The sequence below is a fragment of the Adiantum capillus-veneris genome, chromosome 8 (assembly GCF_014529385.1).
Source record: "Adiantum capillus-veneris isolate H3 chromosome 8, ASM1452938v2, whole genome shotgun sequence".
Lineage (NCBI taxonomy): Eukaryota > Viridiplantae > Streptophyta > Polypodiopsida > Polypodiales > Pteridaceae > Adiantum > Adiantum capillus-veneris.
The window spans coordinates 10,717,099-10,789,187 of NC_140938.1; the positions used below are offsets into that span (position 1 = coordinate 10,717,099).

Sequence of the window (72,089 nt, forward strand, 5' to 3'; positions counted from 1 at the left end):
CCCCTGAGTAGCTGTGTGCTCATGCATGTGTGTGTCAACAGGGCCCTTGGCCTGCTGCTACGTAATTTGTATCACTAACGTAGATAATTTAGTGACTTTTTCATTTAAAGATGCAAAATTTCCTTCCATTACTGATATGCGTATCTGAAGTGCATGAAATTCTTGAATATCAAGCATTTCATAAGCATTGTCACCTACCGTAGCGTCACGGGCACCCTCGGTGAGAGCATTCGACTACAAGCCATCATGGGCAGGATCAGGTGTATGATGCTCGAAATTAAAAGTCATGTTGATATCTGAATCCATGGCAACACCGTGCAGTGGAAAGAATAGAAAGAAAAATACCTTGAGTCGAAAAAGAATCCCGTAGTCGTAATTGGCACCACAGTCGATAAGTAGCCTTGCTAATTATGTTGGAGACTGATGTGAAAAAGTCGTCGTCAACGAATGTTGATACGATGCGGCAATTTCTGGAATTTGGAAGGAGGAACAAGAAATTGACGTTTTTTGAAGATGTTCGTGGCCCGTTGGCGAGGTTATGTTACCTTTGCTATACTGGGATTTAATTTTAAAATTCAGCAGCTTATTTAGTCTTTGCCTGCTGAACGGGATGCTGTGAATCGAGTCCGTGACTCCCTTGCGGCATGTCGGGACGCCTTTCGTCTCGTAAGGGTGTGTGCTGGGGTGGGCATGCACCCTAATTCCAAAAAAATAAAATTGACCAATTGTTTTGGACCTTAGGGCAAGTGTGAAAAACACTTTGTAAATGGCTATGGTCGTTGCTATAGGCCGCCAACTAGACGAGAGAGCTCGCAGCACCCTGTGTGGTGCTCAAATGGGGTCGTCGAAGAAACGTGAACAGTGTGCAGGGGCAGCGCGAACCCGTCAAGGTCGACGGCGCCAGAGATGGTGGAGGTTGAGTTCGCTCCCTCCTTCACACAAGCTCGCCGGCACACGCTGCTTTGCTTCGATTTTTTTTGGCTTAGCAGGGGCCATGCCCGCCTCCAATCTCCTTTACCCTCTAGGTTTGCATGTGCATGCTAAAAGTAGAGGTCCATGACCCAACCCACTTTGCCTAGAATAGACCTTGCTCTTGGCACCAGTATAATGCATGGGTGACTAGAGCCTGGAATCCACCTCCCAACCTCCCACTATATAGGCAAGCTCCTAGCCTTTTGCCCTAGCCGGATTCCCTTGTCCACACTGCCTAGTCTAGCCCCTGGCCCAATCCATGACTCCCTGGCCTTGCCCTTGTCCTGACACATGCTATCAAGGGGGCCCTATTATTAGCAAGGCATGGCCATCATAGGGCATGGCTGGGTGGAGAGTTGCATGCTCCAGTCCCCCTTTTGTCTTATGGAAGAATTGATTTTTTGAGGAGTCTTGACTTCTACTGCTTTGCTACATTATGACCGAGTTATCCTTAGCTATGAATATTGGATCCCTTGGGTGTGATCATTTTATGTGGCATAGATGGTAATGGTTTCAATGGATGTGCTAGGGCATTTAGACGGGGTGGACTTCATTTCTTAAGGAAGATGACACACAAAATATGATGGTGAAGACTGGGCAATAGGAATAGGAGGGAGAAGAAGGTGGTGGGATGAGGAGAGAGGTGGACTCCAACACACAGAAGATGAAGGTGAAGGTTACCTCACATTTTCTTTCAAATCGCTATGTCAAATAGGCCAAATTTTGCCTCTATAAGATGTTAATAGAGCTTTTTTCTTTCTTTCCCTCTGTGTCCACCTTTTCATCCTTGAAACCTTTCTCTTGCCAACCCAACATTCTACCAAGATCTAATAAGAATCTCTTCACTAAAAAGCTTCCTGGCCCTTCCTGTGCTAGGCACATCCTACACTCACATAATGATACACGCTTAGAACCTAGACTTAGAGCTCATCCCTCTATGACTCGCATACTTTTGTACTACATTGTTTTGCAAAATTTGTCCTTTTTTACCAATATCGGGAGTACACAACCATGTCATCGCTATGTCAACTAGGCCAATTTTTGCCTCCATAAAATGTCAAGAAAGCTATCTTTCTTTCTTTCCCCTTGTGTCCGCCTTTTTATTCTCAAATCCTTTCTCCTCTCAACACAACATTCTGCCAAGCTCTAATAGGAATCTTTTCACTAAAAGCTTATTGGCCCTTCCTATGCTAGTCACATACTACACTGCAAGGACTCCCAGAGAAACATTCTAGACATGAACCACGACAACTATTTTGGGTGCTTTTATACATAGAGCACACTTGGCATATATATGTGAACCAAAGCAATGGTAGGCATTACTTTTTTTCCAAAACTCCCCAATTAAAAATCTTATCATGAATTTTTTTGCCAGTGTCAACTTCTTACATAATGATAGATGCCTTTAAGATGCAAGTATGGATGATTTCATCTAAAGGATTTATATCGATCCGAATTCAATAAAGACATTTGAGTGCTTCCTATCCATGCTTGTACATCAGATGCTTTGGTGAGCCTCATGTCTAGGATATAGTCCCTTAAAATGCATTGAGTGTGGGATATGTCCAACAAGGTAATGATGAGCAAGCTTTGGGCTGTTTTCATTACTGCAAGGGGAGAGCCTCTCCCCATCTAAAATCGTCTATGCTGACAATTGAGGAAAGTGTGAGGGATGCAATACCTTTTAATATATTAATTGCACGACTTTGGTCAACATGTCTTCACTATGTGAAATTGTTCTAAAAGAGAAGAGTTTTACTACCTATTTGGGATGGGGTCTCGTGGAATCCATAGATAGCATATTGATGCATTTGCAAAAGGTTGAAGAAGCTATGGGCTATTTTGTATCAGATGCAAAGCAAGTCTCTCTAGATGAAATCACATGTGCATGCATCTTTAGAGTTTTAAGAAGAAACATGCTTTGTATTAAGGCTCTCGAGAAGATACATGCTTTGCAAAGCTTTTGTCAACATGTAGCAGAAGCTTTGGGTTATTTTCATCACATGTGAAGCAAACTTTATGCAATCACGTTTGCTTTTATCTTGAAGACATGTTGGATCAACCCTCGCAATGAGCATGCTGCTTTAATCAGTTGCTTTGATGAGCCTCTTGTTGGGGATGTAGTCTCTTGAAATACATTAAGTTCATGATATGTCTAGCAGGGTTATGGTGAGCAAGCTTTGTGTTGTTTTCATCTAATGCAAAACAAGACTTTCTCCCCACATGCAATTGTCTATGTCAACAAATGAGGTACGCGCAAGGGATGCAACTCTTGAAATACATTCATTGAGAATTTTGGCCCACATGTCTACCAAATGTGGTCTACTTTTTGAAGCACATATAGTTTTTGCTTCCTGTCTAAAAATTGGGATGGGTTCTCTTGGAATGCAATGAGTGAAAGATGTATTAAAACGGGAAGGCTGAGGGAGCATTGGGTTGTTTTTCTCAAGTTCAAAGCAACTACTACTTCCTATATGTCATCACCTATATTTGCATCTTAATATTCATCATATATGAAGCGATGGGTTCTTGATTACCTACGAAAATGGAATTACCTATGCTTCTATCTTAGATGCATTTGACATCAATCAAGGAGTTGACATGAGAAAAAGAACAAACAAGCTTTGGAGATTTGGACTATTTTCACCCCAAATACCCTCATCCATGCCAGCAAATGAGGTTTTGCTAGGGTGAAATCTCTTGGAATACAATTATTGTAGAGCTTTGATCAATATGTCTAGCATAGGTGGTGTATTTTTAAAAGCACAAAGAGTTTAGATTGTAAAACATGTTCAAAGAGCAAGGATGAGGAGCAAGAGTCTACTTTTGAAAGCAAAAATAGTCTATTGAAATGCATTGATTGCAAGACTTGTCCCAAAAGAGGAAGGGTGAGGAAGCTCTGGGTGGTGGATATGCAGCAATGAATTTTCTCTAGATGCAATTGCCAGTAGTTGCATTCAAGATACGTTCTCTAGCTGGATGCATTAATTGTAGGATATATCCAAGAGAGGAAGGGTGAGGAAACTATAATTTTACATGTTTTTGTGGGATAAAAAAACATTTTCTCCTCTCTAGATGCATCTTAATACCCATCAAAAGCAAAACAATAGCTTCTTGAATTACATGCCAAGACATGTGGCACTAATAAAAAAGGTAGCATGGGAGGCGAGGTCACTAAGGTCACATGTGGATTGTGCATTGTAGGTAAAACATTGCATTGATCATAATATTTCCAAAGGCCTCCTTTGCTAATTCCCAACCACCTCCTGCACTAATCATAATACTGCGGACGGTGCTCTCGGGAGTTGGGACCCTATGATAATGCTGCCTCGCATCCCAAGTCCCCAAAACAGGTGCAACCTGCTCAATGTTGACTCAATATTGCAGGCGAGCTGGGCTCTCACCTCAGGCGGCGAGTCAGACCTTTCATCATTGTTTTGTTCCATGCCATTAGCTTCGAGATCACAAGAAATGAAAAGAGCATGCAGCAGTGGTACGACTACCCTCTAAATTATAAACTTGACATATGCTCAAACACCACAAAAAAGACCAAGCCTGCATTGCTTTAAGCCTCCAGGCGCCTTCACACCTCTAGGCTCTTACATGTATGGAGCATGTAGACACTCTGTAACCTTTGTAGAGTAGAGACTTTTCAAAGGCAGAAGTTAGAACCAGTCAGATGTGGAGCTCCCACTGATCCAGAATATAGTACCTTGGAATGCACTGATTGCAGCATATGCCCAAGAGGGAAGCTGTGGGTTGTTCTTAGCACGAATCCGAAGCAAGCAAATGCAGTCACGTCTGCTTGCAGGCATGTGGAATTACGAAGATACTAAAAGAATTCTGAAAGATACTAAAATACCTGCTTGGGAATGTCTTGGTCGACATGTAAGAAAAAAGTGGTGTACTTAGGAGCCTTACATCTAGAATTCGTCTCCTAAATTGCATTGATTGCGGCATAAGCACAAAGGGGAAAGATGAGGAGGCTTTGGATTGTCTTTAGCATATACAAAGTGAGGGAATCCTTCAAGATCTAATCACCTTCACCTATGCTTGAGAACTCCCTATCCGGAGCATTGCCCCTTGGAACGCATTGATTACGGCATATGCTCAAGAGGGTAGGGTGAGGAAGCTATGAGTTGTTTCTAGAGATGTGGAGCGAGGGCATCCCTTGATATGCAATTACCTACGCTCGAGGAGCTCACTATCATAAACATCATCCCTTGGAACACATTGATCGTGGCATATGTCCAAGAGGGCCAAGGCTAGGAAGTTATGGGTCATGGGCTGTTCTTAGAAAATCTAGAGCAAGAAGATGCAGTCACCTCCTCTTCCAGGCATGTGGAATTATGCAAGATGCTAAAAGAATCTCAATGATACTGTTAGTTATGGGATGTCGAAAAAAGACATGCTTGGGAATGTCTTGGTCGACATGTAAGAAAATTTGTTGTACTTAGGAGGAGCCTTAAGTCCGGAATGTCGTCTCCTAAATTGCATTGATTGTGGCATAAGCACAAGGGGGCCAAGGCGAGGAAGCTCTTCCTCTCTCTCTCTCTCTCTCTACATATTTCTCCACACGAGGCCTCAAGTGGCTCCTCATGAGGATCAACACTCTAAAGGCCCCCAATCTCTCCCTCTCTCCCTCCCTCTCTCTCTTCACTGTGCATAAAACCACACACAATAATCTACTCTTTCTCTCTTGCGACCTTCAGTTGTGTACAAACCTTCAAGATACTCCAAAAATTTTCTTATCTTCTATGGAGAGAGAGAGAGAGAGTAGATTATTGTGTGTGGTTTTATGCACATTGGAGAGAGAGAGAGAGAGAGAGGATATGAGAGAGACAAAGTATTCTATGAAAATGGTGATGGAGAGAGAGAGTATGGAGAAGAGAGAGAGAGAGAGGGAGGGAGATAGGGACAAAGTGGGAGAATTAGGGAGATAGGGTGAGATTGGAGAAGAGGGAAATGTTGAGATGTCGAGCTCTACACCTTGAGATGGCATCCACTACGGGTCTTGGCCGCTCGCTTCTAGCGAGTTCACACTTAGTGACCGCATGTACATATGTGCTACTTTTCAGCTTTAGCACTTAGTCATTTTGTACTCTCTTTTCTGTGACGAAGAAGAATAAGCTTTCCATCTCTGTGTGCTTTGTGCTTGTCTTGTGTAGCTCTCTTGCATCCTCATTCTTTACATGGTATCAGAGCCTGGTGCAGGCAAGAGAGGCTAAGAGAGCAAGAGCATCACAATCCCTTCGTTCACACAAGTTTCTGAACAGGTCTCCAAAGTGCAGTTTACAGAGATTTTACTGTACAAGTACAGTGGTTGTATGTACGCTTGATTGTGGACACTCGTTGAGTGTAGAAAGCGTTACAGGTACCACGATAGCAGGTTCAACAGATTTGCAGGTTTTTGCAGATTGCAGCTATTTTGTCTTAGTGCTTCAAGATGTCTGACGGTTTCAGTCAGATTGTTACTGAGAAGCTTGAGAAAAATAACTACCCTGCATGGAAGTTCAGAATAACAAATTTTCTAAAAGGAAAAGGTTATTGGGACTATGTAGAAGGAGACAATGAAAAGGAACCAGAGATTCCCGAGGCAAATGCTACAGCCGAACAAAGGAAAGCTTTGAGGGACTGGCAACAAGGCCAGAGCAAAGTGATGTATTGGCTTTCTATGAGCATCACAGATGGCATGATGGGCTATCTACAGGATGCTGAAACCCCCGCCATTGCATGGAGAAACTTAGGCAGAGTGTTTGAGGTGAACACCAAGGCCAGGAAGCTTCAACTAAAGTCGGAGCTAAATCAGGTTAAGAGGAACAACCTCTCAATCAATGATTATGCCTTGAAGATCAAGAGTATCATTGAGGCTCTTGGATCTATTAAAGTCTCAGTGGAAGACGATGACATTGTCCGTGCATGCTTGGATGTTCTAGGAGATGAGTACATTTTAGGTCTTCCATGAATACAAGAGACGACATCCCCGTGTTCCAAGATTTGATTTCTATGCTTATTCTTGAGGAGAAGAACCTTGACACATCTTCTTCTCATGGCAGAAATAATTCTGAACAGGCCTTCTATTCTAACTCCAATAGAGGTAGAGGTAGAGGTCGTGGTCGAGGCCCAAGGGGTTGCAGGGGCCAATTTCTGGAAGGTGAATCAAATCAAAACAATACAGGTGGCAGGGGAAACCAGTCTCAAGGCAGGGGGAGTCAAAGAGGTCGTGGTGCAGGATCAAGCAGGCAGCAACATACTCCAGATAGCAGAGAATGTTGGACTTGTGGTGAAAGAGGTCACATGTCACGTGACTGTCCAAAGGGAAAAGCAAGTGGAAAGAGAAAACAAGGCAACTATGCATCTACTAGCAGAGATGCAGATGATAGCAAAAACGAGCGCATGTTTGTTATGCAGCATGTAATGAATACAATGATTGCAGAGAATTCCACCCAAGATGATGTTTGGTATGTGGATTCAGGTGCCTCTAATCAGATGACGTCTCGTGGAGAGTGGTTTAGAGATATGCGCAAACCAGATGTGTCAGGCTATGTGCAGACAGGAGATGACACAACTCACCCCATTGCTCATGTAGGGGACATACCTCTAAATACGAAGAGTGGGAAATCAAAGTACTTAGCAGATGTACTTCATGTCCCAAACATTACAAAGAATCTTGTTTCTGTTGGACAAATGGTTGAGCAGGGTTTGCAGGTTCGCTTCAATCCAAATGGCTGTTATGTAGAAGATTTCCAGAATGGCTGTAAGCTGATCACAGAGGGCAAATGTGTGGGCAGAATGTTTACGCTGAATGTAGACATGCCTGAGGTAAAAGCTGCATTATTTGCACAGGGCACAGGTGTTGTGGCTGATGTTGACATTTGGCACAAACGCATTGGCCATGTCAATGAGCAGAGATTGCAAAGCATGCAATCAAAATAGATTGTAAAAGGTTTGCCAAAATTCAAGGTGGATGGTATCCATAAAGTGTGTGCAGCATGCCAGTTTGGAAAACAGTCAAAGGGCTCATTTCCACATGAGCGCAATGTATGTAAAAATCCACTTGAGGTGGTGCACACAGATGTTTGGGGTCCAACCGATACTGCAAGTATACATGGTTGCAGGTATTATGTCTCTTTCATTGATGACCATACAAGGAAAGTATGGGTCTACTTCATGCGTAACAAAAGTGAAGTGTTTGGTCACTTTCAAGACTTCAAAGTCATGATTGAGAAGGAGACAGATATGCAATTCAAGACATTGAGGTCAGATGGAGGGGGAGAGTACTTCTCCAATGATTTTTCAGATTTTCTACGAATGCATGGTATACGCAGGCAGTTTACATGCAGATATACTCCACAACAGAATGGGGTCGCAGAAAGGGAAAACAGGCACATTGCAGAGGTTGCACGTGCATTGATGAATGAGAAGAACATGCCTTATCATTTCTGGGCTGAAGCCGTAAATACAGCTGTGTACATTATGAACAGGACACCTACAGCTGCGGTGCATGATGTAACACTTGAGGAAAAGTTTACAGATACAAAGCCTGATTTGGCATACTTGAAAGTGTTTGGCTGCATAGCTTACGTGCATGTACCAGATGAGTTGCGTAGGAAATTGGATCCTAAAGCAGAGAAATGTATTCTTGTGGGATATTCCCTTGAACAAAAGGGGTACAGGTGCTACAATCCTACTACACGAGAATTATGAGTGAGCAGAGATGTAGTCTTTGATGAGATGAGTAGCTGGTACAGTAATGCACATGGCACTATTGGGGCTGATGTAAAAGATGATGTGGTTGTACAAAATGTGAGGCCACAGTCACAGGTTTTGAGTGGACCACAAGAGTCCTCTTCTCGTGGCTCTGTCGAGAAACCATGGAATGGTAGACTAAGTACGCAGGTTACTCCACCAACAGGTACAAGGAATGTATCACGAAAAGGAAAGGAAAAGGTTGATGAACCTCCCTTTATGGCTGATGCATCATCAAGTTTTTCACATGTAGACATGGATTCAGATGGTTCTGAACAAAGTCTTGATGAGGAATTTGGAATCCCGGCTGTCAGGACACCTGGTGTAAGGAAAGTACAAGAAGATGCTAGAGGGCAAAGGAGTGACCCAGGACCGCGCAGATCTAATAAAGTCAGAAATCCAGTTCAGAAATTGACTTATGATGGGTATCTAGCGCATCACCAAGCCTACATGGCTAAGGTGATAAAGGATGTGGAGCCCACATGTTTTGAGGATGCAGTTGGAAATGTGCATTGGAAGCAAACGACACATGGGAGTTGGTGCCATTGCCAAGTGGCAAGAAAGATATTGGCTGTAAATGGGTGTATTAAACCAAGCATAAGGCTGATGGTAACATTGAGCGTCACAAGGCAAGGCTGGTCGCAAAGAGTTATGCACAGACGTATGGCATAGACTATGAGGAGACCTTTGCTCCAGTGGCAAAGATGACGACTGTGAGAGCTGTCATAGCAGTGGCTGCATCTAGAGGATGGATTATGCATCAAATGGATGTAAAGAATGCCTTCTTGAATGGTGAGTTGCAAGAGGAACTGTATATGGATCAGCCACCTGGTTATGTCGATCCAGGTTACCCAGATTATGTATGCAGACTTCTCAAAGCTTTGTATGGTTTGAAGCAGGGCTCTAGAGCATGGTATGACAGGATTGCCAAGTATCTTGTCAGTATTGGTTTTAGGAGAGCTCATGCTGATCATTCACTCTATGTACGTGAGAGTGATGTGGGGATTGTGGTCATTACCATATATGTAGATGACCTTATTATTGTTGGTGACAATGCTATGGAGATTGACCATGTGAAGGGTCTTCTCAAACAGGAGTTTGAAATGAAATATTTAAGCGAGTTGCGCTACTTTCTTGGCATTGAGGTGATCAGGACTCCAGAGGGGGTATGGCTATCACAGAGACAGTATGCTTTGGACATGTTGTCAAAGTATGGTATGGCTGATTGTAAGCCAATTTCTATTCCCTTGGATGTGAATGCAAAGCTGAGTGCAGAGAAGGGTGATGTTGTTGAGGATGTCAACATGTACAGGAAGATTGTGGGTAGTCTAATCTACTTGACTATCACGAGGCCAGACTTGAGCTACACAGTAGGCTTGGAGAGTCAGTTTATGCAGCTTCCGAGGAAGCCACATTTGGATGGAGTACGACGCACACTTAGGTATGTGCAAGGTACTCTTGACTACGCATTGTTCTATGCAGCAGATGCACCATTAGCATTGTATGGGTATACAGATGCAGATTGGGCAGGTAGCATTGTTGATAGGAGATCTACGAGTGGCTTAATGTTCTCTTTTGGGAGTGCTGCTGTTACTTGGAGCAGCAAAAAGCAGCCTACGGTTGCTTTATCGAGCACAGAGGCCGAGTACAGAGGTGCAGCAGTTGCGACGTGCGAGGTAGCTTGGCTACGCACATTACTTGAGGACTTGTGAGTGCAGGTGGACCAGCAGATTTTCATCCATTGTGATAACCTCAACAGCATGCAGTTGGCTAGGAACCCAATGTTCCATGCCAGGACCAAACACATAGAGGTCCATTACCACTACGTTCGAGAGCGAGTGTTGGCGGGCGACATCGACTTGGTCTACGTCAGCACAGAGGAGCAGATAGCGGATATCTTTACCAAGGCCCTCGGAGCTAAGAAGCTTCGACGTTTCCGGACTATGCTTGGACTCTGCGACATGCAGAGCTCGAGGGGGAGTGTTGAGATGTCGAGCTCTACACCTTGAGCTGGCATCCACTACGGGTCTTGGCCGCTCGCTTCTAGCGAGTTCACACTTAGTGACCGCATGTACATATGTGCTACTTTTCAGCTTTAGCACTTAGTCATTTTGTACTCTCTTTTCTGTGAAGAAGAAGAAGAAGCTTTCCATCTCTGCGTGCTTTGTGCTTGTCTTGTGTAGCTCTCTTGCATCCTCATTCTTTACAGGAAAGACTATATTAATGCCTGTGAAAGGCCAAAATCAGTCTATGGGACAAATCCGTGCATAAATGAAATATGAACTTGAACAACAAAGCGATGGTGGGGAAATGAGGCAGGATGGAGCTCTATCACTAGAATTAATGCATCACTACATGCATCGGGTATGTACAAGAAAGACATGCATCTATCTTGATTGTGTATCGATGGGGGTTAAAGTGAAGTTGGGGTGAAGAAGTCCCTAAAGACTCTATCAAGGTCCACTCAAAGATGGGTGGTCCTTGCCTCCATCTCTCGGTGGTATCGATGTCTGATCTCTACCACTTCTCTATGGTGGAGTTTGGGCTATTGAAAACCATTTACTTTCTTTCTATGGCTATCTCTTAGGCTCTTGGCTCTTTCCAGTGTGACCTATGTCATGTGGTAGTAAGTGGTGGGGTGAAACTCTAAAAGAAATCCATTATCTATCTCAGTTGCAATCCCTTTGTGTGGTTAGCTCCTATAATGCCCTCTCTCTGTCTCTCTCGATCTACAAACAAAACACTCCTAGCCCATGATGCTGTGTCGGAGTGGAGGAGAGAGAGAGAGAGAGAGAGAGAGAGAGAGAGAGAGAGAGAGAGTACAATCATTTTTTATGATAAGAACCTTACCACCGGAGAGAGTGTAGGTCACAAGCTCCTCTGTGCACTAGAGCCCTACATTTCATTGCTCAGTTTCTTATAACAACTAAGGCCACACATGGTTGCAAATCTACGATGGCCTCTCTCTCTCTCTCTCTCTCTCTCTCTCTCTCTCTTTTTCTCTCTCATTTTGTGTGCGCTCTTGCATTTGGGAGACACCTTCATGCTTCAATATAAACCCTTATTGATCCTACTCGGTCTAGATGGTCTCATTAAGAGGAATCTCGGCAGATCCACTAAAATAGCCCCTCTCTCTCTTCTCGTACATCTCTCCTCTGTCTTCCCCTGCGTGCTCAACAGCTCCATCGCGATTGAGGGCAGACCCTTCGCCTGCTTCTGAATAGCAGCTCCTCTGGCTCTGCACATGCGAGGTCGCCTCCTCCTTGAACGCAATCGCTTGCACTCGCTTTCTCTGCGCTTACCTCGCGACCTTCCTGCTGGGACCTCCGCATGCACGACAACGAGATACTGAAGATAAGTAGGCCACAAACAGGAGCACAAACATAGCATGGAAAGCTTGTCCCTTTCCACTTCCCTGCCTTCGCAGCTCCGCCCTCAACTTCACTGCTGCACCTGCCCCTTTTGTCCTCCTTCGGCATGCAGAGAACGGAAACCTTAGTTCGCCATGAAATATCCTGCTTGTGGTCACTTAACCAATCCTTCGCATACACAAGCAAGCGGGCACTTGCAGTCGGGCCGTCAGACAACGACATCAGGACCAGACCCAACACACACACACACACACACACACACACACACACACACAGAGAGAGAGAGAGAGAGAGAGAGAGAGAGAGAGAGAGAGAGAGAGAGAGAGAGAGAGAGAGAGAGAGAGAGAGAGAGAGAGAGAGAGAGAGAGAGAGAGAGAGAGCCCAGCCATCGCGTTGAGCATTGGCTGCGAACTCACACAAATCACCAGCAGAAACACTAGGTCTAGCGAAGCAGAAGCCCAAAAAAACCTCTTTCCACCTGTCCCATTTTGCTGAGGCACGGGATCTCTCTCTCTCTCTCTCTCTCTCTCCCCTCTACGTCCCAATTCCCCGTTTTTCTCCTCACCTATGTGAGCATCTTGCTAGATTCTTGTTAATAAACCCATTTTGGAAATTGGGAGGACCTATTTTATAGGCTAGAAGTTGGTGATTCGCACTTGAATTGTAGGTACCACAAGATGTGACGTCAACTGCTCTTTATAAATGTAGGGCATATGTAGCCACTGTTGGCATGCAGTAAGACCGATAGTGCCACTCGTAGTGAGTCATGCAAACGTCTCCCTCTCCCTCTCCGCGCCTGTGCCGTGGAGCTTTTTAGTAACGCGCTGCCTGGTATCTCTCTCTCTCTCTCTCTCTCTCTCTCTCTCTCTCTCTCTTACACACACATTTGCTTTCTTCTGTAAAACTATGCACACGCATACGCATGTCCAAGAAGAAGAACCTGTGGGCTAAAATGCAGAGAAACAAGGGCCATCTGTGGAGCTGCATGCGGCGCACACACACACAAGCTAGAGAGGTGAGGAATCTCTCGTCACTCAGATTTGGCTTTCGGTTCGTGACAGTCATCTAACTTCTCCACACGTTGTAGAAGTACGCCGTTGAACTGTTTGGATTATCATGTTGTTTATGTCTTTTTGGTCTACATATGCAAATTTTCTTTCTTTTGAGAGGGACATTAATTAAGCACTGCCTTATGTAGGCCATTGCGACATGTTGGCATGCTAAAAATCGCCTCAACTCAATTTGTTTTGTCTTAGCTCACCGTTTATATTTTTCCAGCTATGATTTGCCAGTTTTTTGCCACAACAATTTTTGCAGCAACCGTGGAAGGACGCTAGTTTATGCTAAATTTTATGGGTTCTTCTCAAGATAACCTTAAAGTCTAGTCGAGTTATTGAAATTTTAATCTGTTCGAAAAACTCTTAAGGATCCGTCAACATTGTGTTCTGTGTATAAATGTAAAAACAGTAGGTTTCATTATGCTAAAAAGCAATGCAAAGGATAAAAATACATATCTCTCAAATCTTTACAGAATTATGTTAGATCTTTTTTACTTGAACATCAACATTTGAAAAGAGCTAACACACATCTTCATGTTGTATGGAAATGAAGAGACTACGGAAGGAGCCTCCACAACTTATTTATGGCAATTTCTTTCTTTAAATTGAATCAATTGAAACCCTTACCTTTGGACTAGCTCTTTGTGGAAAGCTATCAACAGAGGAGCAAAGGCAAAGTTTTCTCACAAGCTGAACTTCGTGGTGTACAGCTCTCTACGTATGACCTGTTGGAGGGGAAGAAGGACGTGTCATGTTTGGAAATCGTAAGAAATTCAGATAGTTCACTCCCGATAGTAAGTCATAAGAAATTTAGATAGTGTTTTTCCGATAGTAAATCATAAGAAATTCAGATAGTTCATTTCATACAGAAAATCCAGATGGTTTAGTTCAGAGAGGTGCATCTCTTTGAGGAACTTTGTTTTGTAGGACTCTCTACTTATGACATGCTAGAGTAGAAGTTCATGATAAATGAGTTGGTTAGTAGTCCATGAGAAGGATGACAATGGCTCTTATAGCCTATAGGTGACCGTTATCATGACAAAAGCAGTGAAGAGGAACTTGAAATTGAGCTGAATGAGGACGAACCAGCCTTTGTAATAGGGCAACCAAGGTTTGTGTCTCCTATGGAAAGCGTAAGAAATCCAGACGGTTCACTTCAAAGGCTTGCAATGACACAATCTATCTTAGCCAAAAAGAGGAGAGTTTTGAGAGCAGCAACAAAGAACCATGCTTGATTTTATCTCAAAGGATTTGAATCTTCCTTGGGGAGATCCCACGTTAGGAAAAGGAGAGTAGGATCTCACTTGAACTTCGTAGTGTACGACTCTCCGTATGACATGCCAGAATGGAAGATGGATGTGTCACATATGTTGCATCATTACATTTATCTAGTTCTATTGCATGCTCAAAGGCCAATCATTTTTGACAAGCACATTGAAGAGCAGACCAAACTCGAGGATGATTAGATGATGGCATCATCTGCATTACTCTCATAGCTTGTCTGCATGAAGATTTCAACCAAGGAGGTGTAATGCTCTTTGTCTGGTATAATTACATATCCCCCTCGTGCTATTAGAAGGCACAAATTATGACCACACTAAGAAAAGTGATTGCATTTGGGAGGTGCCCTCGTGTTGCATCCAACAAAGAAGTTTAGAGCGAGCCCTTGCTGGGCATATCCTCTTATAAGAGCACTCCAAGAGCATTTGTTTGGAGAAAACAACTCACTTCACATCTTATAAAAACAACCTAGAGCTTTCTTCTCACAACCATGTAGGACATATCCTACAATCAACACGCTCTCTTCCAGGCGACGGTATTTCTTTTCTTTTCTTGTGTCCCTTGCTTTTATAGTTTTATGAGTGCTTTATTCCCTCTTATAATTCGTGAGTTCAGACTTTTCTGAACTTATGAAGGTATATATCTCTTCCAGGCGACGGTATTTTCGACATAAAGCTTAACCTTTTGGTGCTTTCATAAGGGCCATACATATCGATCCAAGCATTGCTAATCACGACATCTTTCTCCAATAGCCCCTTACGAGAGTAAAGCCCCAGGCATTACATGAGATACAAGCATTGGTGATTGCATTTGGAAAAAAGGCCTTCCCTTCGCATATGATGAAAACAAGCCAAAGCTTCTTTACTTAGCCATGTTTGGCATATCCTACAATTGTTGCACTGCAAGAGACCATCCCAAAGAGAATGGCCCTCAAGAACTTTTCGTGCAGAGGGCATCACATTTGGCACACATTCATCAATGTGCCCCCTCAATATGCATCTCTCCGAAGTAATCTACTATTGAGAAGCTCAATGTGTATCTTTCTAGCTTAATTATACAAACAACAAACCAATGACACCACGAAAATTGAGAAAAAGAACTCAATGTGCGAGTTTAGCGAGGAGGAAGCACGAGAATTGAGAAAAAGAAGTGTTTATGTGGGCTATGGATTTCTCTTGTTGGGTGTTCCAACACACAGACAAAACACTAGATACTATGTGTGTGTGTGAGAGAGAGAGAGAGAGAGAGAGAGAGAGAGAGAGAGAGAGAGAGAGAGAGAGAGAGAGAGAGAGAGAGAGAGAGAGAGAACATGGCTACATTTACCAAGGAGGACTCAGGAGGGTGTTGATGGCAACCCGTGTCTACGATTTGGAGTTTTGCTACAGATTGGATCGCCACGGATGGGACCGCATGTTAAGCTTAATTTGTATGTTCTCTAGGGGAGAAAACTTTGGGCTGCTGTCAACGAATGCTAGCTCAGTTGATAGAGCAAGAGCCTCTTGTGTCCAAGGTCTTGGGTTCAAACCCTCTTGACAGCTCATGTGACATGTAGCCCTTAGGGGCGTGGGTTGTAATTTCAAGTTGTAGGTATCTCTCTTAAAAACACAAACAAACCATGGGGTGCCATGTTGGTGTGTTCAACGATCCAAGTGGGCGATTTGGTTCTCGTCTAATTAATATTAGAGGAGTTTCGTACATAGGCAGGCAAGGTTTTCGCTTGCATCAGCAATCCCGTCTGTTTGCTGTTTGCTTGTTGCATGAACGCTCAATTGGGCGGGGGTAGAGATAACTCTGCCCATTTTAGTAAAGCTAGAACATTAGGCGGGGGTAAACATTGCCTTGTGCAAGCTGCCTCTTACTATGTGGAAAACACATTGTACATGTTTTTTTTTGCAATTTATGCGATTTTGTATTTGATCGGAGAGATTTAGTATCGATAAAGGTACTTTCGGGGAGCAGCTCTTACGGGTAGAAGTAGCCAAGAGGGGTTGAATCTAAGACCTTGGACTTAGAGGCTTTTTGCTAAAATGATGGGGTTGCCATTCATTCCGTTGGGCTTGCCTCCCCCTCATGGGAATTGAGGGGGGAGGGGGGGGGGGGGCGAGATGTTTCTCCTTTCAATTGTACCTCAAAAAATAAGGGTTTTTTTTCCTTCTGAATCGAGAAAACCAAGAACTTTGATTACCTTGAATGATTCTCTTAAATACGGTTTATTAGTTGTAACTTGGAACTATCGCGGCAATTGTAGACCATTAGATTAAGGTGGTTGTGAGGAATTATGGACTATTGGATTAAACTTGTTGAATAAGGACACATGGCAAAGTCAATGCTTTTGGCCTACATAAGGCCTAAGTAACGCGTAGACTTTGGCAAAAATTATTGACCGTTGGATGAAGCTTTTCGGTTAGTGCCACGTGGCAAGTCAATCATGTCAAACCAGTGCTCAAAAGAATCTTTTTCTGAAAAACTTGGCAAACCTACCTATAAGAAATTTTAGAGGTAAATTGACTAAATTTGAAGGTTTTAACACTAAATTACTCTAAATTTTGTAGGGTTTCTCAACTTTGAATTTTCAAATTTAAAGGTAAATCTCAAATTTTGCAGGTAGATTTACACTAAGCCTAGGTTTTTTTCGAGCAATGTGTCCAACCTTTTGTTCTTTCTTCTTGGAGGAGGGGCACTCTGAGTAGAGAGTCACACTCACTCTTTTGATCCTCTTATAAAACCCATTGTGACTTTTCACCTTAGCGTAACATCTGCATTTAAAATTCTTGGTAACCCACGTGGCAAAGCTTTTGAAACGGCATGATTCATTTAATATAGCTTACACACTTTTTGTACTGAGAGCGTTGCTAAGTGCTCATGATAGTGCTAAGCAGCGTCTTAAATCCAAGAAGTTAGAACCTCTCTCTCGACTTGTTGCAGACCTTGCCCAACATAAGCAACGGTGCAACAATGCAACTCATGGGGGGAGCAACTCCACTTGGAATGGCGTCTCTTGAAATGCACTGCTCGTGGGGTATGCACCATAGGAACAGGGCCAGAAAGCTCTAGGCTGTTTTCAGCTTTTGAACGGCAAGATTCTTTTGATATATAGCTTACTTGCTTTTCGTACTTAGAGTGTTGTTAACTGCTCACGATGGTGCTAAGTAGTGCCTCTCTAAATCAAAGAACCTCTCTCTTGACTTGTTGCAGACTTCACCCAGTAGAAGCAACAATGCAACAGTAGCAACTCATGGGGGAGCAACTCTTATAACCTCATGTAAGAATCAATTGGAATGGCGCCTCTTGGAATGCACTGGTCGCGGGATACGCACCACAGGAGCAGGGCCAGAGAGCTCTAGGTTGTCTGGAGTGTGGACTCTTGGAATGCACTGATTGCAGGATTTTTGCCCCACAGGAGAAAGCTTTGGTTTGTTTTGAGCGGATGCGAAGCGAGGGCCTCTCTCTAGATGCAATCACCTACGGATGTATCTCAAACTTGGAAGGCATGTGGCTCTAAGCAAGATGCTGATATGGGCACAAAAATTCACAATTATATTGCTAGTCAGAGGTTGTTGAAAAAAGATGTCGTGCTTGGCACTGTCTTGGTCGATATGTATGCCAAATGTGGTGCGCTTGAGAAAGCACAAAAAGTACTTGAGGAGCTTCCTGGTCAGAATGTGGCCTCTTGGAATGCACTGATTGCAAAATGTGCGCAACAAGAGCAGGGTCAGAAAGATATAGGCTGTTTTCAGTGGTTGCAAAGCAAGTGTATCTCTCCAAATTTAATCACCTATACTTTCGTCTTGAAGCCTACGCTTACGTCTTGATGGCATGTGGCTCTACGTAAGTGCTCGAGGAGCTTCGTGTCCGGAGTGTGGACGTTTCGAATGCACTGATTGCAAGATTTTTCCCACAGAGGCAGGGCCATAAAGCTCTAGTTTGATTGCAACCAATGCGAAGCGAGGGCCTCTCTCCAAATGGAATCACCTACGCATGCATCTCGAAGGCATGTGGCTCTATGCAAGATGCTGAGTTTTTCAAACGGGAGGATTGATTATGTCGTTTAATATAGCTTGTATGCTTTTCAACAGTGCTATGCCATGGTCCTCTAGTTCTATTATTAGCCTGGGGCTACCTCCACCTTGTGTCAATCTCCCAACTTAGGTCACCTTTTCTCATCACGAATCTAGAGGTGACACATGGTTCACAGATCTATCAACTGTATCCACCTACTCAATTGATCTCCCATGGCAAACTTGTAGCATTTGCGTCCCATGGCAATCACAGTAAGCCCCGAGCTCATACAAAGCCCCACCCACACGGAATTCCGGAACCCTCTTCTTTTCACAAGAATCAGGTTAGTTTCGATTATTGCCCACGAACATCAGTATATTTGCAAGAACACCACCCACCTTAGAATTGGGCGGAAAATCGCACGAAAAGGTCAGTTTTCTCACATGCATTTGTGCTTTGTTGATTTGCCGGCTCTAGATTGACATGCAATGTTGTAGCTGAAATGATGCATGCTTCCCTTGGAGTTCCTTGCCAGTGGGTGGAAGTGGCAGAGGGTCGTTTCCACTCCTTGACCCTCATAATAGCTTGCATCGCCCAGGGCTCCTTAATGAGCTTCAGAGCTGTATAGATGAGCATAACCACTTAGCTGGAGAAGCACTTTAGAAGTTCATTTTACAAAATGATCTAGCAACAAATATTACATTGGCAAATTCCTTGATTCGTATGCATGTGTCCTTTGGGAATCTTGCCCAAGCTAATCAATTTTCAGAATTATAGAAAAACCTGTTGCTTCTATTTGGGGTGCCATTATTTCGGCCCATGCCAGGCTCGGTGAAAAGGACCAAGGTGTTTCTCTTTATCATGAGATGCTTAACTCAGGAGTATTGGCAGATGGTATTTATATGTAACAATTCTTAAAGCACGCTCTGTTGCTGCATGCTCATACTGTCATGAATGGTTTTGTTGGCGGTACGGTGGTTGACATGTATCTGAAGGCTCGAAAGCTTGATGTTGCCCAAGTGCTCTTTAGTAGATTGCCACATAAAAAAGTTGTAACATGGACTACACTGATCACAGGGTATGCACATCAAGGTCAAGCAGAAGAAGCACTTCATTGTGCAAAGCAAATGGAGTGAGGGTCTTAAACCGAACGAAGTCATCGTTGTTGCGTTTCTCAAAGCATGCTCTAGCATTGTAGTTGAAGAGCAGGGCAATGGGTACATGACCAAGTTATCGGAAGGGGCCTAGATATCCACCCATTTATTGGCAGCTCCCGCTCCCTTGTTGACATGTATGGCAAGTGTGGCAATATGGAGGAGGCTCGTGCAATATTTGATAGATTGCCTTACAAAGATCGTGCGTCATGGAGTGCCTCGATTACGGGTGATGCAAACAATAGATAGGGTAAGGAGGCTCTTCAACTGTTTCAAGGGATGGTGCAGAGAGGAATAGAGCCAGATAGGGTTACATTCCTTTCTATGATAAAGGCTTGTATCGGCATTGTTGCTTTAAAACATGGAGAATTGATTCATGCACAAGTGATCGACAAGGGGCATAAATCTGATTTCCATATAGGCAGCACCCTTATAAATATGTACGCAAGTTCCAAGAGTCTAGAGCAATGCTCGAAAAAAACTTTTTTCCAAAAACTTGGAAAACCTACATATGTGAAACAACAGAGGTAAAATGACAAATTTGAATGTTTTCACACCAAAGTACACTAATTTTTTCAAAATTTTGTAGGTTTTCTCCTTAGAACCTTCCCTAGAGCACTATAATTGTGTGGTGGATGTCCTTGGTAGAGTAGGACCTTCAAAGGAGGTAGAGGATCTAATGGAAAGTATATCTTTTTTCGTGGATATTATTGGATGGACGATAAAGGCGGTTGTGTAACTGCTCATACATTGATGTCTAGCATCTATGCCAGTGCAGGTATGGAAAAGGATGCAGCAAGAATACAAGACATGAGAAGGTTCTCTGGAGAATGGAAAAAGCCAGCCAAGGCTTACATTGAGGTTGAGAATTAGGTATTCCTTAGTGGTTGGAGATGATAGCCATCCACGATCAGACGAGTCTATGCTAAATTTAAATCCTTAAATGCAGCCAAGAGAGGGATTGAGTATCAACATTCCAATACCATAGTTGCTGAAGGCAAAGGAGATCTTAATTGTGGGCATTCAAAGAAACTAGCCATAGCCTTTGGGCTCATCTTGAAGGCACAACCATCCGGGTAGGCAAAAACTTGAGGGTATGTCCTTATTGCCATACAACAACAAAGTTCATTTCCAAGGTGGAAATGCGGGAAATCATAATATCGGATTCCTATAGGGTCCACCAGTTTAGGGATGGATTGTGTTGCAGTGTTGAATCTTCAAATGACACAACCGCACTTACACAAATGACAAAAATGCACACAATAGAGCGAACTTGAATAAAAGAATTAATACAATCTAAAAGCTAAGGACATATTTAGATAAAGCAAAGTTAAAACATGAAGATCATGGTGTTGTAAACACATAACCATGTCAACTTAAGGTAATAGGATTTGTGGAAAACAAAGCTGAAGCTCTCTCTCTCTCTCTCTCTCTCTCTCCCCCCCCCCCCCCCCCCCCCCCCCTCTCAAGCTTTTCCCTTCTAGGCTCTTGTTTTCTCTTACCCTCATACTCGCTTCAATCAAATACAAATGCAGCTCAACGACGCACTCTAGTTTACCCTTGAATCTTTGAAAGACCCTCAAAGAATGCTAGTACCTTGAGAGAGAGAGAGAGAGAGAGAGAGAGAGAGAGAGAGAGAGAGAGAGAGAGTAGCAAAAAATAAAGCTACATAAAGATGCATAAAGCAACAGCTACTCACTTTTCAAAAGTCAATGCCAAAGATAACTTGTACATAGACATTTTGACTCACCCCAATACCTTTACGCGAGGCAAGGCAAAGTTTATATTCTCTAAACCTTGTTTGAGGCTAAGGTTTTGGGTGGAGCTCTCCTTGAGGCAGTTTCTCCACAATTCCAACTCCTTGGCTTCTAGTTTTTTCCTTTTACTGGTTAGGAGGTGCACAATCTTGTACAGACATGAGGCACTAAGTCCCACAACAAGGGAGTTTATAGCCATACTCGACATGTTGCGCTTTCGAGGTTTAGCTCTTGTCTTCTTTGGCTCTTTCGATGCACGCTCTCTCTCTATTTTTTTTCCATCAAACTTTGGCAGTTTAATTAAAAATGGAAACTAATGCGATAGGGGGAGCAGCTACAGAGAGGGCGTGTGATTACAGGGGCCTGCTAATTTACTTATAATAAGTAATTGAAACTAATCTTGCTTGCTTGGCCTTGTGGTGACAATTTATTTTCTCAAGATATAGTGGAATACTATTGGAGATTTTTTTTCTCAAAATAGTATATCAAGATGAGCACAAAAAGAAAATTTAAAACAAATTTTTCAATGTGAAAATCGAACTCTTATTCTTTTGTATAAAGCACTAGTGAAATGCAAATAGAGCACTAACCTTATTTGTAGCGGTTTCACTTAAACAAGTACGGACTTCAAAAAGCTCGTCTTCGATGAACTATGAACAAAAGTAGAATAGTAGTTAAAGCTTTGCATACGATCAAAATTTTAAATTAGCAAAAAACTAAATAATGCACGGTCTACGTGAGTGCCATACGGAAGTATGGTGAAGAGTTGACACTGTGTGTCTCCAAAATTTATAAGAAAGGAAGCCATACCCTGCCCTGTAGTCCATTTCCTACTACATAGTCATGGTATTCAAGAACAAGATAACGAACTTGAATTTCTGTCTCATAATTTGATATTCAAGTCCGTGACATAGCCATGTGAATTTGTTTGTTCAATTTTGTATTCAAGTCCTTGTCACAACAATGTTCTTGTAATTAATATGTTCCGAGAGGCTACATTTCGAACAGAAAGCTCATTAAGAACCTTACTAAACATTAAACCAACTTTAGTTTCTGTGGTTGATGTTGTTATGAAGAGCTAGGATTTCTATTATCTCATTCCCTCTTGCTTCCGTCCTTGCACTCATCATCATTGTTACTTCTATAACATCCATTATATCTATCCTTGCAATTATTATGCTCTCTGCGAGTCGTTTGTCCATTGCATCCTTGTGGCTACAATCCCTTCTATATCAAATTTCTATATCGATAGACTGCTACAACATGGAAACATTGTTCTATCTATGCATAAGAGTGCGAGAGGGAGGAAACTTAAAAAGTCTAGAGAAACACAAGTGGCATACGTGTTGTACAAGATACTTCTCTCTCCATTTCTATTTTCTACACAATCTATCTCTTCTCATCTCAAAACATTCCAAAATTCTGTTTTTTGCATTACAAAGCATTGTTAATGACTCTTGACTAAGAATTTGATCAAAATTTTTTGCCCATGTTAGCGTCTTGCAAAATGCCACATGCAATCAAGACCTAAGCATAGCCTTCAAGACCAAAGCATAGGTGATTTCATCCCAAGAGACACCCTCACTTTGCATCTGTTGACAACAACCCAGAGCTACCTGGTCGTGCCCCTGTTCTGCATCTCCTACAATCAGTACGTTCCAAGAGTCGACATTCCGTACAAGAAGCTCCTCAAGCACTTTTTTGTGCTTTCTGAAGTACACCATATTTGGCATACATGTCGACCAAGGCAATGCCACGGACAACTTCCTTTTTCAGAAGCCCTTGACTGACAATATCATTGTGAATTTTGTTGCCCATATCAACGTCTTGCATAGTGCCACGTCACAAACTGATGACGTGGCATGACAGGCAGATTAATGATGTGGCAGAATTGTATAGACAAGCATTCAGGCTCTGACTATCAATGTGGTAGTAACATATACAAAAAGAAAATCAACAGGCGAGCCACTCGACATCAACCTCGCAACATACAAAATCACGCCACTCTGCAATCTATAGAGAGCTTGAGGAGGCGACCAAGGGCTGGCTTTTGTGTAGAGGCCATCATAGGCTCTGGAGGCTTCAGCAAAGTGCCACCTTGACTGATAAAACTTCGCGGTCAAGAAGTTATGCCATCATATCAATGATAGGGGTGAGCTTAGAGATTTTAGGGCAAAGCTTGAAACATTAGGGAAGATCAAGCATCCCAACCTTGTCTCGTTGTTGGGTTACTGCAAGACAGCAAATGATAGGTTGCTCATCTATGAATATATGGGAAATGGCAGCTTAAACAGGTGGCTTCGTGGCAATAATAGGAAGCAAGATCATCCCAATAAGCAGGCTGCTGCCGCAATGGGGCTTAGTCGGGAGAGTCAGAAAAGGATCGCTCTGGGCACAGCCAAAGGTTTATTATTCAACCATAATGATTGCCGTCCAAACATCCTACATCGAGACCTCAAGACAGCGAATGTGCTTCTTGACGAGGCACTAGAGGCTCACGTCACCGACTTCAAGATGGCGCGGTTAGTGAGTGCATGTGACGCATATCTTACTGTGTTGTGCTGTGAGCACGGGGGACACCTGGATATGTGCCGGTACTACCAGACTCCCAAATGCACAGACAAAGGCAATGTGTACAGCTTCAAGGTGGTTGGTGTTTTCAGAGCTAATGACAAAAAGGCAACCAACATGGTCGTCGGGAGCGGCCGACAAACTATTGAATGATAGCTCTCGTAATCCCTCTTATACTATATGACCTCCGGCTCACCTAACCCTGATAAGCTCAACTCGGATAAGCCTGACTCGGATAAGCACGAGAAGCTTAACTCAGATAAGCTAGAGGGCCAGACGGCGGCTTGCCCCTGACCAACACCACCTAACAAGAAAAGAAGGCACGGTAAGGTTTAAGATTGCGTTTTGCTCGCAGGACTTGTGGTTGCTGTGAAAGGGATAGCGGGTGACGGGATTCAGAAGGGCGGAAAGCAAATAAAACGAATCCTTCATCTACTTAGCGGGTGACGGGATTCAGAAGGGCGGAAAGCAAATAAAACGAATCCTTCATCTACTCAAGCTACTTCAAATTTACTTAAAGCACCCGCATCTTCATCTACTAAAGGTGCATCTTCACCCATGACTTCATCCACTAAAGGTACTTCGCTCGAAGTAACAACACCTTTCATCCACTAAAGCTAGTTCACTTTAAGTACCTGTTTCAGACTAAAACATGTATTGTCGAAATCGCGTGCAGGCTTCTTGTCTTTGGTTATATCGACAGAAACTACAGAGAAAAGACACTTAGTTGAAGAATAAGCTGCAGCTCGTGGGGGAGAGCACCTAATAATGGAGGAATTCCGTGGGATTTCTTGCGCGCGCTAAAAGTTGAGTCAACTAAAGGCCAATTTCTCCCCTCACGCAAACCACCTAACCTATAGGTTAGATGATCTATCTCGAAAGATGGAGAAACCCAGTAGAGTAGTTCCAGTCCTGCCTTGAGCATTCCACTTTCACGAGAACTGGTATGGTAGCTTCGTAGAGTGGGTTCGATGATTCATCATTAGATTGTTGACAAAAATCGACGATCAATGTTAAAAAGTACCCCACCTGGGTTTGGTTCATCCAGCCGCTATTTTCTTTTAATGGCGGAGGCGGAACATGCGCAGTACGACAGGGAGTGGATTTGTAATCTTGGGGAAGAGAAGGGTTTGATTGCGTGCTTGACAAGGCTTTCGCACAACACCTTCTTTGACGCTCTCTCCTCCATTTATGGCACCCTTTATTTCATGGCTTAACGTTTCATACAACAGCCTTTCAGGCAGCCTCCCGATGGGTATCGGCCAATGCAGGACACTTAAACATCTTAATATTTCCTTTAATCAAGGAACTGGCGAAATACCTCTTAAAGCCTTCTTATTATCTACCTTGAATCTCACAACTGCCATAGCTGGTAGTTGCTCAGACCTAACTCTGTTAGATCTCTCTAAAAATTTTATAACAGGCCCAATTCCCACATCCCTCAGCTCCTGCCAAAGCTTGCGCCATCTCAACATCTCCTTGAACTCCTTCATTGGAAATATTCCCACCATCTTCAACTAGCTAGTAAGCCTAGAGGTGCTTTCCGTCTCCAAAAAAATCTCACAGGCGCAATACTACCTGATTTTTGGGGATTCTTTACACCAGCTTAAGAAGTTGGATCTTTGGGCAAAAAAGAACAAACAAGATAATCCCAATTGCCTGCTCTGCATAAGCTTGTATTGAGCTTCAACAAGTTCACGGGGCCTCTTCCTGCATCCCTCCCCAACTCCAGTAGGTTAAAGGTACTTGACCTCAGTGCAAATGCCTTCACAGGAAGTATTCCTGGCAAGATCTGTGGTCCTTCGCTCCGCACAGATTGCTATTTGATTTTTTTTTGGGTGGTGCCCTTGGAGAGTTGCAGCAGCCCTGCTGCAATATATGTCAATTGCAACTATATGACTTGCGCCTTCCCGACACCGCTCTCGGCTATGCCTAACATGAGAGAGATGGTTATGAAGGGCAACTTTATTGAGCAGGAAATCCCCGTTGACATTTGTGGCGCAACAAGGCAATTATGGCTACCGGTGCTCAACCTCAACCTTATCAACGGCACCATCCCGCCCACCCTCTCAAACTGCAGCAGCCTAAAGTGGCTAACTTTTTCAAATTCAAACAACCGTCTCACAAGTCACATTCCATCGGAGCTGGGGCTTATGCCAAGAATTAATTTTCTGCATCTCAACAACAATTCATTGTCGGACACAATACTACCTACACTTGGGAACTCCAAGTATCTATCGTGGGTTGATCTCAGGGGCAACGAGCTAGATGGTGCCGGTGAGGTGGTTATGCGACACCGAAAGCTTTTTGTGGTAAGGAAAATATTTCATTATACTTTCTTTGGATTGAAGGGAGCTTTGAACTAAAATAAACTTTGGATTGAAGGGAACTCTTTCTCCTTGGACGGGAGAGAACTACCCTAGGCTAGGAAGCTACCTCACCTTAAATTGAAGGGAGGTAAGCTATTTAGTATCCTTTGGATTGAAAGAAGCTGGCAAGAAAGCTTTCCTTTGGGAGCTACTTTTCTTTTGGACTGAAGGAAGCTCCTAATGTCTTATCATGTTACTTCGGACTGAAGGGAGCTCTTTCATTGATGTCTTATTATGTTAATTTGGACTGAAGGGAGCTCTTTCATTGATGTTGTCTTATCATGTTAATTTGGACTGAAGGGAGCTCTTTCATTGATATCTTATCATGTTAATTTGGACGGAAGGGAGCTGCTCTCTTCTCTCTTGTTGGACTAAAAGAAACCTACTTTGATATCTTATCATGTTAATTTGGACGGAAGGGAGCTGCTCTCTTCTCTCTTGTTAGACTAAAAAAAAACTTACTTTTTATCCCACACCACAGAAAGCATCTTGCCCTTATTTTTTGGTTCTTCTCTCAAGAAATTGCTGCTTGCAGATAATGAATTGTTTGGGGCAGTGCCCTCGGACGGTTTAACCTTGTCACATTAGATATCATAATTTTGTGAACGGCAAAGCCACTGCCCGTCTTGCCTAACCTACAGGAAGGAGTGGGCCAATCTCATTTCATTGAGGGAGAAGACCTGACATCTGCTCAGCGACAAGCCAATTGTGGTTGCTGGTTCTCACCTTTTCAATGGCACGGTACAATTCTACCCACCTTGGCAAACTGCAGCTTAAAGTAGCGCTCTCCTCATCACAATAACCTCTTTACATCACAGGCAACATTCCTTTAGTCACTAGTGGTCTCATGCTGGCGAATCAATTACTTGCATCTGGGCCCTTGTTCGGCACCATCCCGCCCACCCTCTCAAACTGCAGTAGCCTAGAGTGTTAACTATTTCAAACAACCGTCTCACAAGTTACATTTGGCTAGAGCTGGGGCTTATGCCAAGAATCAATTTTCTGCACCTTGGCAACAATTCGTAATCAGACACAATTCCACCCACACTTGGAAACTGCAGGTATCTGGTGTGGTTGGATCTTAGCAGCAATGAGCTAGAGGGCATCATCCTCGCGAGCTGACCGAGCAAGCAGGGAAGGTGATAAAAGGAACGCTCAACACTATTTTGCGATTCGGGTATTTTAAGTATCTATACGGAGATCTATACACAGAGTATGGCTTGGATTCAATGCTGACATGGCAGCAGTACGGATCTCCGCATTTTGCGCTGACATGCCACGTCGTAGTTTGTACAGATTTCCGCAATCTTTGCGGCCAGTCCACAATTTAAAGTAGAGTCTACACGGCCCGGCGTAGTTCTGTGCCCAGAGGTACTGGCCCCAAAAATCTAGAGCTCCTTTCGGTATTTAATTTTATATAAATGCTTGAGCAAAGTTACAACTCCCGCGGGCCCTCTGCTAAGTTGCTCTTCAGCACATTGAGTAAAAGAGTGGCCTTGAATTTTTATTTAAAGGCCCTTGGCCTCATAATCAAAAGCAGTTACATGAAAAGCTTCAAACTCAAAAGGCATTATAAGTGATTGTCTCGTGTGTCATGTTCGATTTCCGACTTGGGGTGTTCAAGTCTATAACAGTGGTGTTAGAGCTTAGCCGATTTCTCTTCCACCGGGAAATCCGATCCTTTACCGCGACACACACAGATTCAAACGACGAATCCCGCAAGAATCAGACGAACCCACCCCACAACTTCGGATCGGGTGAAAGCACAAACAATTCGAAGGGACAATCAGAATAGGAATATGGGCCTCCACGGCGTACAAAGTATGAACGAACTGAGATGCAGCGTCAAGAGTAGGTTGATGCTTGTGCTAAGCAGAAGCTTTGGTATTTGAAGGATCCCCGATAGGCAAAATTTTTGACCCGGCATCCTATCTATGTGGTGCCTTCCCGATGGTGTACATCGATTCACCATTAAAATCCGCGTTGAAGAAACCACCCGTCCCCCACGAAGCCTCCAAAGAGATGCAGCAAAAGAACAAATTACCCCGGTTATTTGGGTCAATAGTCTTCTTTTGCAAATGCACGAAAACAAAAGAAGCGTGTACGCTTCGAGGGTGTGTCAAACTCGTCCTCATCCTCTTCTGGTAGTTCCGACAGCTCTTCCTCTTCTGATTCCAATGATGAGGACAAAAAGGGCAAGAAACGAAGAACCAAAGACATGGAAAGAACAAGAAGACGGCCAAGAAAAGCAGATCCCACCACAAATCTCGAAAATTTTTTGACAGCTCTGAGGACTCATCCTCTTTTGAGAGCTCGGACTCTGATGACCAGATGTTTTATTCTAAGAGGGAGCACTTTTATAGAGCCAATCAATATGAGTTTCTCGAAGATAAGAGCAAGAAGACCAAAGAATTCAAGGAGGGTAGACAAGCAATAAAATTTGATACCTTTTCAAGTTTTTGAGATGCGCACAAGGCCTTCTCTTTTATTCAACAATTTGACATAGCTTTTTTTGGAGGCTGCTACTCAGAGGACTCCAAGATTAGAAGGGCAGCATCCTATTTGAAAGGAAATGCACGAACATGGTGGTCTACTCTTCTCTTACGAAAAGAAGCCCTGACATAGTGGCTAAATGTAAGGTGCAGTGGAATGAATGTTGTCTTTTCTCAAGATTAGTGATCTTTATTGCTCAAGGTTCCTTTTAGTTCTTAGGGAAAGAGAGAGCTTTCCGTCTTATGGAGAGTGCTATGATCATGAACAAAGTGAGTGGATATTGTGCGTGCAAGTGAATGAGACTGAGAGAAGGAGAGAGAAGAGATACGACACTCGAGAGGTTGTAAAACCCTCCTCCGAAGGCCCCACTCTCGTCGGCGAGAGTGGTCTACTTTGATTGCACAAAGGTGTACAATGCGAAAGCAATGGGCTGATGCAATGAGACTATGCCGATGACGACGACAGTGATGACGACGACTTAGGCTGAAATTTGTGATCTTCTATGGCTGAATTTCGTGGTCTTCTGGGTGGCTGAAAATGACTGTTTCTTGCTGGTTTCATGGCCCTAAATGACTCGTCTATTCGGGGGTCATGCTGAGGGTAAAAACGCTGATGTTGCTGGCTGGAAAAGCTGCAAATCTGCAAGATAGGGCAGCGTTTTCAATGGGCTGCAATCCTGCTGTAAAAGCGCTACAAATGCTGAGGTTCTGCTGTGGATGCCTAGCGTTAGTGAAGGCTGAAAAACGCTGAATCTGCAAGTGATGCTGGCGTTTTTGTCAAGGCTGAAAAACGATGGCTGGGATGTATCTGCTGAGGTTGGAAACGCCAGGCAAGAGGACTGGTAGGCGATGGCTTGCTGGGAGGAAAACGCCGAAGGGAAGGAGTGGATGGCGAGGGTCTACTGCTGAGGGGGGGTATTGCTGAGAAGTTGCCTGTTGAGCGGGAAGCTCCTGCTGCCTCTTCTGCCAGAAAGTGCTAACTTGGGTTTGCTTATATATTAACTTAGCAAAATTGCCCTACCTACTTTTGTTGGAAAGTCACTTAGAAATAATAAGTGAAAATAACCAATAAATAGGAAAATAGGCTAAATGCACTGGAAAATTCCCCTAACTGATGCTAATGGATTCTGATGGGAATTCGGATGATCATGCTGTGTGCAACCGGAGGATATGCATCTATTGCTAAGTGACTGGGCATGCACGGTCTACGAATAGACTCACAAAAGTGCCAGATCACTGCTAAATCTAGACTTGATTGGATTGATTGAACCCTGCTGTGGTGTAGCTTGTCCACGGACACATAGGGTTGGGATGTGTCACGTGACACTAAAGTTCAAGAGACTTTTATTTCCTCGTGGCTCACTCAAGAGTACAAACACGACGTGATCACCACTTCGAATCATGTCCGGATGGCCAAGGCAGATACTTTGGATACTTTTTGCGAGAGATTTTGGGATGTTTTTCTATCTGCTTTGTCCTTTAAAAAGATCAGTTTTAAGCAGCAAATCGAGTGATTTTGCTGTGGACTACCCAAAGAGATACGAGATTACTGCTTGTTACAGAAATTTGAATCCATACAACAGTTGATGGGAGGAGCAACTCAGCAGAGAGGGCCCGTGGGAGTTGTGACTTTGCGCAAGGGGCACCAAATTTTTGGGGCCAATACCTCTGGGCACGGAACTATGTCGGGCCGTGTCAACTCTACTTTAAATTGTGAAGCATTTTAAGTGATTCTCTCGTGTGGCATTCCCGATTTCCGGACTTGGGGTGCCCGAGTGTGTAACACCACATGCCTTCATCTTTGCACTTGGAGAGATGCCCTCACTTCGCATATGCTGAAAACAGTCCCGGGCCAAGTAGCCCTGCCACATTTGGCATACATGTTGACAAGACAGTGCAAGTATAACGATTTTTTTTTATAGCTTCTGACTAACAAGATCATCGTGAGTTCCTTTGCTCATCGCAGCTTCTGCCAAATGGCCACATCCCCTCAAGATGCAAGCATAGTGTAACGGGGATGGACACCACGTGCCAACGGAAAAGAATAGACTGAACAACTTTTAAGCATTTCAAATAACAACTGAACTGAAAGAGATAGGCACATGAGACGAGGAGTGGCGGTGTTCCACCCCAAGAGATCACTGGCCCCAAACCTTGGCACCCCTTGCGATATTTCTTTATATTGCCTGAACTCAGTACAACACCAACACTCCATCCTCTGCACCTTCACCCGGAAGCGTGCCAGAGAATGAGCTTTTGGCTCATACTTAAAGGCTCTTGGCCTATGAAAAGCAGTTACATGAAAATCTGCAAGCTCAAAAGCATCTTACCTCAAAAACTGGCACTAAAAGCTGCCCAACATAAATCACAAAAATCCGTACAGACTACCACGATAGCACATTCAACGTGAAAGGCAGAATTCCGTACAGGTTGCCACGTTAGCAGTCCAATGCAAAATCCGGGTCTTCTGTACTGACTTGCCTCGTCATCAGTTGCTACGCAATAGAGTGTGTGTGGTCCTGCTTTATTTTATCTTTATCTCTAGACACTTGGGCCCCATCAGACGGGGTCCCATAAGTTGGTAAGACTTCTTCTTCTGCTGCTACTTCTTCACTTAGGGTTTAGGCCCCTTGGCTTTGCAGGTTAGTTCCAATCTTCAGTGGCTTGACACGTTAGCAGTTTGTGACACATAGGTGATTGCATTTGGAGAGATTCACTTGCTTCGCATCATCTGAAAACAGTCCAGAGCTTCCTGGCCATTCCCTTGTTTGGCATATCCCGCAATCAGTGCATTCCAAGAGTTAACATTCCGGACAGTCAGCTCCTCAAGAACTCTTTTATGATTTCTAAAGTACACCACATCTTCCTGGCCCTGCCCATGTTCCGCATATCCTGCAATCAATGCATTCCAAGAGTCGATTCCGTACAAGAATTTCCTCAAGCACTTTGGTGCTTCCTGAAGTACACCATATTTGGCATACATGTTGACCAAGGCAATGCCAAGCACAAATTCTTTTTTTAGCAGCCCCTGACTAACAATATTTAAAATGAATTTTGTTGCCTATATCAGCGTCTTGCGTAGTGCCACATGCCTTCAAGACGAGAGCATAGGTGATTGCATCTGGAGTGATGTCCTCGCTTCACATCTGCTGAAAACAGCCCACTTCATCCTGGCCCTGTCCATTTGGCATACATGTCGAACAAGGCAGTGCCAAGCATAACTTTTTTTTTTCGACAGCCCCTAACTAACAATATCATCGTGAGTTCTATTGCCCATCTCAGTGTTTTCCAAATTGCCACATGCCTTCAAGATGCAAGCATAGGTGATTGCATCTGGAGAGATGCGATTGCTTTGTATCAGCCAAAAACAGTCCAGAGCTTCCTGGCCCCTCCTCCGTTCGGCATATCCTGCAATTAGTGCATTATAAGACTTAACATTCTGGACAGGCAACTCAAGAACTCTTTGTGCTTTCTGAAGTACACCACATCTTCCTGGCCCTGCCCCTGTTCTGCATATCCGGCAATCAGTGCGTTCCAAGAGTTTTCGTACAAGAATTTCCTTAAGCACTTTTGGTGCTTTTTGAAGTACACCATATTTGGCATCCATGTTGACCAAGGCAATGCCAAGCACAAGTTCTTTTTGTAGCAGCCCCTTACTAACAATATCGTCGTAAATTTTGTTGCCCATATCAGCATCTTGCGTAGTGCCACATGCGTTCAAGACGAAAGCATAGGTGATTACATCTGGAGCGATGTCCTCACTTTGCATCTGTTGAAAACAACCCAGGTCATCCTGGCCCTGTCACATTGGGCATACATGTTGAACAAGGCAGTGCCAAGCATAATGTTTTTTTTCGACAGCCGCTGGCTAACAATATCATTGTGAGTTCTATTGCCCATCTCAGTGCTTTCCAAATTGCCACATGCCTTCAAGATGCAAGCATAGGTGATTGCATCTGGAGAGATGCGCTCGCTTCGCATCAGCTGGAAACAATTTAGAGCTTCCTGGCCCCGCCCTTGTTCGGCATAACCTGCAATCAATGCATTGTAATACTTAACATTCTAGACAGGCAGCTCCTGAAGGACTCTTTGTGCAATTTGACGTACACCACATCTGGTGTACATGTAGTGCCAAGCACGACGCTTTGTTTCAATAGCCCTGAGTCCCTGACAAACAATATCATCGTGAATACCCATATTGGTGTTCTGCATAGTACCACATGCCTTCAAGATGCAAGCATAGGTGATTGCATATGGAGAAATGCCCTTGCTTCGCATTCACTGAAAACAGCCCAAAGCTTTCTGTCCCTGCTGCTGTTGAGCATATCCCGCAATCAGTGTGTTCCAAGAGATGACATTTTGAACAGAAAGCTCCTCAAGCACTCTTTGTGCTTTCTAAAGCACACCACATCTGGCATACATGTCGATCAAGGCGTGCCAAGCATGCAGCCCCTGTCTAACAATATTATCGTTGCTCATATTGGAGTCCTGCGTAGTGCCACATGCTTTCAATATGCAAGCATAGGTGATTACATGAGGAGAAATTCCCTTGCTTCACATCCTGGAAACAGCCGGCCAGAGCTTCCTGGCCCTGTCCCTATTCCGTAATCAATTCACTTCAAGAGAGGACATTCCGGACATACAATGCTCTGGTCTGCAGGCTTAGCGTATCCACTTTAAAAGCTGTTCATTCACTCAATGATGATCAGCACAGGCCTCTTTGAAACGGGGGACAAGAACTCTAACCAAGAGCAGCGGCGCAGCAGGTCAATAACTTCAAAAACAGCGGCAATCTATTGTTGGCGGTAGGTTGTGGAAAGCACATACACATTTATCAATTGCATAGGTTATATTCTCCACTTTTGAGCACCATATGATCTGCGTTAGTAGTTAAAGGTTGAGATTTAGATACGTGGAGTGGCGCTTGGGCTCATTTGACAAAAAGCTCTTAGGCCAACCAAGTAGAGAGAGAGAGAATAGTGTCTTCAAAAGGCCAAAATGACTTATGAGACCAATCCGCTACAAACTGGTGAATTTGATACCATGTTTGGGTACAAAAAAGAGCTTCTAAATAGAATCTAGAAGTGCTACTAGCTGGAACTGTGTGGGGTATGTGCGATCATACACTGGGTGCCCAATACAAGAGGGTGATATAATAGGTCATGAATCTATCCTCATCTGTACTCTAGATGTCGAGATAATATGGTTCAAATCCTCTACTGTAGTCTTCGTCGATGCTATGAAGCTCCTCTCCCCAGTCGCGAGCGTTGCAATACCTCGCTCCAATGCTCGGTCAATGAGAGTACCGCGTGTGTGAGTATGCATTGAGCTTTGTAGTGGTGACTGTTCCTCTATCTGTCGAGTGTCTGGTGAAGAAATTAGTAATCTGTCTATGGGATTGTCTCTCTTGAGATCTCCTCGGTAAATTTTCTCTATGTTTGTGTAACTCAAGTAGATACAGTCCAAGACATCTCTGGTCCTGATAGCTCATGACTTTGGAAAAGGGTCCGAAGCCTTCTCTGAATAGACAGTGGAAGCGACCCCGTATCTCATAGTACACTATGCACTGACATATGTAATGCATCTCCGTCTCTGGCTCAATATGGCATAGGAGGCATATCTTGCTTAGGTGGCATATCTTGTTGGTTGTTAGTATTCCTCTGAATCTAATAGTCTGAATCTCAAGTTGGTGTGAAGATGTTCTTATTTGAACAATGACACATCGTAGCCGATGAGATAGATGTGTATCCATATAGCTGGGTTGAATCACAAACCCATCCCCTGTGAGTTGGAGAAGATGCTCTTTATAGAAAGCCATCTTCGTGCCCAACTCCTGTGTTGGCTCAATTCATGTCCTCCTAATGTCCAACTCGGTCAGGTCTTGGAGAACGAGTCTAGTAATCTCAATCCGTGTAAGAGAGTGCGATGGTGCATGAAGGGAGGTAAGCTGTCCATGCTGAAGCACATATTTGGAACCATGATGACATCTGTGCATACCAGCATGATGTGTCCCCCTGTAAAGCTAATTTCTGGAGGACTCAAGGATATTTGTCTCTGGTAGTATCCCATAAGCTGTGCATAAGGGAGACTGATCTAGTAAGCGCCTCTATCTCCATTGGGGGGGGGGGGGTGTGCTAACTGTGCTCTAATGATTTCATGTGGCACGGAGGCCTTGGCTCTAATTAGCTGAGAGATCATAGATACCAAGGGCCTCTTCATACCTCTCCACTCATCTTGACCCACAGAGGGTCCCCAAACTTGAATTCCATAGAGCATAGTTGAAACTACCAAGGTATCAAAGAGCCAGAGCTTTGTCGGGGTTCTTGGAATTGAACCTAGGAACGCATCCTCTCCAATCCTCCCAAGGCCACATACGCTCTGGTCAGTCTAGTCTTTGCTGCTCTCTTCAAAGAAAACCTTGGCCCAATAAAGACTACCCCAAGATAAGTGAATGTAGGTGCTGATCTCCTGATTTATTGCGGTGTGGTGTTAAACACCATAACCTTGGTTTTACCAAGGTTTACAGGCAATCTACTATCCTCCACAAAGCTATGTAATGCAACCAGATGTCGTCGCATACCCTCCGGTGAGTCCGAGATCAACACAATATCATCAGCATATAACGACGATACGCTCTGGTCAGTCTAGTCTTTGCTGCTCTCTTCAAAGAAAACCTTGGCCCAATAAAGACTACCCCAAGATAAGTGAATGTAGGTGCTGATCTCCTGATTTATTGCGGTGTGGTGTTAAACACCATAACCTTGGTTTTACCAAGGTTTACAGGCAATCTACTATCCTCCACAAAGCTATGTAATGCAACCAGATGTCGTCGCATACCCTCCGGTGAGTCCGAGATCAACACAATATCATCAGCATATAACGACGATAGAATCCATGTCCGTGTCAGCTGGGCACCTCTGTCACTCTCTCTGGCAATGCAATAAGAAACCTCATCTATATACCAAATAGAGTGGGATAATGGACAACCTTGTTTCACCCCAATAGTGGAGTGCACTAAATCAAATATCCCCTATGGAGTGCGTACATGTCCCACCACTGGTCTGTATAGAGCCATGATCGCCTAAATCAACTCATTGGGCATTCCCATCTCCTGTAGTCTGCGCATCAATCTTGCTTTGGGAACCTTGTCAAATGCTTTCCGGAAATCCACAAAGCTATAATATATCCGTCGCCCATGTGCCCTACCCTCCTCAATGATGACTGTGAGTGTCAAAATATACTCAACAATGGAGAAGCCTCTCCTGAAACCGGCCTGTCCTGTTACCTGTACGCCCTCACTCTCTGCCCACATCTGCTCAACTGCTGCTCAAGGATAAATGCATACAACCGTGCCAATGTATGTCCAATCATAGTAGTACGCTAGTTTCCAGGCTCCGTAGGATCACTTGCTTTAAAGTTAGGCACGGGAGTAGACAGTCTCGAGGTCTTAGGTAGACCCTCGCACATCACGATTGAACAGAACTGTGAGAACCTCTATCATCATATCTCTAGCATGTATAAAGTGTTCTACTACTAGACCATTATGATCATATGCCCTCCTGATCCTCATCTTATCAATGGCCGTCTTTACCATCTCAATGGTAAAGAAGGTACTCGTAGATGGGCATTGCTCAAGAGGATCTGGAAGGGGTGTTTGTCCAAGAGACCGTATATAAGGATGTTGCATACTGACCCCACACATAAGGGGAAGTAATCATTGGGGGAGGGGAGTGCTCATGAAAGAGATGCCATGCCTCTCCTGAGTCTCTACTTAAGACAATTGGAACAAGTCTCGCTTCATTTGAGCTAGGAACGCCCGCTTTTTCCGTCGCTCAAGGTGCCAGAAGGCTATGCGAGAATGTCTGTGATTGATGACCCCTAGGAGAAGATCCCTATGACGTTGTGCTCTCGTCTCTCTACACTCGTCATACCAATTGTTCTGAGGCACGCTCCCATGACGGCGTCTCTGGTCAGGCTGAGTGTGTGGCTATGCCTTTGTAGCTGCATCATGCAATGTCTCAGTTAGTAAAGTGGTGATCTCCTCCACTGAGAGGCTTGGCTTGGCTGTTGTACATGGACGATCATGGATCTGTGCTATAAGAGTCAGTCTCTGGTGTAAATGTATAGTGGGTATGTGTCCTCCTTCTTGACACTTGAGTTATACCGTACTGAAAGGATACTAAAAGTGTCAAAAGAGCATGATCCACTGCTACACCCACTGGTTTGGGTCCTATTGTGAAATCCTGAAAGCAAGAAATGAAGCTCTGCTATTTCATGACATAGTCCACCTGTGCTGGCCCCATGCCTATGTGGGAAGTAGGTAAACCCAGCTTCTGCGGGAAATTGCTGTAGGCCATTAAGTATGACCAAAGTCTATTCCTCCACAATCCCAGGGTGAAGGAGAATCACTGAAGGCACAAGGGATACATGTGCAAGAGAGTGAATGTGATGATAGTGTCGTAGGATGCTACCAATCCTCTGGAAGAGATATGCATGTTGGATTTGTGGATGATGATGATGAAGATGAAGCCTCCTATAAAAGCCACTACTCCAAAAGTCATTGGGCAAGAGCTACAACATAAACTTTAGTCAAGGTGGATGATCTTGAGGGGCCATATGTTGCATTGATAGATCATGGCTTTGAAATCAATCCTATGTCCAAGAGTCTTTACATGAAGGGCAAGTGGCCGATAGACACAGACCATGGGTGGATGATTAGAGCTGCAAATAACTCATGAGTTTTGTATGGGGCTTGTCCAAATGTGAAAGTGACGATTGGTAATATCAAAGATGAGCAAAACTTCTTTGTGCAGGAGATGTCCACCTATCCTCTTATCCTTGGGCAGCCATATATCACAGCCATTCGCATGGAACAAAGGTCTTGGATGATGGTTCTGCTTATGCTAGGGGAAAGAGCAGAGATGGGAAGTGTTGTGCAATTCTTGACTGTGTGTGTGAATCACGAGAGGAACCGTGATAGTCTTTGTGAGTATCCTCTATTAAAAGCAAACAAAGAGTTCAAAGAGTACATGGAGACAAGGGGTTTTGGCCATGTACCATTGTAGAGCGGGATTGCAATGGTACAAGAAGAAAAAGATTCTCCCTTGACCCAAAGCAAGAAGAAGTTTTTCTACTGGTTTCCAGGGATTAATAGAGCATTGGTCAATCTGTTTTATGAAGCTTGAAGTGCACGACAATATGTATATAATGTATAGAAATACATGAAGGAAAATGGTTTCATAGAGGATAGTGAATGCATTTTAGCTTTCTTTGGACAAGTTTCTCATGTAGATACTATGCTTGAGCTTGAGGCTATAATGGACTCTAGTATGCAAGATGGAACACACGTTGTGGAAGTATGCACTATAGAAATGTATGATGTGATTGAGTCTTTTGAAGATAAGAAAGATTTCAATGTTAATGAAGGACCGGAAGTGCGTGTGGAGACCCAGTACAAAACGGTGGCAAAGAAAGTGAGACCAGTGGCCTTACCTTTACCATCAGATTGCAGAAAAAAGCTATAGCAAGCTTCTTTGCAACCAAATCTCAGGGATCCAAAAAGAACTGGTGATGATGTGCCCATCAAAGGATGTAAAGACAAAGACAAAGATAAAGATGAAGATATGGATTCAAGGGGGTGCCGTAAGTTTGTTATATACCATATCAAAGACTATGAGAAGATTTTGTCAAGGTTGGAAGAAGTTCATCTTACCTTGTCAAGACAAAATCTATATTTGGGATTAATGAAGTGTTGATTGTGGGGCATATGTGTGGTCCTTATGGTAGAAGGTTTATGTGTGGTCCTTATGCACATATAGTAGATCCTCTTTATAGGTTGTTGAGAAAGAATCAGAAGTTTCAATGGGAAGAAGAAGAGCACACAAAAGCCATGAGAAAGCGCCATGAGAAAGCTAAAGAAGCTACTTCTATTATCACCAACCTTGTGAAAGGTAGACTATGCATGTGAGAAACTTGTCATTGTGATAGTGGATACGAGTCCTGCAGTGATAAGATGGGTAGTTGGACAAGATGATGACCAAGGAAAAAGGTATGTGGTGAGGTTTGGGGCCAAGGTTTTGAGTTCTCGCCCACGAGATTATGTGCAAGTAAAAAGGGAACTATGGGGGGTGGTTACAGCATTTAGATGTGACAAGGAGTACTTGATAGGGGCATTAGTGGTTGTGGAAACTGATTGTTTGCCTCTCCTTGATATGATTACAAATTGTTCAACTCTTGACATTGCTATGCTGCAATGGATAGCCTACATAAAGTTATCGCAGGGAAGGACAACCCAATGGCAAATATGCTATCTAGGGCAAGGTATGAGGATGAACATGACATGATTGTTGAGGGAGATGATGTAGGCACAAAGTTTTACACTATTGCTCATGCAAAGAGTAATCATGCATGTTTTGTGTCTTCACTTGAGTCCTTTTCAAAGAAGCTATATGAGGGTGAATGGCTCTTGATAGGTCACTACTTAAGTACTTTGCAGAAGCAGGATGATTGGATCGAGAAAGAATTTAAGAGGATAAGAATTTCAGACTAGCCCCCTACTAACCAAGATCATCTCTCCCCATCAACATGGGTTCATCAAAGGAAGATCCATTTACAATAATATCTTGGCAGCAATGGTGGGCATCGAATACGCAACTGTCACAAAGCAGGAGTGCATTCTGCTGCAGTTGGACCTGGACAAGGCTTATGACAGAATAACATGGACATATATAGAAGCCGTCATGGAAGCTCTAGGCTTTGGGCCTAGCCTATGTCGATTGGTACGTGTAATGGGGGTTGGAAGCCAGTCTGAGCTCCTATTCAATGATAGAATTGTGGGCTCTTTTGAGGTCAAAAGGTCTATTAAGCAGGGATGCCCTCTGGCCCCCCTACTTTTTGCCATAGGATCACATCCTCTAATCACTACGCTCGAAGCTAGTGCTGAACGAGGGGAGTTGCAAGGCCTTGCCTTACCAGGAAATAGCCAACTCCTAGCAAAACTTTTTGCAGACGATTCTCTCCTCTTCTTGAAGGCGTGCCCCCAGGTCATTAGAAAAGCTCTGGAGATTGTACAAATATTCTCAGTAGCTTCGGGGTCCCAATCTAATATAGAGAAGTCAAGGTTGATCTCCCTATCGAAAAATGACTCATTTGACCCTTCTGTCTGGTTGGGGGAGATTGTCACAAAAGGGAATATCTTTAGACATCTGGGAGCCCCCTTGGGGGTGGACGTAACTCATAAGCAAAGATTTGAGTGGGTGCTTGAAAAAATCAAAACAAAAATGGGTAGGTGGGAGTATGCTCTTCTCCCATTCCCAAGTGGGATAAAAGTGATGAATGCCTTTATGATTCCTTATATTGCCTTCACTAGCCCACTTCTCAAGATGGCTAAGTGTCACTGGAAAGAGTTCTTAAAACGAGTAAAAAGATTTTTATGGAAAAATAACACGAAATCTTCCAGGCCATGGCAATGGGCCCGTCGGGAATCAATTGCTCGGTCGGGGAAAATCAAGGAGGCCTCGGAATTCTCAACCCTGTTGTCCATGCAGAAGCTTGTTGCGCCAAATTTGTTGTTTCCTTGGCTAAATAGGATCAAGTTTGGGATGTCATGATCAGAGTTATGATAGAAGCAGCTAAACTTGGCTCGAAGGGTGGAAAGTGGAGAGGGGTGGAGGTTCATGACAAACTATTAGCCCCGGTGTGGTCTACCTTAAGACTGGGGGCAGCTCAGGAGAATTGGTAAGAAAATGCAATAGAGCAACAGGAGTCTTAAAGTGGGGGGAAGAAACCAGATACTTCAAGAACTCCATTCTGCATTGGTCCCCCTGGCTTTCCAAAGTTGTAGATCCGCCACAAACTCCCTATTGGATTGAGACAGCCAGGAAGCTGAATAATAAGGGTCTGAAGCAACTTGGGCACTTCTGGGAGAGTGGCAACAAGAGTTGGAAAACCATTGACCTTATGGTTACCCAGTACCAACTTAATAGCTTGGAGGTCTTGCTTGTCCACAAAGTGATGAAAGAGCTTGACAATCTAGTGATGCCAATCTGTGATTCGGAGTTGGACTGGAATGCCTGGAAATGGCCCGGAAGCAGTCTCTTGTGGAAACCCCATACTAAAAGCATTTATCAAACAATGATGCAAAAGAAGAATTGGTCTAGCCCCCTTAACATGCTATGGAAAAAACAATGGCCGGAGGAAAGGTGGGAGCATATAATGGAGAACATATGGAAGCCAAAGGTTCCGCAGCACATGAAGGTTTTCTTATGGAAGGTTATTTGGGGTGCTCCACTGACGGGGGTGAAGATTAAGGAGAGAGGGATTGGGTCAGATCGATGCTTGGGGTGCAGGTTGGCTAGTGAAGATTTGACCCACCTATTCATGGACTGCCAACTATCAAAGGCCTCGTAGGGAAAATATGCAAGTGGGTCCAAAGAACATGGAAAATTAGTTTTTTCAAGACTGACCTATTCCTTGGAGGTAAGAATGTAGGTAGTCCTGCACTCCTCGTCAGCACTCAGATAATTAGATACTTCTTCTTACATAATGTATGGCAGACAAGGAACCGCCATGTATTTGAAGGAGGTTTTGAGGTGGCAAGCTTTGCAGAAATTATACAAGAAAGCAAAGTGCTAATATGGACACTCGGGCGCAAGAAACACTCGGAGGATTGGTCTAGGACTACTTGTGCCTTGTTGTCAACAGATGGAATGCCTAGGATGGGGGCAAATCTTGGCCATCGGTAAAGAAAAGATCTCAGAATGACAAGATTATGGACCTTGTGTATCAAGGATGAGAGGGCGGGTTGGTAGGGGCGGCTGCCTTGATAGCCGATGTAATTATGGTCTCGGAATGTTGTCATGGCGTAACATGAGCATGCCAAGACCTTGTAATTTTTTGAGTTGTTCAATATAATTCACTCACAATTGTGAGTTTTGCTATTAAAAAAAAAAGAAAAAAAGAAGAAAAGCATATGGATACTTCTTGAGGGATGGCTACTTATGCAAGCATCCTAAACGAAGAGATGGAACACCATTGCGGGTAGTATGCGATAAGATTACTCAACAACAAATCATCAAGGAGTTCCATGAAAGTTTATGGGCAGGACATGTTAGGTGCAGCGGAATGAATGTTGTATTTTCTCAAGATTAGTGATCTTTATTGCTCAAGGTTCCTTTTAGTTCTTAGGGAAAGAGAGAGCTTTCCGTCTTATGGAGAGTGCTGTGGTCACGAACAAAGTGAGTGGATTGTGCGTGCAAGTGAATGAGACTGAGAGAAGAGAGAGAAGAGATACGACACCCGAGAGGTTGTAAAACCCTCCTCCGAAGGCCCCACTCTCGTCGGCGAGAGTGGTCTACTTTGATTGCACAAAGGTGTACAATGCGAATGCAATGGACTGATGCAATGGGACTATGCCGACGACGACGACGACGACTTGATGGCTGAAATCTGAGGTCTTCTAATCGCTGAATTCGGGGACTTCTTTGGTGGCTGAAAATGACTGTTTTGGCTGCGTTTTGTTGGGCTAAACTTGGGGGATCATCTGCAACTGAATGGGGGAAATTTGCTAATGTTCTGCTGCTGAAAACCTGCGTTTTCCAATGGCTGAAAACTGTGGATCTGCTGGCGTTTTTGATGGGCTGAAAAACGCTGAGAAATGCTGAAGTTTGCTGGCGTTTTTGGATGAAAAACGCTGGCTGAAGGGCTGGCGTTTTTGCACTGAAAACGCTGGGCTGAGGGTGCTTGGGCGATCATGCAAGGGAAGGAAAGCGGGGGAAGCTGCTGTGGTAGGAATCGCCAAGGGAGGGATGGGGATGGCGAGGATCTATTGCGGGGGGGGGGGGGGGGGGGGGGGGGGGAGGTTGGGGGGGAAGCTCTTGCTGCCTCTTCTGCCAGAAAGTGTGAACTTTGGTTTGCTTATATGTTAACTTAGCAAAATTGCCCTACCTACTTTTGTAGGAAAGTCACTTAAAAATAATAAGTGAAAATCCCAATAAATAGGAAAATAGGCTAAATGCACTAGAAAATTCCCCTAACTGATGCTAATGGATTTTGATGGGAATTCCGATGATCATGCTGTGTGCAACCGGAGGATATGCATCTATGCTAAGTGACTTGGGCATGCACGGTCTACGAATAGACTCACAAAAGTGCCATATCACTGCTAATCTAACTTGACTGGACTTGACGGAAACCCTGCTATGGTGTAGCTTGTCCACGGACACATAGGGTTGGGATGTGTCACGTGACAGGACATCAAGGAGTATGGGCAACATTTGCCAAGGTAAAAAAAAGGTATTGGTGGAAGGGGATGTATAAGGATGTGGTTGAGTTTGTGGAGTCTTGTGTGACATGCCAAATGTATTCAATGTACGGCATCGTGATGGACTACATCCTACTTATCCATTGGCCATGCATTACAAATGGGTTGTGGGCTTGGTCACAACAAATGAGGTATTTGATGCTTGCAAGAGAAGATTTATCCAATCAAGTTGAAGGGCGTGCATTGAGGACAAAGAATATAGAAGTTGTATGTAAATTTCTACTTGATGAAGTGATCTGTCGCTATGGATGTGTGGGAAAAATAACTGCAGATAGAGGAGAATTGGATGCTGATGAAGCAAGGGAATTCTTCTCTAGAATGGGCATCAAACTAGCTTTAACTTGTGCTTTTAATCCAGAGGGATATGGGAAAAACGAAAGAGGGCATCCTCCAATTATAAAAGCTTTAGCTAAGGCTTGTGAAGGTAAGCTTGGAGAGTCGCCAAGGTTATTGCCGTTTGCATTGTGGGCCGACCATACGACACATAGTTTAGTCATTGGCTATGAAACCGGCCCGTAGGGTGGTAGGCGTTGGCTTTCACCCGAAATTCTTTACTTTAGACACACACACAGAGCACTTTGCAAAGGAGACCTATAACGGGAATTAACACTTAATCACACACACAGCTCGGAAGCTAGAATGCTCCGAGCAGACGCCGACAACCTGTAGGCCCCAAAATTGGCACCCCTTTCGGTATTTCTTTATTCTTTAGGAGGGTAAAGTACAAAGAAGAGTCCTGGGAATCCTTTGACTGTATCCCACTAGATACCGCCTGTTTTGGCCAAATTTCGGTAGCATAACAGCCCCTAAACTTGCGCGAAATCAATTCCCTTGCTGGGACTCGCTTCTACTGGCGTATACCCTTTGATTCCTGCCCAAAAACAGTAAATTCAGCACGCTGTATTTACTGGTTTTTGCCCTGTTTTCAGCCTCAAACAGTCGTCCCCTAACTGTCCTCTGCCAGTGGGGCACGATTCCCAAAGGTTCTGGCGTCCGTATGGCTGAAAAACAGTAAAATTACAGCGCATACACAGCGCTGATTTTGCACCTGTATGGTGAGGTTATGACCCTCACCAGTGCCTACTTTGGAATAGTAACTAGCTACCCCTGTTCCTGCTCAAGGAGGCTCTTGCCGCAGCACAAAAGCATGAACCCACACAGCTGTACATCAATCAAATGAGGAGCCCTCTTGTGGGGCATCACATAACTGCACGTAGGGGGGAGAGAGAGCAGTGTGTAGTGTGCAGGGCATCACTCCTAGCACCACACTGTACATGAGAGGGAAAGGAAGCACTCCATAGCTCTTAACCTGTGACAAAAGCTGAAATGAGGCCTCTCCCAGCTTAAAAATCAGCGCTCGTTTTTCTGCAAGGGGAAAGTTCATGAAAAATCGACACTTGGCGCATTTACAAGCATTTGCCCATTTCGGGTTCGCCGCATAAAAATATCTTGACCGGTTGCCCAGTTGACTTCGCGGTAGAGTTGTAAAATGTTCCCCTAGTCATACCGGAGGTAATGACGCGAACACATTCCACGGCCCAAAATAGCAGTTCCCTAAATTTTAGGAGATGCTTCCGTTGGGCTCCCACTGGTCTTCTGACCATCTATCCTCATTGGGACCGCATCCAAAAGTGCAATGTGGCCCAACTGTTGGATACTTTTTGTTGGTAGTCCCACCCTGACTTTACGCCTTAATTGAGTTCACTTCCTAGTATCCACCAACTTGCTAAGTGCGACGAGGGGACCTATATGATCTTGCTATGAGCCTAGACATCCTCTTACCATACGAATTCCAGTGCCGACCACTACCCATCTGCGGGTAAAACTACCGTTCACATTGGCCATGCAATGTCCAACCGTTTGCTACTTCAAGAAGAGGGTCTCAAAAACAAAACAAAACCCCTTGGAAAGAAACCAACAACGAAAGTTAGCAGTTGCCACGTCCTCGTGACATAGTTAACAGTTGCCACGTCCCCGTGACAGGCTATATGCCAATTGAATTGATGTATGGTTAAAACCTATGATGCTTATTGAAGATGTAGTTCTTACATGGAATGTATTGCCATGGGAAGATAGAATGAGTATAGAAGACATTGAGCTTGCAAAAGCTCGACTAAAGGATGCAAGGTTGAAAAACAAAGACAGATTTGATAAGGGACACAAACTCAGACCAAAAGCCATTGAAGAGGGCGATTGGGTGTTGGTGTACGCATACTCAAGCATAGGCAAATACGGCTCCCACTGCCCTTATTATCTGACACATAGCATTTCAACAGATCTAAGACAGTAGAATTAGCCTCTTCCGAGTGTCCATCAGTTTGTGGATGAAACGAAGACGAGAATTTGAGCGTAGTGCCTATGTTCTCAAACAATCCTCTCCAGAACAAACTGGTCATGCGAGGATCACGATCACTGATAATCGATTGTGGCATACCATGGTACTTAAACACATTGTACATGAACAAGCGTGTCATCTGATCAGATTTTATCTTCTTCTTGACAGGGATAAAATGGGCCTGCATGCTGAATCTGCAGATAATGGTCCATATACCATCACTCCCTGTTGGCGTCCTTGGAAGATCAAAGATAAAGTCCATAGCAATGCTTTCCCATGGCTTATCTGGAATCGGTAGTGGTTGTAACAACCCTGGTGCCTTTTGCCTGTCAAACTTGACCTTTTGGAAAACTATGCATGCTCGCACAAAGGCATCCACATCTCTCCTCAAGGTAGGCCAATAGAAGATGTCTCTACCGCTTTAACTGTTGCATCAATGCCACGATGCCCTGCATACAGTGGGACATGACTCTCTTCCATGACCTTATGTCGTAGTGGCCTAGTGACACAAAGTCTGCCATGCATCATCATAAAACCATCTCTGAGGAGGTAGTGCTCGTGATGTTGCCCCTCTTGTAACTGTTCAAAGATCCTCGCAAAATCTTCATCAGCAGTATACTGTTCCTTCATGTCATCTAACTCATGATGATAAGGAATTGACACAGCTGAAATTGGTGGCTTTCTTGATAACGCATCAGCCACAACATTCTTCTTGCCTTCCACATGCATAATCTAGAAGTGGAACATGGAAAGAATGTTTGCCCATCGCATATGCTTTTTGGATAACTTTGACTGTGTCAAGAAGTATCGCAAGGTCTGATGATCTGTTTGGACAACAAAATCAACACCTAAGAGGTAGTGCTTCCAACTAGAAAGCGCATGAATCACAGCCAAGAGCTCTTTCTCATAGACTTGCATAGTCCTCTCTGGCCCTTGCAAAATTCGGCTTTTATAAGCTACTACTCGTCCATCTTGCATTAGGACTGCTCCGATGCTACTGCCACACGCGTCACACTGGACCACAAATGACTTTCTGAGATCTGGGAAAACAAGAACTGGATCTGAAGTCAACTTTTCCTTTAAGAGACTAAAAGCTGAAATCTCTTTTTGGGTCCATCTGAAAGTGACCTCTTTCTTTTGCAAAGCGTGAAGAGGTGATGCTATCTCTGTAAAATTTCTGATAAACCTTCTAAGTAGGAACACAATCCCAAGAAGCTTCTGACATCGTGCACAGTCTTCAAGTCTGGCCATGTCTTGACAGCTTCGACCTTTGCGGGATCCATTCTAACACCATCCTTTGAGACTCATCCTTTGAGACTATGTGGCCAAGAAAGTGGATCTCTTCGAGGAAGAATTCACTTTTCTTAGGATTGACAAGTAACCTGACTGGGCAGCTCTTCGAACACAATGGTCAAGTGATGCCTATGCTCCTCTTCATTCTTCGAATACACTATCATGTCATCGAAGAACGTTCAAACGAACTGTTGATGCGAGCGGAAAATCCGGTCCATCATTTTGTCGAACGTGGCAGAAGCATTTGTTAGCCCAAACGGCATCACTAGAAACTCATAAAGACCAAATGTCGTTCTAAACGCAGTCTTGTGCACATCCTCTGGCCTTATACGAATCTGATGGTACCCACTCTTAAGGTCTATCCTGCTGAAAATTGCAGCACCCTCTAAACGATCGAGAATATCATCAATTCTAGGAATAGGGAACCTATTCTTGATGGTATTCTTATTTAACGCACGGTAATCAATACACATGCTCCATGAGCCATCCTTCTTCTACTAGGAGCACTGGGGAGCAAAAGGGTGAAGAACTAGGCTGAATCAGCCCCTTCTCTAATAACTCCTCAACTTGGCCCATAATCTCTTTCTGTTGCGCCGCACTAACCTTGTAGGGAGGTCTATTTGGTGGGCTACACCCTGGCACCAAATCTATCCGATGGTCCTCAGGTCTCTCTGGCGGCAATTGCGACGGTAATGAATCAGAAAAACAGTCACTAAACTTTTACAAAAATGCTGACCTTTCTTTATCTAACACAGATAAATTCGACTGATCACTATCTGAGACATCACGTGCAAAAATCAAGTACACAGAAAGATGATTCTTTATTACAGAAGTGATAGCAGAAGCAGATACAGTAGGGATTGACTCTCCTTTAAGCTTTACATCCAAGATGTGAGTTTTGTCCCTATGCTGTACAGTGATCTTTTTGTTGTAGGCATCCAAGACTCCATGCACTCGGAACATCCACGGGATCCCCAACAAGGCGTCACAACCTTCCAGCAGCATGATGTAAAACCTTCCAGTCCACATACGACTGAATATGCAGAGGCAGTTTTCCAATGATGGGAGTAACACACTCTGAGTGGCTAGGACATGCCAACCCTGCCTCTGCTGTGTAGCCCATCTCTTCAGCTCTGATGCCCAGCTTCATAGCTAACTCTGGTGAGATAAAGTTGGCTTTGGCACCTGGATCAAAGAAGATGACTGCCGTCTGATCCCTAACTTTACCCCATGCCCTGCATAACTCACTGGCATCTGTGCTGGGCCTGTCACCCACCATGTCTGGCACTAAACTTGCTGTGGGTTTTGGCTTCTTGCCTTTCTGGTTTTTTTCCCTCTGAGTCAGCTCGCCTTTTCCTTTGTGGACAATTGATAGAAAAGTGACTAGGCTGCTCGCATATAAAGCATTTGTTCTCAGCCATTAGGACCTTCTTTTCCTCGAGTGACTTTCGCACAAAAGGCTTCCTTTTCTGTTTCTTTGCCTGCGCTCCAGAAGTCCCGATTGAATCCTTGTCTTTGGTGGCCTTTTCTGACCCCTGTGACGCATCAGGAGCCGTTTTCACAAAGGGCTTCTTCGCTGAATATTTCTTTTGCTGCCCTCCTTTGTCACTGCTCGGAAATCCAGTGTCCTCTCCTTTCAACAAGGCAAGACCAGTGTTCGCAACTTCCATAAACTGAGTAAGGGTAGCCACTCTGTTCTTTGTACAGTAATCACGAAGCCCTTTAGGCAGCCCACAACAGTACTCTTCTCTTTCTGCTCTGTCAGTGGCACAAATTTGTAGGAGGTCACTGAGAGTAACGCTTTACAAAACCTCATATTGTACTCCAGCAAGCTCTTGCTCGAAGCTGAAGTAAGCTGGTGCCAATCTGTCATGACGTCGGCTTCAAATTCATTTGACAGCTAGGCAGATGCAAACATTTGCTTGAAGTAAACCCAAGTGGCGGGTGCCTGTCCTTGCATTAACAATGTCGTCGACCATGTAAGCGCATTGTCCTTTAAGAAAGTGGCAGCTTTCCCGACCTTCGAGGCCTCTGTAAAATTCCCTCCCGCATAAGCTGTATCAAACTGTTGGAGGAAAGTGAGGGCCTTTGTCTTATCCTCGAAACCACTGAAGGTACTGAACTTTACTGCTGCACCACCTTCTTTGTAAGCCTTCGGCTTCTCTAGTGCCCCCAAGTTGTCATAAGGGATGGTCTGCAACATGGGCACTGTAGTAGGCATGATCGGCACGTCTTGGCCATTCACATTTTGCGCCAGAGGTGCGATATCTGGCTGCTGTCCAGAAAAACCAGCCATGCCAAAATGACCTTGTGGCACCCCAAACTGGCCCTGGTTGCAGTGGAAACCTTGCTGCATGCCGATACTACCATACATGGGGTTTGGCATGATGCCTTGCATACCCCCGAACACTGTTCCTGGCATGTACGGCTGACTTCCAGGCGCATAACCAGCCATACTTTGGAACACTGATCCACCCTCGAAATACCTAGGATGTACCGTGGATGGTGGAGAAACTGAGTGCATAGCCTGGTATCCAGCTCCCTGTCCATTCAAGACAGCATGCTGAACTGGCATAACCTGTGGAATAGGCGTTCTAGCCACCTATTCAAGCACGGGAGGTTCTGTTCAAGCACGGGAGGAACCTGCTTTGGAGCCCTCGACTCCGCAACATGCGAGTGTTCCCTTTCCTCCTGCGCCACATGAAGTACCTGGGCTTGAGCATCAACAAGCTCCGTACGCGGCGTAGGTTACCTATTTTGCTGTTGCATTGGTGGTGCTTGCAAGAATTCCATAAACCTCGGATTTTGCACCAGCTGCGAAAAGACATTCATCGCGGCAACTAACTGAGTCTTGAACGCATCATCCTCAAGTTGCCCAGTCATAAAGCCCTGTACTACTGGAGGGACATTCACGTTGACAGGAGGTACAAGCTGACGTGGCCGTCAGCTCTCGCCAATCTCAAAAACCATAGGAATCTCTCCCTTGAAGAGGAACCCTCTTCCATAATTCCCTTCCGCTTGTCGGCCATAGTGTAATCCCCGCGTTCCTGCACTCTGTGTCTTTACCCTAACCAATCCAGGCTCACTCTTTAAAAAAAAAGTGATTGATGTCCCGGCAACGGAACCATGAAACCGGCCCGTAGGGTGGTAGGCGTTGGCTTTCACCCGAAATTCTTTACTTTAGACACACACACAGAGCACTTTGCAAAGGAGACCTGTAACAGGAATTAACACTCAAATCACACACACGGCTCGGAAGCTAGAGTGCTCCGAGCAGACGCCGACAACCTGTAGGCCCCAAAATTGGCGCCCTTTTCGGTATTTCTTTATTCTTTAGGAGGGTAAAGTACAAAGAAGAGTCCTGGGAATCCTTTGACTGTATCCCACTAGATACCGCCTGTTTTGGCCAAATTTGGGTAGCATAACAGCCCCTAAACTTGCGTGAAACCAATTTCCCTGTTGGAACTCGCTTCTACTAGCGTATACCCTTTGATTCCTGCCCAAAAACAGTAAATTCAGCACGCTGTATTTACTGGTTTTTGCCCTGTTTTCAGCCCCAAACAGTCCCCTAACTGTCCTCTGCTAGTGGGGCACGATTCCCAAAGGTTCTGGCGTCCGTATGGCTGAAAAACAGTAAAATTACAGCGCATACACAGCGCTGATTTTGCACCTGTATGGTGAGGTTATGACCCTCACCAGTGCCTGCTTTGGAGTAGCAACTAGCTACCCCTGTTCCTGCGCAAGGAGGCTCTTGCCTCAGCACAAAAGCATGAACCCACACAGCTGTACATCAGTCAAATGAGGAGCCCTCTTGTGGGGCATCACATAACTGCACGTAGGGGGGAGAGAGCAATGTGTAGTGTGCAGGGCATCACTCCTAGCACCACACTGTACATGAGAGGGAAAGGAAGCACTCCATAGCTCTTAACTTGTGACAAAAGCTGAAATGAGGCCTCTCCCAGCTTAAAAATCAGCGCTCATTTTTTCTGCAAGGGGAAAGTTGTTGCTAATTGGACTATTTTCTTATTTTTAATGATTAATTTTTAAAAAAGGATATTTTATTATGTGCACTAAGAACTGTTAAAAGATTGTAGCTACAGGAACTGCCATCAGGAACGGACAACTCTGATGTGTCACTTGATGGGTGACGGTAAACATCGCGAAGGAGTTTCCGTAAGTTCGGTGGAAAGGGCCGGGTTACGAGTGTCCTTGATGCGTCACATGATGGGTGACGGGTGCATCAGTATAAGGGGGCATCCCGTAGGCTAAGGAGGAAATCCGAACTGAGTAAGAAAATACGCGTAAGAACGCAAGCACAAGAATAAAGATGGCTTCAATGAAGCTTTTTACGAAAAGTAGGAACAATCGCGGGAAGGCAGACGCTTTCCCGCGAGGAATCTATGTTTGCATTGCATTTGTGCATGTGGTTGCATCAAGGGACGCCTGGGAAGTGTTGTTAAATGCATTGGTTTTAACTTATAAGGTTTTATTGAGTTTTTGGGCAGGTTCAAACCAATTTTAAAATATGCCGGCCGCCCACTTAATAAGTGGGCAGCCACTTAGAAGATAAAGCAACAAAACCAGCCAGCGAATTCTCTCTCCCTATTTCGGGTAGAACAGCGCAAAAAAAGAAAAAAAAAAAAGAAAAAAAAAGAAAAAGAAAAAAAACGGCCGCGATCTCTACGCGAGCAGTTATTCGTGCCGTGGCCAGGGAGCTATAAAAGCACCACATGCCCTCACTCACGGGAGGTACCAACATCAGCAAGAGAAGACTCTGCCGCAAGAGATCGCGAGACTACGGAGCACGGAAGTCGCTTTTCCCGCGCAAGAGCGACAGGTATCTATTGTGGATTCGCCATACGAATTGTTGTCGCGTGTTTGTGTGGTTTGTTTTGCAGGAATCTCCCGTCTTACGGGAAGGCCCTTCACGGGAAGTACGGCTTCACACCTAAGTCCCTTACGGGAAAGTACGGCTTCGCGCCTAAGTCCCTTACGGGAAGGAACGGCCTTGTGCCCAAGCCCTTTACGGGAAAGCACGACCTTCGGGTCTAAGATTACAGAACGGAGGGGTTTCCTCGGGTTCTTGTGCTTGTATAAGAATTCTCCCTGAATAAAAGAATACTCTTAACGGGGGGGGGGGGGGGGGGACCAGCCCATCTTCTGGTCCCCAATACTGTGTCGATCTTCTCCCTTCTCTCATGTTTTCAAAGAATTATAATTTTCAGATTTTCTAAGTGCTCGTGTACGCTCCCGTTTTGTGACAAAAGTTCATGAAAAATCGACACTTGGCGCATTTACAAGCATTTGCCCGTTTCGGGTTCGCCGCTTAAAAATATCCCGATCGGTTGCCCAGTTGACTTCGCGGTAGAGTTGTAAAATGTTCCCCTAGTCATACCGGAGGTAATGGCGCGAACACATTTCACGGCCCAAAATAGCAGCTCCCTAAATTTTAGGAGATGCTTCCGTTGGGCTCCCACTGGTCTTCTGACCATCTATCCTCATTGGGACCGCATCCAAAAGTGCAATGTGGCCCAACTGTTGGATACTTTTTGTTGGTAGTCCCACCCTGACTTTACGTCTTAATTGAGTTCACTTCCTAGTATCCACCAACTTGCTAAGTGCGACGGGGGGACCTATATGATCTTGCTATGAGCCTAGACATCCTCTTACCATACGAATTCCAGTGCCGACCACTACCCATCTGTGGGTGAAACTACCGTTCACATTGGCCATGCAATGTCCGACCGTTTGCTACTTCAAGAAGAGGGTCTCAAAAACAAAACAAGACCCCTTAGAAAGAAACCAACAACTAAAGTTAGCAGTTGCCACGTCCTCGTGACATAGTGAACAGTTGCCACGTCCCCGTGACAGGCTATATGCCAATTGAATTGATGTATGGTTAAAAACCTATGATGCTTATTGAAGATGTAGTTCTTACATGGAATGTGTTGCCATGGGAAGATAGATTGAGTATAGAAGACATTGAGCTTGCAAAAGCTCGACTAAAGGATGCAAGGTTGAAAAACAAAGACAGATTTGATAAGAGACACAAACTCAGACCAAAAGCCATTGAAGAGGGCGATTGGGTGTTGGTGTATGATAGTAGCCTTGACAACCAGCACTCTACAATAAGGAAGCTTGCAAAGAGATGGTTTGGCCTTTATGTTGTCAAACATGTGCATGGAAATGCAACTTACACCTTGCGTGAATTGGATGGGACAGAAATGAAAATTCCCATTGCAAGAAAAAGGGTTAAATTCTTCAAAAGAAGAGGGGATTCTGATCCATTTGATGCACACCATAGTGAAGAGGATGAAGGGTCTAACTATATGCAAATTGAGGATGGAAGTGAAGATGTGGTGTCTGACCATGAGTTTTAATGCTTAACAAATGATGTTGTGCAACACACCGGAGGATGTGTAGGTTCAGAGGGGATTGGTGTCGTGCCGTAGCTTGTACATAGTGTGAAATACAACATTCAGCTCACTTTTGACAGGTCTCGATGCATGGAAAGAAAAGCAATAATGTATATAGTGTGATATATGCTAAAGCGGCTACTATGGTTGTTGCCATGTACATACCTATATGAGGAATCGTGGCTCTGGAGGTGGCGCCTTTGCGTGCTTTCCCACTTTATAAGATGCCTATTTTGGCCTTTTGATGTACATATTCCAAGTGTTTCATGGTGGGCACACTCATCTTGCCTACAAAGATTAATTCGGGCAAAAATTGCCAAAAATAGCAACTAACAGGCATCGTTGCAGAATTGCATGGAAAGTGATCTAAAATGGAATAGTGATGAAAAATGATGCATATCTATGCTTTTTATGCTTATGCGAGTGATCCTCCACAAATTTAGGGATATTTCAGACTCTGTTTGGGATTTTTAATGTAAAATTTGGGTAAAAAATTGAGCTGAAATGGACCTAGTTTTGGTTTAAAGTGGAAAAATGGCCCAAAAATTGACACATCAGTTGAAAATGCCGTGGGGAAGAGAGAGAGGGCTGTATTTTAGGAAAAAAACCTGCAATTTTGTATTACTGTGTAATTCCCTTCATAGTTGCTCAATCTATGTGTATGCAGTCTCGCCTCTTCGCGACTCATGATCCTCTTTGCAATGATCAAGTCAATTTAGCGTCGTTACAAAAGATTCTATTGATTTTAATAATCATGTTGATGACAGTGAGAGTACAAACATTGGGTTGGGTTCAGTGGTTGAAGATCCAGAGACAGCTAGGCAAGAAGCTACTTTGGAGCTTGTGCCTTTTCACATAGCTTGTACTTCGGTTCCTTGCATAGAATCTTAAATAGATCTAGCAAGCTCCTCGTTGACTATGCTGATGTACTTGGAGGGATTGATATCTTGCCTAGATACACCATGCAGATGTACTACACAGAGATGTTGTAGGAGGGTGGAAAATTATATTTTCCACTTAGAAAATAAAACGAAGGATGTGGAGTTGCAAGGATTGAAGAAAATCGACTACTACAGCATGGCATCTCGGTGCCTACTTTACAGATGGTAGTTAAGTCGTCTCTATCTTTCACTTGAGAGTTGTATATATTTGTAGTTGTTTTGAGCATGCCATTATACGTCATGTTGCAGATACTTTGCTCTTTTTTTGAGCATGAGCCACATTGCAGCGATGCCTATGCTTGCACGTTCTTGGGCTCATGTCGAGAGCGATGAGGGATGCATGTATCCATTGACCATAGATCATCTCTCCTAATGAGATTTTGAGCATTGTCCTCGGTGGATTGATATGGACAGAGGTCATGCTCTTGCTAGAGAGCGGGAGTTAAATGATGCACAATTTAGAGGAGTGTTGTTCGTAGCCATCGTTCCCGTAGATGTTGCTTATCCACCCTCGCTCTCTTGCATCTAGCAGACCGTGCAGGCTGTAAGTTTTGTTCACCGTTAAGAGGACAAGCTGTTAATTGATTGCTTTTTTTTTTTTTTTTTTAGTTGTTTCGTTTTTGAAGCAACAAGCTCTTTGGACAAAATCAAGTAGATAGCTGCAGAGCTTGTGGATGTGTTGATGTACCTGATATCTCGGGTACAAAAACGTTTTCTTGGATGTTAGTACATATTTATCTTGGGTAGAATAGAAGATTGTCTTTTTCATACTGTACAACCACTTATTTCAATGTTATTATACTTATTATGTGTCTGTTTCCTTATGATTTTTGAAAATCTCTTTAATTCACAAATAACTTTATTGAGGGACTCGCTCATTTTTTTTGTCGCTAGGAAAAACTTGCTCACCATCTTGTAAGACTCGTATCAGAGCTCTGGGTGTGCTTCGCTTCGCGAACTCAAGAAAAGAATCAAGAACCCAAGTTACCTCTCTCAGATTCTTTTTCTTTGTATTTCAAAGAAGTTTCGTCTCCCTACTCCAGACTAATACGTGTTGCCTACAGATATTAGGCACTCCCACCCTTGATCCATCACGCATCGGGCGCGCTCCTGTCTTCATTTTTATGTCTCTGAACGAAGATCGGCATTGGATACATGAAGATCTAGATCTTGAGCACCGTGCCTCCCAGATATTGAAGGAGTTGGAGAAAGGATCGTTAACCCTCTTCTACATTCGCATGTAGTGTGCATCCACTTCTGTCGACACGGAATACCTCCGAGCACCCTACCTTCCATCTTCACCTGCAATGTTCTCACAACAAGACCGTTTGGGTGGTAGTACTTACTCGCAAGGCAAAATGAACACCAAAGCTGATATTACGCGACAATAGTAAGGCTACCTATTAACTTGGCTGGTCGGTGTTTACATCGTAGCAGTACCTACATCCATAGTACCCACGAGTTTGGAGGAGTTCTCATCGGTTTATGCCACAAGCATCAGAAGCATTCGGTATCATAAGTACATAAAGCATCAATGAGAAAGAGTTCGGTAGTTGTGTCTCACCTTTAACAAGGGGGATGGCACGTGCGCATTGCAGTTGAGCCACGTGGACAAGCTACTGCTACAAGTCAGCATCAGTCTTAGTTAGCTTAGGATCTAGCGTGGCAATTTTGAGAGCCTTTAGAAGGATGTGCATGATCAAGTAGGTCAATAGTTTCATACCCTTGCACAATATAGTCACTTAAGCATATAGGCATATGAACAACCACTTAACATGAGTCTTATAATGGGCCATAAAAGTTGTTGGAGCCACTAAAAGGGCTCGTGCCTAGATTCTAATATTATAAGCATGACTTCATGAAACTTCTTGAGCATCTTGTTAGGATGTATCTAAGACTTTGAGAGTCATTTTGAGTTAAAAATGCTAAAAATAAATTTTTAGTTTTTCAGAAAGAGCCTTTTTCCATAAAGTTGTCATTTAGTACTTGGGCAAGTAGTAAATGTTGTCAGTCTAAACATAGAAGTGTGATAGGCTCGTTCCATACCTATTGAGGGATTTTTCAAAGTAGTTTGAGTCTGTTAAAAAAAATCTGGTCTACCATTGAGTCAATTTAGTAAAATTATACGCATTTCACCAAATTAGTCCTTAGAGATGGCCATGTAAGGACAACTTCAACCCTTGATTTATCTTCTTGACATTTTTTATCAACTCATACTATGTGCTGGGCGGCGTATTTTCCTGAGAGAGTTTTTTGTTTAGATTTCTAAATATCTGTTGATTAAAAAAGAAAAAAACGAAAGCCTCTTTAAGCCACAAAAGTGGCTTTTTTTTTTAATAGGAATAGGGTTAAGTCATTTATAAATACGTGACTTTGACATGACATTCATCACATCCTCACACTGGGGGCGATTATAGAGGAGGGTAGGGCACACAAGAATCGGATATATTGTTGCTTTGTGGACTTCTGCAAAGTCTTCAATACAGTTCCAAGAGCCAGGCTGATGCATCGACTACGTGATACGGATGTGCCTCTGGAGCTCACATGGGGGAGTATGGCACTTTATGAGATAGTGGTGGGTAAAGTGCACAAATCAGAGGGTCTCTCAAGGCTTGGCTTCTCCACAACTGAGGTGAAACAGGGAGGCCCACTCTCCTTGACACTATTTGGCCTCTACATTGATGAGAATATATTGCGAGAGTGGGGAGCCCCTCTCTCATGCACTTGGATACCCCTTTTATTGCATGCAGAGGATATTGTGCTTATTGTAGACTCACCGCAAGGGCTTCAAAGTCATCTTGATGTACTACATGCAAATGCACATGAGAATGGTCTCTGAGCGAACCTTGGTAAAACCAAGGTCATGGTGTTTAATACTACAACTTGGTGGGTGAAAGCACCAGCGCCAGTAGTTCTGTATGGGCATGAGGAGATAGAGTATGTGAACTCTTATACTTATTTAGGAGTGGTTTTCAGTGGACCCATCTTTTCTATGGAAGGAGCGGCCGATGCAAGACACAAAGGGCCCATGCATAGTAACAAGAAATGGCGTTTTGGGGGCCCGAAACGCAAAGGCCGTTTCCTCACCGTTTCGGATCTGAAGAGACTCTGTTTTGAACCTTATTTTTTTAAGGGTCAATTTGAAGGGAAAAGGCAAGGGCTTGAGCCATAGTGAAAGGGGACACCCATTTTTGGGCTTCCCGTCCTCACTTTTCCGTCCCCACTTGCCGTCCCGTCCTCTTTTTTACACTAAACATCCATTGGAGCCCCGTCCCCCGTTTCCAGTCCCCACTCCTCGGGACACTTCCCTTGTGAGTATGGCTTGAGCGCCTCCTTGAGACTGAGGAGCTATAGGAGGCCCTCAGGGCACTCTAGAGGGGTAATTGTCAAGGGGAGGATAGTTTGACTCTGAGTTTCTTCTTGGGAGTACTGGGAGGTGCTTGGTCGAGACCTTTGTAGTCCCTACCAACACATTTTGCACACTGGGGAGATGCCTGATAGCAGGTTTCTTGTAGGTCATAGGTTCAAGGTTGGTAGACCGTAGGTCGAAGGTTCCGAATTTTTGTCATATAAATTCTGAAGTTTTGTAGAATATGAAATATTGATCATTGACTTATCTTTCTAGGCTTCTTGTTTTAAGTATTATATTGTTTTTTTATAATAATAGATTAAAAAAACCTCGTTTCTTAACCGTTTTGACCGAGGTCGAAACTCCGGTTTTTCCGTTTTCGTTTCTGCTGTTTCCGTTTCGGGTTGTCCTTATGTCGTATGCAACATTAGGATGCCTTATTCCCAGATACAATTCAGGAGCCTCGCACTAAGCTGTGGTTGTTTGATACCTGTTACATCTACAACATTATATGGAGTGTAGATATGGGGCCCTAGCATAGGGTGCACACATGATGATTGGCGACTGATGGAGAGACCTCTCGTCTCCATGATATCCAAGACAATCTGTTGCAAGGCATCAGTGCCACATGAGATCATTAGAGCTGAACTAGGGTCTGCACCAATTGTAGTGGAGGCTCTCAGCAAATCAGTGTCCTTCATTCATAGTCTATGGGGGACTCCCTTGCCATCAATATGCACGACTAGCTCTTGAATCCTCCCGACAATTGGCCAGCAACGGTGATAGCTCATGCTGGTATGCGCAAATGTCATCTTGGTTTCACCCTGATGGCTTTAGCCTGGACAAGCTACTCCCCTTTCATTATTCAGGTGCCTTCTGCCATGGAAAATCTGTTTCTTTCATGGATTGAGCTATTTTTGTGTTTCAAAAGGCCAATGCGCTGATGGTTGTTTATTCTAAACATTTTGCATTTGCTCAAATTTACTTCACTTCTTTTACGTGAGAATACTGAAGTCATGCATAGCCAATTCTGACTAAGCTCTGCACGTGTCTGCAATTTGTGAACCAGATGTGTATGCAGACTTGTCCTGAACTCACTGAAGACCTTGCTTGTGCTAAGGAACTTGTAGAGATGCTGATGGGTATATTGTAGACTTCATCATCTCTTGTGGGTGACGACCATGGGTCTATACCTTTCACTTTCCTTCAAGGGTGAATCTGGGCTTATCCTGGATTCATCTAGGTATATTGTAGACTTCATCATCTCTGCTAGGGTCTCTCCTTGCTTGTGTACATTTCGGTTCATCTACTTCTCCACACGTTGTAGGCATGACTTTGTACTTCCATGTATCAGCTAAATTTCATGGCACGTTTGAGCAATACATTGTGAAAGAGCCAGCGAGTTAAGGTGAGGTTCGATTCACAGAGGCACCATACAAGTTTGAGTCGTACCTTAAATAGAGGAAATAGGCAACAAAACTTCTCAGTTTTATTGCTAGATTTTAGAACGATGCAATTGTGGATTTGGCACAATTTCAGTAGGCAAGGTGTGGTGGTTGATGCAGAGTAACGAAGTTGACTTTTTTTCTCTCTTATCTGTCCAGTGTTTTGTGACAAACCTTTTCCTAGAAAAAAATTGCAGAGACAACTGGCCCTTCAAACTCTCATCTTGCAATTCGACATAGGGAATATATTTCAGGTCCCAACTGAAGTCTTGTTGTCCCTCTATATACTAAACGATGGTGGGTCGCCATTTTTTGGTTGGGAACCCATTGTAAGTGCAGTGATGGATTTCGTCAGATATATTGCATTTTGCACATGTGAGGGAGAGACGCTATAATGTTGTGCTTCCAATGGGAGAGATCTATGAGAGCATCACTTTGCACTCTTTTGTTAACCTTGTGGAACATGGGCAACATATTGTCTTTATAGATAAAAATTTGGCACAACATCTTAGAAAGTAACCTAAAGCATCTCTAGGAGAGAACTTGTGCATTTTTGTCTCATTGAGTATGATATCACTACGACAAATAATTTTATGAGACATTCTCGTCATCTCCATTGCTCATGGCTAACTACGGCAAAGGCATACACCACCTGGAATCAAAAGGGCATAGGAAAGCTCACATAATCCCGCAGAGAGAAAGTACAAGGGTATAGATTGAATGAACCATTCCATGCAAGACATCTTTTGAGAAAGACTTGCAACAAGAGTGCAAGTTGTAGCCACCATTTTACCATAAAATGATCAGACCGCATGGAGCCCATCCAACTATCTTGTTGCAACACATCCTCCTATAGAATCCTTGTAAGAATAATGCAAGTTGTAGCCACCATGTTAGTGTTGGTATAGGGAAGGGCTTTCTTATGGCAATGGTAGCGTTCTCTCATGGTACTTCTACCTAGATTGTTTTCTACCTTTTTTAACAATGAGAATAGCACTTTACATTTCTTGATCAATGTATTTGAACTCCATCTCTTTTAAAAGTAAGTTACCAATCATGCCAACAAATTTCAAGTACCAATTGATGTATTGCTAATTCCAATGAAAAGCGCCTTGATGAAGGTAATGAGCATAATACATATATGTCTCACATCTTCAATTCATCTTTGGTGCCAATAATTGCCTAAAAATAGTAACTGACTATTTTCAGTGATTTTCAAGTCAAAAGACTTCATAAGGTAAATGTTGTAATTTAGTTCTTTAACTACAAGGATTTTTTGAAAGCAACTCATACCACCTTTCCTTTATATCTGTGAATTTATTATTTCCATCAAATGGAGTAGATTTTGCCAATGTGTCAACCTCTTCCTAGGCTCCAACTCAATCGCTAAGTCATGTGTCAAGCTATTCCACCTCTTTATCATACATGCTCAAGCTTAGCCACTAAAGTCATGCAATGGTTTCAAGTTTTTGTTTTGTATGAGGACATCCTAAACCTACTTTTTGAACATGGGAAGTTGCTACCATTAAACCTCTTGATAGTATAGAGCTTGCATGCGACCATGAAAATTCAATGCACAAAGAGAGCAAATGTATGCTGAATGTCAATATGCATAGACATTATGCAAAAGTGATGGGAAAAGTCTCAAACAATTCTGGCAATATTCTAAAAAAAAAACCCATAAAAAGTAAGAAAATAAAAAAGGGAATGAGCAAAGCACATAAATCCATCCATACATGTCATATCACGAGATTGTCTAAGGAGAGCTCTGATAACATAATCCACCTTGTGTGGGTATCGAATACTCCACACACGACTTCAAAAAACCTCACAATGACCCTCACAAAAGGTGCAAAGAATATATTAAAAAAATCATACACATGCCGTAAGTAAACAACTAAGAAGTGCAAATATGGCTCCACACACAAGAACGGTGGTTGGTTTGAAATAAGCTTCCAATAGCTTTGAATGTCTCAATATATGCATTAAAGACATAAGTAAGCTTAGATTGGACATAACCTGTCTCACTGACCAAGTGACACAAATCAATCAAGATTGATATAAATAACTGAATCATCTCAACAAAAACACAACAATTGAGCGAGATGCGCTCTTAATAAAACATAGGGGAGGGAAAATCCAAATTGTCATTGCATAACCATCGCTCTTAATAAAACATAGGGGAGGGAAAATCCAAATTGTCCGCATCTCTTAATAAAACATAGGGGAGGGAAAATCCAAATTGTCATTGCATAACCATCGCTCTTAATAAAACATAGGGGAGGGAAAATCCAAATTGTCTCGACTTGCTTATTGTTGTAGACTTCATTGACAAGAAGATGTTGGGTGAAACTAATATTTACATATTGACTTCATCAACAAAAAGATACTGAGTCACACCAATATTTACGTATCGTATTTTTTGTGTGATTGAAGGAGCTTTTTAGAGTGGCCTATTGAGTTGGATTCTTTCTCATTGTAAGGTGCCACTTCAAGGATTGGCTCAACATTAATTTATTGTGCACTTAAGATTCACACTTGGAGGTTAGCATGTGAGAGAGAAAGAGGACAACGCTCTCAAAGCAAAAACTGCATGGCCAAAGAAGTCCATCTTCACCACTATTGACTGAAAAAATCCCATGGAGGACAAGAGTATCACCTCCTTTGAGAAGTTCCTACAGGATTGTATCAAGGTTGGGGCCAAGATGGATGTTCTCAATGATGCTATCAGTCTTAGTTTGAAAAGGAAATTGATATTTGAAATACCCAAGAAAAAAAACATAACGTTAGGGTTTGGCTTTGAGACATTGCTTTTAACAAGGACACAAATGAGTACAAGTTGAGAGAATTCAATATTGCAGAGAGGATGACGATTGAGTAAGGAGAGAGCTATCTTACATAGGCTTTTTACATTTTATATTAGATAAGAGTGTCACCAAGCACATTTTCTTAATCCCAAATTTAACCTCAGAGAGAAGAGAGAGAGAGAGAGGGGGGGGGGGGGGGGGGGGGGGGACGGGGGAATTGGTCTGGTTCAATCAGTCCACAAGGAAGAAGCATAGACGATCTGACGGACATTTTTACCCATCAGAAGAAGGTTTTACGCATCTTCCCTTGTCCCAAAGTAAATGTCAAGTGTTTCGACCCCCCCTCCCCCCACACACACACATTGTCATAAAATCTAATATCTAACCAACCCAAATGATTTTCTCATATTAAACTGATTATTTAATGTGGGATAATAACGGAAACAAGGATTAGAATATAGACATGTGCTTACGGATCTATCTCAACATAGGGCCAATGGTAAAGGGGTCCAAATGAGAGATGGTCTCTCAAAGAGCAATGCTACCTAATGGAGCTTAGAGACCGTAGGGTTAGCTTCATTAAGGACCTCCTTTGACCTTAGGCAAGTTAGGGCTGACCTTGACGTGGGAATCCTACCTAAGCATGAGGTACTTGTTGGATTGCTAAGTTTTAGTGGGAACTTTATCCAAAAGCTTGAGGTGTTTCTCACATGCTTAAATGATTAAAGTTCTTGAAGTATTCAATTCAAAGATAACTCTCAAGAGACATGAACATGCCATGCTTGATTGAATAAGTCCTTGAAGTATTCTATTCAACCAAATGACTTAATAAGCATAAAAGACACATGTTCAAATGATCCTCCACATGTGGCCCTCATGATGCGTTTGAATGCTATTGGATGGGTTTAAAGGGGTTCAATGAGAATTTAGATACATAAAAAAAAAAATTAAGTTCTTTCTCTCAAGAAGAAAAAAGAGGACACATGTCCAAAGGAAATAATAAAATAATACAAGAGAGGGAGAGAGAGAGAGAGAGAGGTGTGGACCAAGCATGAGAGGGGGGGTATACTCTACCACACACACACACATTCTCTCAATGGGTGGAGTGCAAAATGCAAGAGCTCCATCTCCTTCTCCAAGTTTGTTGAGAAGTGGAGAATCTATACCAACACCCTTGGCTATGGAATGCAAATCCAACCAAGAGCCATGCTTCAATGCTTAAGCTTGCCATCTTCTTCATCTTCATTACTATGCTATTATGCTATGCTAAGCAAGAAGAGTGATGATAAGTGAGGAACTATTTCTTTCTCCTATGGAATGTTTCTTCTTCCTCTTCCCTACCCTCATTCCCCGCTAGCTCTCTCCACCTTCGAAGGTGTTTGAGGCCTCGGGACTGAGGCTTGGGATAGCTAATGTTTTTTGCAAAGTTTATGTTAAGCTCATGATGCATGAAGCTTTCCATATTCATAGCATCACCAAGGTCACAAGGTCAGAAGGAACACAAAGGTTGTATTGTAACAAAGTCTCTCTTGATGGGAGAATCTATAATACAAATGCCTTTTGGAGGGGGGACCGGCTCTAAGTAAATCCAGTCCTCATCTATTGTCATGTTCTCTAATACTCTCTCTCTTGCAAAAGCATTATTCATGCTAAGTTAATTAGGTACTAGGTTTATGTTGCTACCATCAATTAAGTTCACCCTCCATATTCTCAAAGTAATCTCACAAAAATGCATTACACACACGCATCCAGGTTTAGTATCGTGGTCAAAGTGAAGACCCTCAAAGATGAATTTGTAGACCATTCTTATGTAGCAAAGGCTCTGAAAGGGGACCAAGGCCAAGGTTTAGAGCTAATGGCACTACATGAGTGCAAAATTGTGCCTATCACATACTTACGTATAATGTCTATAGTGGGGTTGGTAAGACACCGCTCAATCTAACTCTATTAGTCTTTCCACTTTTGGAATAGAGGCTTCCTTGATGGATAGCTAGAGAAATTGTAGAAGGAGGGAAGAACCTCCAACATAGAAAGAGATTCAAGGATGTGGAGGGATCTCTTGAGGCCTTGAAGAAATATTTCTACACACCATCACCTTCTTGGATGAAAACGTCACTCACAACAATAATATCCATGTCATTAACATAATGCTTCATTATGGATGACATGGAATCTACGGGGGTTTCTACAAATTGGGACAAGTTACCCTCTATCCTATCACAAAGATATTTCCTGATTTTCCAAACCTTTTGCTACCTATACAGTAGAGTGGAAGAATAAGTATTGGTGGGTGGCACTAAAATGCATATCTACAAACCCACCAATTTATACAAAATCACACTAGCAAAGAGAAGTTGGTATCTAAGTCTTTACGGTTTGAAATAGGCAACTCAAAAATGGTATCACAAGTTTGATGCCATGATGAAGTCTCAAGGATACAAGAAAAGCAAAATTGATCATTACGGCATCTATACAAGGAAAGGTGCATATGGTAGTCTTTTGATTTTAATCTTTTATCTGAATGATATGCTCATTGCTGAGGAAAATATAATTGAGATAGATGCATTGAAGCTAAAATTTCATGAGAGCTATGACACGAATGATTTTGGTGAACCAAACCATATTCTTGGCATGCATGCAAGATGAATCAAAGAAGATTTATTACTTGTCACAAAAAGGATCACATTTTCCATGTAATGAAGCATTTCAATATGGAGGGGGGGGGACTTCATAACTAATCCATTGCCTCCATATGTTATACTCATGCAAGAGGACTGTCCAAAATCTAATGAGGAAAGGGTTGAGATGGCCAAGATTCCTTATGCATTTTTGGTTGGTTCTTTAATGCACGCTACGAGTGGGGCTTCTCCAAACATTGCATTTGTAGTGGGATTTGTGAGAAGATTGAATGCTGGGAAGAAGCATTGGGATGAAATAAAGGGTGTAATGAGATTTGTGAAAATTTCATCACACCCTTCACTGCAAAAGAGTTGTGCATGTGCTTTGGAGGCAAGGATGTATGTGTAATTGACTATACAAATGCACATTATGCAGGGGATGTGGAAAAAAAAATTCTATGAGACGTTATGTCCTTACATTCACGTGTGGTGTAGTTATCATGGCGATCTTATTTGCAAGCATGTATGTCTCCATCTACCACTGAATCATTTCATGTTGAGGTTTTAGATACCAGCAAAGAAGCTATATAGCTTACTCGTCTAGTGGGAGTTTTTGGAATCATTGTAGTGGTTCCATTTTTGCATTACAATAGAGTTATATCCAACTGGCAGGAAATCGAGTGTTTCATATGAAGACAAAGCACATTGATGTGGCGTATCCCTTTATTTGTGTGAACGAGCACATAGAGATTGTTAAGATTCACATAGATAATAACATTGTTGATCTACTAACTATAGGTCCATCCATGGTCGAAATTTACACAAATATAGAGGGCTTATGGGCATTGAATAGAGATCCAAAGTCTATATACGTTGTACATATGTCAATAGCTGTCTTAAAGGTACACTGGTCCCATTGTTATAATCAAAGGGCAACTATGCACACAATTCTCTCTCTCTCTCTCTCTCTCTATGCACATATGCATCCACATTTCCTTAATGCTTATATTTATTGATTCACTTTCTTGAGCTTAACGAGGTTTCATTCAAAGATAGATATATTGATTTAAAAATTTGAAACTAGCTATGTTTACTTGGTACAAACAACAACAATTTTTCAAATGAAGCAATGACATTAAGCCATGTCTCAACATAAACGTATGGCGATGAAAAGAAAATTGAGTGAACCGAGATTTAGAGGGGGAATTCAAAGAGGTGAATTAACTACCCAAGCATAACCAAAGGCATCATCAAGATCATGCCAAATTTATCGCAAAATTATAGATATTACAAGAGATCATAATGTAGCTATTATGGTCAATATTAAGATAAAACCAACCAAGTAAGTCCTTCTGCAAGTTGAGATTACTGTTGAACTTAAGAATAATCTCGGTTCTATACAATTTGGACACTTTAGTAAAAAAAAGCTCCATGTGAGATTCTGACGCTCATTTCTATATGTAACAAAACTCATTAGGAGAATGTAGGGGAAGTGTATGTGTTTCTACTAGCACCCATTCATGGCTTCTAAAAGGTGAGCTCTATGTCATGTCAATCACCGGCTTAAGAGAAGATCTTGTTTCGGGTAACTTTTTAGCACCCAAAGCCCTAAAATTGTAGAAATCTCACAATATGGAAAATAATATACAAGTATCAAACTTCCATACGTAAAGTTTAAATGGAGAAAGATAAATAGATGTAAGTTGTATCTCATGTCAACCACTGGGCTTCAAAGAATATCTTGTTTCGGGTAATTTTATAGCACCCAAAGCCCTAAAATTGTAGAAATCTCACAATATGGACAAGAATATAGAAGTATCAAACTTCCATACGTAAAATTTAAATGGAGCCAAGATAAATAGATGTAAGCATTATCAAGGATGAGATCTCCTCTACAACTTACAACATTCAAAGCAATTTGTGGCAAGAACTCATATGCTAAGGTGGATGCCCAAATATCAAAGGAAAATTCCTTCAAAGATGCCAACAAGTTAACACAATCTCAGACACAATACACAATAGAGACAAAGATTAGCAAGCATGAAGTCAAGAAAGAAGCGATTTGCAGAATTGTAGATAGTAAAGAGGAGCAAGCTAAAGTCAAAATATGTCGAGCTAAATAGTCTAAAACAAAAAAAAAAAGCTTACATCCTCTATAGATCTAGGTGAAAATGGAACTAACATTTGATGCATAAATGTAATCAACCAAGGATCAAAATGCAATGCACCATATTTGGAGCATACGTGGAAATTCTTTTCTTCAAACGAAGACCAATACAATAGTTGTACGTCCGCTATTGTTGGTACAAGCTTATGAGTCAAAGGTGCCAAAGATTGCTTTTGACACTGTACACAAAGTCCAAAGATATTGGTGGATATTGCGCGTATTGTGAGAATACTAGCTATCTAGTGTTGGTAATGAGGAATAATGAGTCTCGAGACTCTGAGCATTAGTAACCTAAAGAAAATGTAGCTCTTTTAGCATCATCAAGTCTTGTAATAGTTTGACCAATTTACAATGGTGCTTGAATATGACATTAACTTTCTGCAGCATTATGGTGATCATCTACAAAGAAGAACTACTACATATGGGAAAAATGAGAAACTTGTAAGTTTTATCATCCCTTGGTCACTACAAGCCTCCGAAGTTGATGGACCACTACATTTTGCCCAAAATAGCAATTTCTTATGGTTGATTGCATATAAGTAAGAGTGGGGATTTTTATAGGACATGAGATAAAATGACCCGTTAACTTCAGTGGGTTGGTGATCAAAACATATGGTTGCTTTTACCTCACTAACTTTTTTTTGGGCAAAAAGAATAGGTACAAAAAAGCTGCATTTTTGCCATTCTGCGGACCTATCATCAAAGTTTCTATAGTCACGCTCAATACAGATACTATATACATGTTTTCTTAGTTCCCTTCGGGCCTTTGGATTCAAAAGGAGCCATGGAGCATGTCAAAAGGATAATGGATCTCTTACTAAGTGGAACCTTGGGGGCAATGATAAAGTGCTAAATACAGCAAACATGAGAAAACTGGGTTTAGCATTATGACCTCTAGAAACCCATAGAAACTACTCAATATATAGCCAAGTTTGTAGTCTATGATTAGATATGGTTACTACCTACAAAATACACACAATTGGCCTAAGAAGCTAGCAATATTGAGAAAGTTATACTTGCTACTCTAAAATGTATCGTATTCTTCAGCAATCAAAAAATTCAACCATCATCATATACTATGCTATATAGCATATTAGGTCCCCCAAAACTCAAGGAAGATTAGCTTTATGTTATACATTACACTTACACAATCAAAATTGAATTTGGATATCAAGAAAGCCACCAAAAAAATCATAAAAGTGCTAATTTTGGCCAAAAAACAAGATTATGCAATTCTTGTAAGTTGGTCATAACTTTCAATTTTACCACTTAGCTCTCCCTACAAGCATCAAAACATGTTGAGAACTATGAAGGCCTAACCTCTAGCCATCTAAACCTCACAAACATGAAGTTTAGAGTGGTATAGTTGCCAAAAATTGAAAAAAAGCCAAACAGAGGACCCGTTTTTTCACACAATTTAGGTTCAAAAATGTTGTGCAAGAGTAAGGTTAATGGTGAGATCGATACTCAAAAAAAAAAAGTCAAGTTTTTTTCAGCTCATAAGGCAAATTTGTGGATATATAGCACCTAGAAATTCATTTTCATACTCTTCAAATAATTCAAGAAAAATGGTCACTTAACAGGACACAAAAGTGTCCAAGGACATAAAAGTGTCCTATTACCATTCTAGTGTTAAAGCTCATTGCTAAACAACCCATTTCATTATGTCTCAATAAAACAAAAAATTATAGCTCGAGTCACCAAGTTCAGCAAAGTCATCAAGACTTTGGAAAAGAGATAGTTTGACTACTTAAGAGCTTCTATGCTTGTAAGAGGATGTGCAACAGCCAGAACGGGGATTGTTTGGTGAATGTAGCTGATGGGAACCCTCCTAGTCGGCCACACCTTGTCCAAGAGCTAGATTTTTGAAATAATATATCCTATTTTTCTAGAAAAACTTGTAAATGAGCCTTTGTAATTTTGATTCGAGAACTGTAAACACTAAGTTAGAATATTTGGTCATGTACTCAAATCCTAAGTAGCCAACCATTGGCCAATTTGACAATCCCTAGGTATATATGCCATAACCCTTAGTCTAAACACATAACATTATCTTTGGGAATAGAAAAATTTTGTTGTACAAGTGCCAAGCAGCCACTCAGTTACGACATGTAATCCAATTTTCTCTTGATTCAGTAATCCAAATTTATTTCCAAGAGTTTCATTTTGTTTCTTGTCTCTTACTCTTTCAATTAAGTATAAACATTTCAATTGTTTCTCTGGTTCTGACTATATGTTAATGAGTCTTTCTTGTGGATCTAAGTGCTTAAATCAAATAGGAGAGTGTTATTGGACCTTAGGGTGATTAAACTTGATGATAAATGTATTTAGGTCTCCGATATCACTTCGTGAGTGCAAGTTATTAACTATTCCATGACCGGGTTTACCTATGCGTGTAGGGGTGCTACCAAGGAGGAGTACCGTATGACGTCCATAAATATATAATCTATGGGTGTTTTGTCTTAATATATAGTTTATGGTTTTTTGGGTGATTTGATTTCAGGTTTTAGTTGTCCATAAACTTATATGAGGGTAAATGGTTAGTTAACCCGAACCACAAAGGCTGATATGAATAAAGTGGCTTTCTTTTTGTTTTAAGTTTGTTGCATGAATCTCAAATGAACATCATATTAAAGAGTTTGAGACTTTAGAGACAATTTGGGAATCACCTATGTCTTGAAGATTTGTCCATATGGAAAAATCTCAAATTATTTCTTAATAGAAAAGTCGTCTACAAGGTAGTACTTGGAAAGGTCTTCCGAGCCATGCTCTCAAGACTTTGGCTAAGATTTGACCGTGTGATGAAAAATCTTAAGCTCATTTTGAAAGTGGGATGTGAGAAATTCTCAAATTCACTAATATGGTATTAATGGGTAAAGTGATGTGATAGGGTGTTATTATATATTATGAACCTGATATTGATGCATTGGTTTGAGATCAAATACTTTTATTTGCGTCTTATGCATGCACCCAAAAATGACAAAAAAGTTTTTTTTAACACAAATGTGAAGTTATGGCTTATGATTGATTAAAAAAACGGAGCTGTTTTTCATCATGATTATATTGATGGAATGATTTCATATGATGTATGGAATCTCATGAATGGATGTGGATGCCTCATGTGCATGTGTATGTTGTTTTCCACCTTTCTAGACCAAAACTAGCTCTATGTGTTAGAGGAGTGAGATGCAATCATAGTGCATCACTTATGGATGATTGGATATTGTCAAAATTGGATTTTGATATCATGTTTAGTTGCTGGTTGGACTTATTTTCTACATAAAAATTTCATGTCTTAAGAACCATGCGTGTGGGCTGTGTTGATGGTAGTGGATATGTCAAACTCCAAGTGTGGGAGTTGGTTCAATATGGAATACAATTTATGGTCAAGGGTTGAGATCCCTCATGGATTATGGTTGTGATTTTGATTGTGGAATCTGGTGTGGCTCTTGGATATTTGTTTTGGAAATGGTTATACTACAAAAACAAATTATAGTCATGTCATTGTTCTGAAGTGGTTCTACAAAATTGGTGGATGTGCATCACCCTGAGTTGGGTGGGGTGCTCACCTCGTGACGTGATTGGATTATGGTCTATGGTTTGTTGGTTTATCTTATTTTGATTGGACTCATGTGTTATATTTATCATGGCAACGTTGCTACAAGACTAGCATCAACTACATCGCTTAGCCTTTTGTTTTGATGTGATTGGTTTATGGCTTATGGTTTGATTTATGTTATTATGATTGGACTCATGTGTTATATTTCTCATGGCAGCGTTGCTACAAGACTAGCATTATCTACATCGCTTAGTCATAAACAAAAGTGTCGATGACCTGGGGCTTTGCTAGATCGGGGGTGTTACTTAGATCTTCTTTTTTCTTAGGCTCATCTACATGGTTAGTGCGTCGGAGGTTGAACGACCTTCATGGATAACATGTCAAGGTTCTTGCCTTAACTTTACCTAAACACTTGATGTTGGGCATCAAAGAGGTATGGTGCCTGAACTGGTATGGTTGGTGTTGATACACTACCACATGTTGGTATTTGGGATCCTTTTAGAGGTCGGGTTCATGGAGGGAGGCAAAGTGCGGCCTCATCCTACGTCTGGCTTAGGTAGGTTGGAGGTGTTTTAGCTTGCATATGGTGAAGTGAAATTCTCTCTGTCCATACTAGAGAGTTAGTGGATGGGTGGACCCATCAATCCCTACACATGGTCCAGTGCTCTGCTCGTCATTTTATACTTTTGATGTTATGGTATATCCAAAAAAATTTATTGCATTAATACATGGCTATCTATTTTATTTAGATTATGAGACATTTAAAGATTTTCTTTTTTCATTCTTGTGTGTCTCTATGTACTCTATTTCATCCTCCACTATTCTCTCTCTCTCTCTCTCTCTCTCTCTCTCTCTCTCTCTCTCTCTCTTTGCAAGCTATTCCAGTAGCACCTACTCCACCTAGAAACACTATGGAGAATATGCCAGGCACAGTAGGAGTTTCAAGGTCAAAGCCCGTCTTAGGAAAACAACCTCCACTGCCAAGTGCTAGAATATCTATAGACATGAGATATACGCAGATGATGGAAGCATCTAACAAAAAAGTTCTAGTACCATTTACAATTTGTTATAATAGCTAAAGCGGATACTACCCTTGAAAGCGATAGAAAATGAGAGAAACAAATGGAGTGGTGAGGCCAGTAAAACCTTTATCTCCTGCATTTTGACCTGAAGAAAGAAGGTATGAGATGGACGATAGAACATTGTGGTTCATTATGAATAGGGGCTTAGCTAGGTCAGAGCCTCTCTACAACCAAGAGGAATTGCAAGAAGAAGCTCATCAATCAAAGATAGATTGTCACAATATCCGTGACAACCACTTGGTCAAACAATGTCCTCAGAAGGCAATCACACAAGTAAATGCCTATTGTCTTGACTGTGGAGCCATTCACTTGATCCTCGACTGTCCAAAAAAACCCAAACCGAGTCAGAAAGATTACAACAAATATCTCAAGAATTCTTCAGCTGCACAATAGCTCTAAAAATAAAAATGTCGTACCAGTTCAAGTAGTTACAAGAGTGCAAGATCAAAAGGAAGCTGCTTAGAACCCATAGATAGAGAAAATGGAAACTGACACGAGTCTAGAGACGGGTGAACCAAAGACCGATGCACCTAGTCAAAAAAGTAAGAGCAAACAGATTAGTTGGAAAGCTAGAAATGCTAGGATGAAAGCACGTAGGTAACGAGAGTAGAAATCCCTAGCTGAGAAGCTTACCCAAGCTGAAGAGAAGATAAGACAACACGAGGAAAGTGTTGCACCTTCTCTTACGCAGATGTCTCAACCTCCAAAAGAACCATTAATAGAAAGTGATTCAAGAAGTGCTAGTTTGGGAGGATCAGTATTTGTCGAAAATGTTAATGAGCATTTGGACACCCTCCTAAAATCCTATGAAACACGGCTCAAAAACACCAAACCCAAGAACAAAGGTGGATGACATATCCATATGTGGAACTAGAAAAAGACACACTTGAAATGTGCAAGAAAATGATTCAAACATGCCAAGATTTACTAGAATCACAAGCTGGAAAACCTGAGGGTGTCATCCTTGTCCCACCTACACCAGTA

General features: G+C 42.8%; 1 long non-coding RNA gene and 1 pseudogene across 1 annotated transcript; both read left to right on the forward strand.

Moving 5' to 3' along the window:
• Positions 1-12,932: 12,932 nt before the first annotated feature.
• On the forward strand, positions 12,933-59,020 carry LOC147451663 (uncharacterized). Its single transcript, XR_015188978.1, has 2 exons — positions 12,933-13,107; positions 58,497-59,020. It is a non-coding gene; the product is annotated as an uncharacterized LOC147451663 (long non-coding RNA).
• On the forward strand, positions 18,664-19,678 carry LOC147451664 (pentatricopeptide repeat-containing protein At2g33680-like; annotated as a pseudogene).
• Positions 59,021-72,089: the final 13,069 nt, after the last annotated feature.